At 39.7% G+C, this 72,089-nt stretch overlaps 1 protein-coding gene and 1 long non-coding RNA gene across 5 annotated transcripts; both read right to left on the bottom strand.

The window, feature by feature from the left end:
• Positions 1–13,101: 13,101 nt before the first annotated feature.
• Positions 13,102–19,021, bottom strand: LOC120883935 (uncharacterized). The gene is made up of 2 exons (XR_005726078.2): positions 18,920–19,021; positions 13,102–13,305 (listed from the first exon to the last, which is right to left on the bottom strand). It is a non-coding gene; the product is annotated as an uncharacterized LOC120883935 (long non-coding RNA).
• A 5,374-nt stretch (positions 19,022–24,395) lies between these two features.
• On the bottom strand, positions 24,396–67,351 carry Agtr1 (angiotensin II receptor type 1). Of its 4 annotated transcripts, none has more exons than XM_005325721.5 (3): positions 67,003–67,351; positions 57,757–57,841; positions 24,396–26,415 (listed from the first exon to the last, which is right to left on the bottom strand). In XM_005325721.5, the coding sequence occupies exon 3, from the start codon at positions 26,366–26,368 to the stop codon at positions 25,286–25,288; it is 1,083 nt and encodes a 360-aa protein (XP_005325778.1). In that variant the 5' UTR covers positions 26,369–26,415; positions 57,757–57,841; positions 67,003–67,351; the 3' UTR covers positions 24,396–25,285. The 4 variants fall into 4 exon arrangements, with proteins under 4 accessions (XP_005325778.1, XP_077899603.1, XP_077899604.1 ...); XM_078043477.1 differs by lacking the exon at positions 67,003–67,351 and adding an exon at positions 66,884–67,000; XM_078043478.1 differs by lacking the exon at positions 67,003–67,351 and adding an exon at positions 66,879–66,983.
• Between the last annotated feature and the right edge of the window lie 4,738 nt (positions 67,352–72,089).

The raw sequence follows: 72,089 nt of genomic DNA, 5'->3' as shown, positions 1-72,089 counted from the left end.
AAATTTCCTTAAATGCTTATATACATGCACATATACTAAATGCTACTTTAATACGATTATATTTCCTTGTTCCTTCCTTCCGGTCTCCTCTCCACCTCTTGCTTCTTTTCCCTTACCTTTCTCTCTTGTTAAGTTCAGTTTCTTGAGATATTAAGGTTATCAAGAATTGACCATAGGGTTGAGGGTATAGCTCCATGGTTGTGCTTACCCAGCCTGCAGGCATGCAGGAGGCCTGGCTTCCACCCAGCACTGACAAAAAAGAATTTGTCATTTATTTTGCTAAATCTTTCTTACACATCAGGAGTTATTTAGTTAATAAGGAAAGAAGCCATTCCAAGAACAACTCCCAGTTGAAAATAATTTCAAAACTGTGTTGTCTTAGAAAGGACGTTACCCTCTGGTCTGGAACTTGTGTGACAGATAAAAGAGGCTCTTTTGGGGAGGCAGGAAGAAGCAGTACCTACCCAGCCTTTCATACAGATATTGACTCTTGCCATTATTACATAACATGAGTTCAATCATATACAAAAAACATTTTCAGTTTTGCATTTTTCTGCCAAGAAACCACAAATGGAACTGACCTCCTGATGTCTTTTGAGTTTTCTAATGGAATGTTCTTCCTTCCTTTATATGATTCTTATTTATCTTTCTAAATTTAAATGTTCTGGTTCATCTGTCTTCTTATCATATGTTCCTCCAAATTCTTTTTATGAATAAACAAGCTTGCATAAATGCGAGTTGGCATAAATAGATCTCAAAGGCAGCTTCAAACAAGGAATATTCTACTATTTAATCATGGGAGAGTATACATAGCCAATAGATATTCAAAGTTCTCTCCTCTCCTCTTTCCTATTGAGGGTGATTTGTCCAGTTGTATCTTATGACTTGAATCTTAATGCGTACAAATTTGCCTTCCTCTGAGACTGTTGCACTCTAAGTTAGAAAACATCTAATTTAAGGTTTTGGCTTCTATAAGCATTTCACAAATTTCCAAATCTATGGGGGAATTTTTTTTTCTGAGGGAAGATTATATACTTTATAATAATGATAAATTTAATTTGATTAAGGAAAAACTATGTAATGTTTTGAACAATTAATAATAAAAATAAAAAATAAAAAAGTAAGACAAAAAAAGGAAAAATCATAGAAAAGATATAGTTTTTCAAGATACTTTTGTTCCATCTCAAAAACCCTTGTGCAAATTCCAGTTATGAAATAAAACATTAGAAGTCAAATTCTTTCTTTCTGGGTAAAACCAAGAAATTATATAATAGTGGAGAGAACAGTAGGCTGAGGCCCAAGGGAATAATTTGAGGTAACTGAAATACATATTGGGCAAATAATCTGAGGTATAATCCTTGGAAACTGGAGTTTTAAATCCTGAAGTGTCAGGTAACAGCTTCAGGTAATTATACAACTCTTGGTTTCAGCTTTCTTCTCTATGAGAAGGAGACACTGGTTTTTACTTGGCTGGTTTGTTCGAAGATGTCAAGTACCTAGTTTAGTGCCTGGTACCTGGTGGGCTTCCCACAAACAGCAGCTGTTAATAATACCCAATATCAACAATGCACAGGTTTAAGTTTTGCTCTTGCTGTTGTCTGATCTTGGGAAATCACTTTGCTTCTTGATGAAGTTCATGAAGAAAGCAGTGAGCTGAATTTGAGCATCATGGCCTTTTTCGGTGTGTCCAACTCACGTGGTGATTAGGAGCACCAGGGATAAATCTTACTGCCTGTATTTGAATCTGAACTTTGACATTCACTAGGCATTTGACCTTGGGCAAGTTGCCTGACTTCTCAGATCACAGTTTCCACATTTGTCTTATGAGGATGATAATAGCACTGATCTTATAGGGTTGTTATATAAGAATCATAAAATTTAACGTAGGAAAGTGGCTGGTATATCAGTAAATACCTAGTTCACATTCAGTACTAGTGATACTTGAGCCACTTTCAGGGAGATTATCAGTGCTTGTGTTAAAATTCAAGATAATGGGGTACAGAGGAGGAGATATGGATCTTGACTTAAGACAGAGTAAGTCTCAAATATTTGCTGTTTCCCAGTCTTTTGGGGCTCAATTTCCTGTGTATTAAATGGCGGTTCTATTATAATGTTACCTCTTATAGCGTTTGGTTGTGAAGGTTATGTGACTTCTTCTGGTCACAGTGGTGAGAAGCTTTGCAGGGGTAATTCTATTTTCTTGGTACTGGAAGAATAACAAGGAGAGAGTAAATTGGCTAGGAACTCACAGTCACTGTAACTGGAATATTTGTAATCTAAGATTCATATTTAAGATCTCTAAAACCACTCAGATGTGAATATTTTATTTCCTTACCCTCTACATTTGAGAAACCAGGAAGGGGCTCTCCTGCGTGAAACCTACAGTTATCATGAACAACACTAACATTTCCTAAGAGACTATATCAACCAAGCACTTTGCCAATACTTTGTGTCTCCCTATGTTTCCAATAATTCTGATGTTAAACAGTATCCTTAGTGATAGATAAGTAAACAGGGGTTTAGGGAGGAGAAGTGACTTGCTCAAGGTCACATGACTTATGGGTAATTGAACAAAGTCTTAAATGGCCCAATCCACTGCACCCCATGGGGCCTGTGCCCATCAGTTGAGATGTCAGAATACAAAAACAACACTTTGGCATTGACTTTATCTTGAAATAGACAAACTTGCCTTCTAATTTGGAATCAGAGTGGGCCGGGCTAAGCAGACCCTTTTTCAGGCAAGAGGACATTTAAATAAGATAGCAGATTTGCAGAGGCAGATCCCTGATCCCATAGCACTTTTTACCTGTATCTGCTTAATTCATTCCTCTGTGGCTCTGGAACAGACAGAGTCAATGGCAAAGGCACTCTCCAATGGAGCTGCGTGCTTCCAAAGAAACTAGTGGCAGTCCAGAGAGTGACTAGAGGACTTTCATTCCAGATTTACATAGTGTGATGCCTTGGGTTTGCCTTCAGGACACTTCTGCCTGATGCTATCACTATGCACTTTTGATAACTGTTTACAATTATACAAATTGCATTTTGTGCATGTGTATTGGGTAAATGAGTGCTTATTGGTTCAGTTTTCACGTCGGAGGCATACTGACATTTTTATGTATGTCAGCCATGACTATCATGTTCAATAAGATTGAGGCAATTTTAGATATGGTTTTATGATAATACCACAAACTCTTTTGTCTATGTGCAAAGTTTTGCAAATACTTAGCAGTGGAGGAAAAAAAAGTAATCTTTAATGGCTTATTATTGGTGGAGACATCTTTCATAGAAATACTAGAGTAGCATGATCGGTGATTCATTTTATGTTGCATGAGCTGTAGTATCTCAATTGCAGACTTGCGACTTTAGTTCTAAATGAGACTCTAGGTCTTCTCACATGTACCAAGACGGGTTTAATGAAGATTCCATTCAGTATACAGGTTCACCATGTGTCACATTGCTGTACCTTTTGAGGTATACTCTGCGTGTTTAAAAAATTATGTCATTTTTTTTTGTGAATAATAGAATCACTGCCTTTTTTGGTTCTTGTAAGAATTCACTTCCTGAATGAATGTACTGAATGACACTGAACTTTTACTTTTAAAGGGTTAACTTTAGGTTTTGTGAGTTTTGCCTCAAATTAAAAAAATCAATTGAGCAGAAAGAAGAAGGGGTGGTATCAAGGAATATTAGCAGGGGGAACATTTGAGGCCAGCAGCTACAGAAAGAGTGAGTGTGTGTATGAGGGTGGTGGCTAGCAGGGATGACGCTGGAGATGCTAAGGACACCAGCCCTGGTATCAAACTGCTAGATTTAAATCCCAGTCCTATCACTTCCTGTGGCCTTGGCAGGTCACCCAATACCTCCATACACCAGTCTTAGCCCCTGTAACCTGAGTTGTTAACTCCCATAAGGCATGTGGGGTAACATAGGTCATCACAAGCCTTCGATGATATTTCTTGTTATTTTTGTCATTTTGTTCTGGACCAAACCATTCCAGGTTGAGCTATGTCAATGTGCTTTGTAATTTTATATCAATCCTTATTCTGCCGTTAAATGCAATCCTTGAATTAATTATAAATAGCATCATCTTTTAAGTAAAGCTACCTCAGATTCCATAAGAACCCTGAATTCCCTGGAACATTTTCCTTTCCCATTTCACTAGTTTTCTAAGACTGCATGACAAAGTGCCACAAACTAGTTGACTTAGATCAAAATAAATTTATCCCCTGACAGTTCTGGAGGCCGGAAGTCTGAAATGAAGGTGTCAATGGGACTATGTTCCCTCCAGACCTCTAGTGTAAGATCTCTCCTTGCCTCTTCCAGTTTCTTGGAGACTCCAGTGTCTCCCAGTACCTGTCAGTCAAATTCTACTCTCTTGCTGTCACCTTCCTTCCATGCAGGTCAGCGTTTAAATTTCTCTCTTCTTGTAGGGGACATCATTATTGGATTAGGGGGCCCACCCTCCAGTATGACCTCATCTTACCTGATTTCATTTGTAGTGATCCTATTTTCAAGTAAAGTACTGAGATAGTGAAGATTAGACTTTAACATGTCTCTTGGGGCCACACAATTCAGCCCAGAACACCAACTAGTCCCTATTTCCTTCCTAATATATTCATAACCTCCACTGATACATTTCTGTGTTTTTTTTTTTTTTAATAGGCCAACTAGCTGCTGGAACAAGATTGAGGGAACAGAAAATATCCCTTCTGGAGACACAGCACAGTGTGATAAATGGTGCTCGGTACACATACTACCATGGTTTAGTTATATTTGGCTCCTCTGCAGATTGGGTAATCCCTACTGTTGCCTTCATTCAGCTGTTGAGCTTGTCACTGAGATGTTTCTTTTGATGATTGCATTTTTTTTTCAGTTCTAAACTCTCAACTCTGAACTTTGGTTTATCTTTATATCTTGTATTTCTTTGCTGAGAGACTTTCTATGTCTTTGCTGAAGCTATTTATTTATTTGTTCTTTTTAGTTATACATGACAGTAGAATGTATTTTAATATATCCTATATACACGGAATTTAACTTCCCATTCTTGTGGTTGTACAGGACAAGGCTTTTTATTTTGTACCTTAGATTATGAAACTCTGTATCTTATTTAAACCTTTTGTTTTATCTGGCTTTCCTCGACACTGCTACGCAGGGGAAAGAAGGGTGCTAGCTTAGTTTTTTTTCCAGGTAAAGTTGGACATCCAGCTTCTCCACTCTGTCTCTTTGTAATCCTAAGTGAGGAAGCTGTTTCTTGCTGTTGGGCAGGAGGGTTCTGGCTACCACGGAGTTTCCACTGACACCCCAGTGGTTCCTTTGGGCTACAGAAAAACTGTTGAATTTTTATTAGGAGAGATGCTCACTTCTGCTGGGGGTAGGGCATGTGGAATTCCCAGCTCCTGTGGTCTATATGGACACCATGGGGGACCTTATTCCTTGCTAGTGGGGATGACAGTCACAGGTCCTTACTTGACTCCTTCTGACTCCACCCCAGAAAGACTGTTGGGGGGCCTTATGATTGCCTCACAGGGTTGGGGGTGGTTGAAGTTTCTGCACTTGACTTTTGCAGGTGTGCATGAGGGAGAGGCCACAGGTCTGCCTGTCTTCTTCTTTTTCTTTTGTTTTTTCCTTCTTATTTTCTGTTGTATTTGGCTAGCAAAGAGCCTCCAAAGTGTTCTGTTTTTCAAGGTTTCCCCTTTTTGGTCCTTTGGCTAGATATTGCAAGTTTTTGATGGGCTTACTTTTGTCCACTGGTGTCTCCGGGTTGTTCTATTACTAAATTCCAAATCTGTTACACAAGAGGCAAAAAGAAAACCCAGGGACTTACCACAATGTCTTCCTAGGGTCCTGAGGTCCCTAGTTAGCTGGCTTGCTTTTCACCACCTTTCAGAGTCTTCTTGTTTTTATTTCCTATGTAATTTCCAGGATTTAAGTTGTGCTAAGTAAAAGGAATAGTAAAACATACCTTATTCCATCTTTCCAGAACAGAAATCAGCAAGACCTCTATTTTCATTATTGTTTTTGGTAACTTTGTGCCAAATGCATATGTGCAATGGCAAACATATAATAATTTTTAGGAAATAATATTTGATCTCTGTGATGCACTTATCAGTATTAACCAATTAATCCCTTCAAGATTAGGTGTAGAGGATACCACAATGGCTTCCTAGCTGATGTCTCTGTGTCTACCTAAAGTTTATTCTCCACATAGTAGCTAGAGTGAGACTTTTAAAAAATAAAGCAAATCATACCCCTAAAACACTAAAGAAACTCTTCTCTCTAACTTGATGCAGTGATTCTCCACCATAATTTAGAATAAACCTAGAGTATTTTCCATGAATAATTCAAGTAAGAAAAAATATCAGTGTGAGGAGCCAGTAGGAGACCAGGAATGAGACTCTAGAGCTCTGGATTCCAACCCTGGATCTGCTGCCAGGCTTCTAATCCCTCAGGGGCTCCCTTTCTCTGCCTGTAAAAACAAGAGACCTTGGGGAGCCATTTAAAATATATCACTGTCCCTAATATTCTGTGAAGGTAATAGACATGAAGACTTATATACCATATATATTGACTTATACTCTACTTACTTCACTTATCTATCCATTGTGTTATCTTTTTTTTCTCCTTCTAAAAATTAATTTCTATGATGGTAGAAGTTTTCTGTTTTAAATATTTTTTAAATGCCATACACTCAACAATTTTAACAGTGCCAGGTGCTCAAAAATAACTTGGAATGAATGGGTGAATTTATGTTGAATTCTGTTGTCAAACCTCACCTTCTCCTTGGCAATGCCAAAGACAAAACAAGGGGTGAAGGGCCCAGACCCCTCGCCAGCCTTCAACTTTATTTGCCTTCATCAGTGGCCTGACATGTTAAATCGGGTTTCTGAAGGTGCATTTTATTTGACTATAGTACTAAATTAACAGAAAGAACCGGGTTCCAGTAGCACTTGGGTCTCATGAGAATAGTATTTAGGAGAATAAAATTCCTAACACTATGTCTGTCTATGGAACCTACCAGGATTTTATATGTGGACATACAATCTCAGGCAAAATGAAAGCTCTCATTCACTCAGCATGAGAGTTGGTCTTCTGATCAACACTGGCTCCTTCATGTGGATATTTCAGCCTCCTGACTACTTTCCGTAGCTGTAGGTGTTTAGCCACTGGGGAGATGTGGAGTAGGCAGTGCAGAGAGCTCAGCATGGGCACACATGCATTTTCATGGACTCGTCCACCTTAGCTGCTGTCCCCTCTGCTCATAAGCATCGCCTTTGGGAACGAGTGGCTGATCCATGAGCCAAGAAGGACTCAAAGGGAGAGTGGAACTATTATAGTCTTGCTTTGAAGTGGCATTTGTCCCATTTTTAATAATACTAAAATGCCAAATGGAAAGGAGCATCATCTTTAAAAGAACAGATGACATAAATATTAAAGTTTTCAGTCTAGCAATGAATGTAGAATGTGGTGAACATGCAGCTTACGGATGTAAGAAAAAGGACTGCTTTGAAAGATCATAAATCTTGGTTTCTTTTATGCCAATTTTTCTGGTGTGCTCCACCTTCACAGCTGGCAGTGCCTACCCAATGCTAGGTCTTATGACGAGACATTTGTAGAAAAATAAAGAAACTGAGGCCTGGAGGAGAATCTTCAATTTGCTTGGTGCCCACACTTATGGCTTCCTACTCTATTACTCTTACTCAATATAGGCTTCTAGGAAGATTTTAGTAATGAGTGGGGCCTGACCTTTCCTCAGCCGATCCACGAGGTCGGTTTTCTTTCTTATGCAGCCTATTGGTCTAGTTCACCACATAGTAAACCCCTGAGCAGAGAGCAAGCTGCCCTGGACAGAGGCAGCTGCCCTGCTAATTTACGTTAGCACGTGAGTTGGGGTGGCAACATCTTCACTTTCTACAGGAACATAAACACCAAAAATCAAAAACCCCAAAGCCAAGAACTACCCCCACAAAAAGTCATCTTGCGCTTTCCCTCAGTCAGAAAGTAAAATTTTCTGCTTGGACTCGCCTCCTCTTGCAGGGCTTAGAAATTACCTTCTTTAATTCTATTGAGAACCAAAGCCTGTGGAAAATGCCATGCAAGAGGAGACAGGTTAGAAATGAAAGCCATCAGGCTCTGAAACATGAAATCCTGAGCCTGAAGCCTGGCTTAGAAATGTGTCCCCTTCAAGATAACCTGACTTGATAAAATCCCACCAGTGAGAATCTCATGTACGACAGGGTGCATTTATCACCTCTCAGGTCATTTTCTTTAGTTTCTTAAATGCATTTTTCAAACTGGTTTTAAGTTAGTCCAACTGTCTCTAGCAGAGGACATTGAAAATATAACTGCCCTAACTATGACAGATAGCTAGCAACAGCTGTTGAAAACCCAACCCAGCACTGACTGGAACTGTCTCAACAAGGAAGTTATCCTTGCAAAAGCCACACACTCTGAGATCGTTGTCTTTGTGATAAGATTTCAACTGAAGTCAGTCCTGATAGTAACGTTGAGAAGGCCCAGCTTGCCATCTCCAATTTTTGAGCTAGAAAGCTTTCTGAGAAGGGAGAGCAAACCAAGGACATCATATATGTTTATTGATTCAGTTTCAATATTTCGACATTGACTCCACAGATAATTTTAGTTTCCTACACCGTATGTCACAACATGACTCTTCGTTAGCCACTGATGACATATCCTGGGCTTCATTCATGACTTTTGTCCTGATGAACGTGTTATTTCTGTGTAGGTAGATGACCCGGCAATATATAATGATAAGTGGGTGTCTGGGAAGGAACAGACTTCATAACAATAATCTAATCCAGTGCAGTTATTTCGCAGCTTATCTCAGTGCTCTTTTAATCCAGGCTTTTTCTTAAATACTGTATTTGCAATTTAAGCAGTGCCACATGCTGCCACCGCCGTTACAAAGATACATTAGATTGATAGAACGATGCTACATTCTTTATGACTGGAGATAATAATGACTTCCTCTGTTCGCTCTAATCATGTTTTTATGGTTTGTTTTCCAAAATACTGCATACTTGACCTTAAAAGGGGAAAAAGACTGCACATTTTCATTTAGTGAGTAATAAAAAGTTGTTGCTCTCATTTTGCATTTAAACCTATGGGGAATGCATTTTACTATAAGATATTTTCATTACGATCCCCAGGTCTCAGGCGATTCTGGCTGACTCTGGCTGCTTGAGGACTGTATGTCTCTGTAATTGAAAATAGATGTAGTGCACTTTGACCCACTTCACTTTCCAAGTCTTCTAGCTGAAAACCGCTTTCCAGTCTTCCAGGAGTTAGAAAGCCACTGTTTCTAAATAGAAGGCAATGACAAGTTCCTGCTTCATTTTCCTCCTTCTTTACTAAGTTACCTTTAATAGTTCTCCCATTACAAATCCTAGAATAATGGGTGATAATGACACTGTCCAATGCGCCTTGTTTAAAAGGTAGAAGACTTCTAATGAGCTCCTCTCAGAAAAGTGCATTATTGGAACAGTTCGCTGCTTTCCAGTGTGTGTTAAGGAAACTTGTCCTCTCCACATCTTTGGATCTCTTACATTAGGCAATTTGTGAGTCCAACATTATTAATATAAATGGAAATAACCCAAGCAAAATGCCAAGGACTGTTAAAATAAAACTGTCTTCAAATGTTATAAAAAGCACAATTGCTCTCTGTTCCTTTGGAAATGAAATAACAGTGTAGATAAGGCACAAACATATTTTGGAACTTGCCCTGTAGTTAGTTAATAACTTGGAATCTCCTAATTTTGGCTACATAGACCTTATTCCTAAGTTATGAAGTTGAGGGATAGAATAAGTATTTTTTAAAGACAGATTTACAAAATTCCCCACCAGTCAAATGTTTGGGCTGGTGGCTTTTAATAAAGCACATTACATTTGCCTAATGTAGTGTCAAAAGCCCTTCGAAAGTAATGTTGGCTAACAGTGAACTGAAACCCTACAATTTAGAATTCCTACTTTTATAGTTTAAGATCATATAATATTCATCTTTAAGAAGTCTTACAGAATTTCGAGTAATATGCTTAAGAAAATATATTTCTGAGAATCTGAATTCTTGATGAACTTCAACTTGCTGAATCTCTTTGTTTCTTTCATGGGCTGTGTGTAGGAGGGCATTCAGAGGTCTGTTACCCTCAGTGTGCTTCTTTGATCTTCAGGGAAGAATTGAGTGCATGTTCTTTAGCTTCTTTGCAGAATAAATTAGTTTTAATAAAACATGAAATAATCCTGATCCACCAAATACATTTCAGTCAAGAATTTGAAGTTCACATTGCTTTCCAACACAGTGTAGAAAAACATGCTTCACTTCTCATTGGGAGTTCATTGGCAAGTGTCAACTTATTTTCAAAATAATGAAGTTGACCAACTTTAAAATGTAATTAGAAATAATTAGTGACTAAAGTGTTACTATAAATCTATACAGAATCAAGAAAATGTACTGCTATTTTTTTTCCAATACTAGGAATGGAACCCTGGGACACTTCAGCACTGAGCCACAGTTCCAGCCCTTTTAATATTTTATGTTAAGACAGGGTCTCACTAAGTTGCTTAGGGTCTTGCTAAATTGCTGAGGCTGGTTTTGTGATCCTTCTGCCTCAGCCTCCTGAGTTGCTGAGCTTACAGGTGTGTGCCATCATGCCTGGCTTGTCCTGCTATTTGCTAAGTTAGTGTTTCAGTTCTCATCATGGGCACTCAATCACAGCTCACTCTACGAGGGAGGGCGAAGAGGGAAACACAGGTGGAGGTTTGTGTGTAATGGAGGAATAAGAGTGAGAGGTGATTCTCTCCAGTGCCGTGTGCTGAGCACTGATCCCAGTAAGCACACAGGTCTCCTTTTGCAATGTGAAGTCACACGTTTGCTAGGTACACCACTCCTCGACCGTCTCGACTTATGGCTACCTCTACTGTCACAGCTCTGATGGCTGTCTCCCTAGTTGCTGCTTACCGTAGGTTGCCCAAGTAGGAAGCCATAGGGACTTTCTCATAGAGCAGTGGAAGGATTTACTTATAGCATCTTGGAGCAGCAAAGGATTTCAGAGCTCATCAGATCCAATCTCCTAATTTGATGAAAGAGGGAACTGAGACTCAGGAGGGTTAAGACACTTTCTCATGGACCCATTGCCACTAAAGGGCTCATCAGACTTTTGGACCCTTTCTAAGCATTCCAGGTGTTATTGGCATGGGTGTGTAGATTGTCTTTCCAGGGTCTGGGATCTTTGGATTAGGTGGATTTCCTTATCAGTTTTTATTGTTTTTAGGTATGCCCCCTTCTGCTTTCAGTACTTCTTGTTCCATTTCCTCTGGTGGGATCTGGATCTTTGCAAGACTCTTGCTGCAGCTCTGTTTGGGCTGGGGGGGGATGCTGAGAAATCAGACTAGAAGTTTGACATTCTGAGGCTCAAAAGAAAATAAATTAGAATTTATCGAAATGTACACCAGGAAGCTCAACCACAATACTGATGGAAGGACTAAGCCCGAGTCCAGAGCTCTTCCTGTGCTGTTCACAGGCCATTCTTTCATGCCTGCATTACCTATTAAATTTCAGAAGCATTTTTATTCAAGCCAGAACCAGAAGAATGAAAAGTTTATGAAAGGATCAAAGCATCTGCTTCTCAATTTTCTTGAGCTCTGGCATGAATCCCTTTACATTGGTGAATTTATTCATAGAAGTACATGTTCGTCAGAGAAAAAGAAATCTGCCAGTCTCCTTTCAGTGAAACACTTGTTTTTATCTGAGTTTGTGTGTGTGTGTGTGTGTGTATGTGTGTGCACACACGTGCACATGAGTGTATTAGGGTGTGATGATGAATGATACCTTTCAAAAATCTATATTTTATTTGGACTTGCTATGGCTTAACGCAGAACAAGACATCTTGAATTCAATATGAATATAACTTACCCTGGACACTTTAACAACATTTTGTAATTTTTACATCAATAACTATAGATATTGACAATATATTGAGACAGCTTCCAGTTGAACAATTGGTATTAAGTTACAGTTAGATGGGTACAAGGAGCTCTAGTGTGCTGTTGTATAGTAGAATGAATCTATGTAACAATAATAGACTATGCATTTAAAAAAAACTAGAAGAAAGGATTTTCGGAATCTTTTACCACAAATAATTGATAAAATGTTTGAAAGCATAAGTTTAACCTGATTTACACATTGCACAATGTATTGAAACATCATGTGGTATCTCATGAATACATGCAATTTTATGTACTTTCCTACAGATAAAAATAATTTGATTAGGAAAGAGACTGCCCCTTAAGATATTTGTTACAATGACTAAAAATAACCTTCTTGTCTTTTGACTTTCATCTTCATGAAGTTCACTTCTCTTGATGACAGCCGCAGGCACATTTGTGCCTTTTCTGGGTTTAAGTTTCTGTCATTATGTTACATAATAGGAGGGCTGCCCTCTGAAGCCTGTATGGGTACACTCAGTGCTGGTTTGGTTGACACAAATTAATTACAATTATAAATTATTACATAACTCTTCTATTCTTCATTGGGAGCTGTAGTTAAAGAGCTGGCACTGGCTAATTAACAGGCTTGATTCTGCCTTTTCTGTGAGGCTGGTCCATAAAGGATTGAATGCTTTCTTTCCTGAAACAAACACAAACAGCTTTGGAACTGTCAGAAATAACAGCAGCTCTTGAAGGCTAATCATTACCCGCTTTTGTCGTGTGGTTGTAATTGTTGCGTGAATTCCGCTTCAATCAGGGCAAAATATGCTTAAGTGCCAGTAAAAGTTTTTATGCTGCTATGAAATTTTGCAATTTATGGCTTTGTACAGATCAGCCTGTGTTACTAGGCAACACCCTATGTGTCGCTCACTCAAATTATTCCTTAATCCCTAGCATCGCTGTCAATTCCAGCTTAAAAGAATCCTAATGAACTATTAGAGGGTTAATTTCTGATGGAGAAAGTGAAACGGAAGTTGTGATGCTAAAAAAAGGAAGCAGTGTTTTTTAAAAAAATACACTTGATGGAAAACAATAAGAATATTTAGAGCTTAATTGTATTCACCTCAGGGGGAAAAAAAAAAGAGAGAGAGAGAAAGAGAAGAAGAGAGTGGTTCCAAATGGATTTAATGATCATGTAGTTCTCTGATTGGCCATTAAGCAGCCAGGTTTTGGGTACTTAAGCAATCATCTTGGCGATGCTGGTTTTAATTAAGGAGTACACTGCAGGATGTTCAATGACCAGGGAAGTGTGGTATCGCTGCTTGCTTGCTGTGCGTCCATATGCATTCGAGAGAAGATAAAACCCTGAAAAAGAGAGAACAGCCCTCTCCATCCATCTTTAAATGTAGTCTGCCAGAGATGGCTGTACCCACCGAATTTTAGAATCTACTCCAAGCCTCGGCAATCTCATTTAAACAGGCAAGAAATTGCGACTTGTGTCTCCAAGCAAATACCAAATTAAAAGGCAAGGGCAAGAACATGGACACGTCAGGGGTGTCTGCTGACTCTGAACCATCATAAAAACCCTAGAACCAGTGCTAGAATAGCGGTGGAAACCTTGGCTTGTGGCTTGGAAGTACTTTCTGGTTTGAATGCTTTTAGTGTTTTGAATTTCTGTTATTGCTCTCAAGCAGCTTAACTGATATTTTGAAAATAGCTACTAAGCCAAAAATAATACAAGTCATGTTTTGAGCGGAAGCTCCCCACATTTTATTTTAGTACAACTCTCCCATCTAGGAAATGCTTCCTAGGTGAGCGTGTAACAAGAGGGAGCTCTCCATCTGACCTGGCAGGAGGCGGGAGATGTGAGTTCCAACTCTGCCTTGAAGTCTGGCCTCAGGTACCAGATCTCATTACTCAAAGCGTGGACCAAGTAGCAGAGTTGAGAGGATCCCCTGGGGCTTGTGAGCCATACAGCCTCTAAAGCCCCACCCCAGATCCACAGGCTCTTACCCCCATCTATTCTCAGGTGAAGAGACCTAATGTTTTTGGACTTTGGGGAGCAGTGTCCTAGCAGCACAGTGCCAAAGAGGGGGTGACTTCCTCCTGCCACAGGCCCTTTGCATTATAGGCTCAGTGTCCCTCTGTCTGTGATCCCTGGGGCTATGGAAATTATCACTATGAAGAACTGAAAAGAACAAGCTGCTACTGAGCTGGGTTCAGCTTATCAGAGGAGCTCATACATGAAATCCCAGGCTCTCTCCTAATCACCTGCAAACCCACCTTCCCCTTTTCCCCTTGGCCATATCCCCGAGGGTCACTGTCATTTCTTCTGATTACCTTTGCTATTCTCAGGGCTGGAGTACAAGGTGAGTTTAAGAGCCCTAGAAATATCTTTGGCTCCAAATCTTTCTCCCTTGTCTTGATTTTTAGGAGTTGTGATTCGACCTCCAGTCTTTGCAGGGTGGGGTCCTGTGTTAAAACACAAAGACTCTGTCTTGGGCTTAATTCACCTTTCGGAGCTCCAGAATGGTGGGGCCAGCTACGGGAGTGTGGGGGTGGGGGGTGGTGAAGACCATGTCCTTTTCCTTTCCTAAAACTTATAATGTGTAAAACATTTTTTTTAGAGCCTTTCAGAAGAAAGCCTGATTTGATAAGGAATGAAGGGTGGAGACTTATGAAGGTAAATTATACCTTAAGTAAGAAGTAAGCCAAGTCCTGCCATTTTGGCTAGTGAAGAGGGTTGGGAATGTGGGGACAAAGGCTGCAGGAATGAAGCCAGGGATTGGATTGAGATCATTAGAATCCCCCTCCCCCTCTCCTTTCCTTCCCTCCTCCCCCTCCTCTTCCTCCTCCCTTTCCTCCTCCTCTTCTTCTTCCTTTTCTTCTCCTCCTCTTCCCCCTCCTCCTCCTCTTCCTCCTCCTTCTTTTGTTTCCTGAGTCTGTAGGAAACAGGAAAACCACTCCACCTCTTTTAGTTTCAACTGCTTTCTGTTGTACCCCGTGTCCTGTGTTTTCTCGTGGACAGCCTAGTTTTCAAGTTTCAGAGAAGAATCGAGCAAAAGCCCAAGTTAAGCTGCTTAAGAGGGGACCTGGGGCTTCTGTGGGCATCCAGGATGGAGGTGAGAGGTATGGAGGGTGAGGGGAAAATGATAAAGAGGACCTTGTGCTCCAAGAAGTTTCAGTCCTTTTGTCCTTCTCGAGCTGATTGGATGAAACAGAAAAAAAAAGTGCTTCTGAATGAATTTCTTACGAAGGTAAGCTTTGTTTTGCCAAGGTGGAATATAGCATGGATGCAGTTTATGGTTAAGGAGGAGCTCAGGAGGAACAGGGGGAATAGGAATGGGAAGAGAAGGAGGGAGGAAGGTGCCAAGCACTCCTTCCACCTGAGGAGGACACCAGGAAACTCTGCCCAGACCCTTACTTCAGGGCTGAGACCTAGTCCTCCAGGGCCTAGGATGCTTGGCTGTCAAAACCTCTCAGCTGAGTTTGTTTCTCTGGCCAGTGTTTCTTTGCTGCAGAGAGCCATCTAGGCCTTCCAGAGGACAGAGCACAACCAACAACTGGCCAGTGTGGGGCCTTAAAGGTCAGGTCCTTTGCCCCAGTTTGATGTAACTGTGCAAGGCTATTCGTTCGAGCTCCAGAATTCCCTGAGGGATTATCTGAGAGCTTCATTGAGACTGTATTTCTGCATCCCAACCTCCTCTTCTTCCCAGGCCTGCTGCTTTTCTTTCACATAATTCTGCAACTTGCTGTTTGGCTCCAGACAACATAAATGAGCTCCAAATGTATCTAGGTATTATATCCTACACTTATTCTGAATGTTCTGGTAGCGATATTCTGGAATCTTTAATAGACTCACCAGATTCCATAGTGCTGGGCTCAGAAAAATTGCAGATTTTACTTGAAGCAAGTTATATCTTACATAATAAGATAACATTTTTACCTTCTGGAAAAAGTATTCAGAGGATGGTTTCATTTGGTCCTGACTTAAAAAGTGGATTCTGAGCTCTTAGAATGGCAGAATGCAAATGATATCATAAAAACACCCTTTAGGAATGTTTCTGGTTTTACTCTCTCGTATTAATATACTTGAGTTAAAAAAACAGGGAAGGAGTTGCAACCTTGGCATAATTGTCCTTCCAAGGTCCAGATAAGGCCCTTAATAATCAGAAGAGTATGAAAGAACATAGAATTCAAGGGTGCAAAAAAATCAATCTCTAATTTCTGTAAAATTAGCCACCTGCTACCAATATTTTAAAGAGTATGAGGTTATATTAATAACACTGATAATTTCCATGCTTATGTGAAGGTCAATGGAGAAAATAGTTCATTAAAACGGGTACTTCTATGTATTAGCTACATAATGATTTGCATTTTGAAAAAAAGGCATTGTTTTAATATGTTTAAAAATTCTGCAAAAATGGTGGAACACGAGAACTTCATAAAAGGTAAGCCCAATGATGTGTTAAATGAATACAACAGGGAATAGGTGAGAAAGTGGCTGGACTTATGCATCTGCTGGATGGATCCCTGACTGTGCCTTCACAAGGGGCTGCCCACACAGCACAGACACTGCGACACAGGAAGAACTGGATGGTCCAGGGCAAGTGAGAACAGCGGAAACAACACATCAGACTAGCAGGAAAAGGAAAATCAGGAGCGCTCATGAAGCATGAATTTTGAAAAAATCAAATTATGAAGGTGCTCTCTACTCCATGGAGGAACTTCTGTGCTTCTCACCATTCTCACATTACTATTTGGTGAAGTGTTTTTTTTTTTTTTTTTTTTTGGTGGTGCTGGACATTGAACTCAGACCCTTGTGCATGCAAGGCAAGCACTCTACCAGCTGAGCTATATCCCCAGCCCATGGACATTACTATCTGGGAAGCATGACTTGTCAGTGATAGGGGAACAATTCTTTACCTTAGCAGTATGGAATTTCTCCTGAAGAATTTCTCTAAGGAAAAAGCCTGACAATCTGCTTGGGGGAGAAAATGGATCTCTGCATGGTTGACATTCAACAAGGGCCACTCCTGGGATGAAAGACTGGGATGCATTGTGTGAGAAACTGGATATAGGATTTGCTTCCCTAAGAGAAGTGGTGATTAAGGAAGAATGTGGGTAAAGAGGGTGATGTATGAGATGGGAGTGCAGTTTGGTACTTCCATGAGGTCTCCAGGAGAATTGTTCAGAAGGACACAGGACTTTTTGAATCAAGGGTGTCTCTTGACACAGCATGCCATGTGCTGTGTCTGCCTGTTTGTGTGTGTGTGTGCAGGTGTGTCCAACATAGAGGTGTCCCCTGTCTGTGTCACATAGAACAGGGGTGTCTTACAGCCTGTTTGGAAGGATGAGGTCATCTCTAAACTGAACAGAAGGCAGGTGGTTGAAACTAGGAGAGATCAAAGTAACATCAGCTCCTCAGGCTTCTGCAATGATTATCAGAGATCTTGGGCTTTCTCAGGGAATCTGAGCAGATCTCATCTAAGGTTACAGTGGACTCAGAGGTTCCCACTCACAAAATAATGACATCATTACCCCTGTGAAGTGCCTTGCTGGATGACTCATGCCATCGTACTGGATGTCCTTCCATCTTGGTGTCACGTTCTTGTCATTTACAGAAGAACATTGCAAAAGAACCACATCTGAATCTGGCCTAAATGAAAAATGATGCTTAAAATGATCCATTATGTGACTCTCTGTCTCCATCCTCAATACCATGTGGGAAAGTTCATAGGGAGTTCCGGGCTGAGCCCATGGCTGGGGGCCCTGGTCTGCTCTTGCTTTGATAAAAAGGGTCATGAATTTAGTGACACCATCTTTTCTTCCCAGCTACAAGAAGCCCAGAATCCAATGTTTTTCTCCATCATAGTAACTATTTCGCCCAAGCAGCCAGTGATTGTGCTTCTCCTTTCTGTGTGTGGTTCTTTGGTCAGATTTGTTTTGTATCTCCCTGCTTTAAGGGGCTCTTCACTGAAAGCCACTCCAATCACCTATGGAAGCATTGGGAGTAAAAATAAAACACACCTTTGATTTTGTTCAAGAAAAGTTTTCATTAGAATCATGTAGATGCTAAGATACTGCAAAGTGCCCGTTGGAGCTGGCAGTAGCACTACAGGCTCAAGTGTCCTTTCTGCACTTGGCATCTTGTCTTCTCTGAGGATTAGCTGCTCACTGGGAGCTGCACCTTCCCTTTTTTTTGACCCCCATGGGAGTGGGGATTTATCCATGGAGCTTTACGTCATGCTGCCAGCTGCCTTTCCCCTAATATTTGCAAGTGACTTTGTAATCTATCACTCTGCACAAGTTTAATAGATCTGCCTACTTAGCCCCAGAAATAACACTGTTTGTTTTTTCTGCCATTTTTCCCACAGAGTAGGCTATGTGGACAGGGTTTACATGCAATACAGTTTGAGAAGGTGAGAGAACAGAGACAGGTAAGAGAAGGAGGAGGTGCATTAGGGGTTACAAAAGTTGAGGGACCAACATTTCATTACTTGCCACAATACACTGCAGCTAATCCATGTAGCTTAAGTCTATCTTTCCTTCTTTTTCTGGCCTAGGGATTCTCAACCTTGCCATGATTGACATTTTGGACCAGATAGTCTTTTGTTGGGTGGGACTGTTCTGTGCATTGTGGGATATTTAGCAGCATCCCTTGGCCTGTACCCACGGCATGCCTGTATATCCTCCCCTAAACGGAGACAAGCAAATATGTTTAAACATTGCCAAATCCCCCTGGGAAGGCACAATTGCTTCCGGTTGAGAATCGCTGTTCCACCCATCTCCAAGTCACATCCCTGCTGGCAGATGCTTTGTGGCTGCTGAGCTTGAGTCATGTTGTGGTCCTTCCCTCAACCTGCGGCTGGATGGCCTTGCTTTAAATATTTTATGAGCAATGCTTTTTTCTGCATGTTTTACAACCAGGAAGAAAAAAAGCTAAACAGCATGTTCTGCCTGTTGCAACTTTTCTTACCTGTACTGTCTTGAACAGCATCCACTTTGAGGAGGTTCTCAATGATGCTGCTAGAACTATCCTCAGGCCTCAGCAGCTGATCTAACCACCTCCATCCTCCAGGCCTCTGCGTTGAAATAAATCTCACTTTCGTTTTCATTATTCCCCTTCTTCAGCTAAATCTACTGCCAAATCTGGACTGTGTCTCTTAAAAGGAAAGCTCAGAATATAATTTGTCTTTCTTCAATATAATTTTTCAAAAGAACATCATTTCACTGGGCTATAAGAAGGTAAAATTTTGACATGAAAATTAATTTAGGAATTTCCTTCCTGCTCTCATTTAGTAAATGCTATCCAAATTCTTGGCTGCAGAAAAGACCAGAGCATTTAACTAATCACTGCGACAGTGAACAGTTGTAGCCTGCTTATTTGCTAGACCCAATATGAACTCATCCAAAATCAAATTACAATAAATGTAAAATCCAGTACAATGGTGTTTAAGGTCAATTGGTGTTTTCCATTAGTGAGCTCTTTTCAAGGACAAAGACTATAGAAATCCTAGCTTGAAATCCAGTAAATGTGGCCTAAGACAAAAGTTAAATATTATATTGATTTCAGATAGATAGGTACAAACTATATTTTGGGGGGTACTGACATGATTCATAACTCATGATGCCACTTTGGGGGCAGGGAGGGTGTGGAATATGGCAGTATAATTTATCATGGAATTTGCAGGTAAATGGATGAAGCTGGAGAATACAATGCTAAGTGAAATTAGCCAATCCCCCCAAACCAAATGCCGAATGATTTCTCTGGATACTGATACATAATATACTGTGTGTGGTGGGGGGATGGGAGGATTGAAGGAACTCTAGATAGGGCAAAAAGGAAAAGGGGAGGGAGGGGAAGGGAGGGGGAATGGCGGTTGGAAAGATGGTGGAATTCGATGGTCATCATTACCCTAGGTACATGTAAGAACACACGAAGGCTGTGATTCTACTTTGTGTACTACCAGAGATATGAAAAATTGTGCTGTATTTGTGTAATATGAATTGTAATGCATTTTGTTATCATATATAATAAATCAAAATAAAAAAAATAGCAATTAAGAGCCCAAATTCTAGAGACACAGTCAAATTTCAACTCTTACATCTACCAGTCACGTTCTATTGAACAGATTATGCACGATTTCTAAGCTTCTTTTTGTCTCATTGAATAACAACTGAATGGACATGACGGGTTGTCGTGAGGACTGAATAATAGAATGCATTTAGGCAGAGACTTCTATGCCTGTCCTATGGTAGGAATTTGGTGAAGGATAGCTATCATAAATTCAAAGAAAATTGGGTTTGAGTGGGTAATTTTGATAGGAAACCCATGCTCAACTGCACTAAAAGTAAGCACCCATGTGGAAATATGGGGACATTTCTGAGAGAAGATGGAACAGGACTACTCAAGGAATGATGTCAGGTGATGTAAGGTGATGTCAGTGGAAATGTCTTTCCCCCTATTTTCCACTTACTATGTGAACAAAAAAGAATTGCAGTGGCATGGTAAGAGAATAGCCTGCATAGCCTCTGGCTAATGCACTCTGCTTCATGTTCATGGGTAGTGCTCAGAAACTTCTCTGCAGCAGCAGTGGCCATGGGTCAGAATGGGACCTCCACTGGGGGTCTTGTGTCATCCAGAGCTGGCTGACCCCCAGCTGGTCTGCTCAGTAGTCAGTGTGGGGGATGCTCTGCTCTGGTGACCTCTGGCACTGCTTCTCCCTGTTGCCTAACACCATCCTGCTTTCCATCTGCCATTTGGAGGATTGAACCTTATTTGTTTATTTCTGGAAAATTATCTTTTAGCAACAGTATGTGCCCATATGGCATAGCAGAGCTTTATCAGGCATGGCAAAGAAGTCCCAGGAGATATATCCCAATTCATTTGGAGGTTCAGCCCAAATCTCTATTTTTTCATCTTGTTTAGTTTTTCAAAATAAGCTCTATAGGACTTGGAAAGAATCAGGACCTAGGCCTCAGGGTACACATGTCTCATCATCATTTATATTCTTGAAGCAAAGTAATCACAATAGCAAACTAGCTTTTAATAGTTCGAAATTAACATCATTTATTCACCAAATTTATATCTCTTGTGTGTATAGATAAATATTTTTTTTATCACACTGCTTGGAGGGTAAATCTTAAGGTCTTTAAACTCTTAGAGGCATATTTACTCAATGCTTCCTTGTGTATGAATGATTTAAAATGAACTATTATTAGAACTAAATTGTCTCATTTTAAGCTACTGTCTTTTGGGAAAAAAAAGGTGGTAGGGAGCACTAACAGGATTTCTGTTTCTGAATCTTTTTGATTATGAAAATTGTTTTAACCTCAGTTGTATCATTTCCTAAGCAAGGGGGTTTGGCTTAATGAATGGATGGCTTTTTCCATTGAATTTGGCAAGGTAGAATGCTATGCTTGCTGGTTCTATGAGATCCAGAGAACTCCCAGAACCCTGACTAGTGAGGAAGGTCCAGGAACAAGGTGTGTGGTACTCATTTTCTCTATTTTATGACTTCATAGTCTAAATCATTTTTACTATAATATGCAGGCAACAAAATAGTATTTCACTAAGGGGGAGATAATAGTAGGTATTGTAGTAACTTCAGTCCCAGCTGGGTATGTGTCCTTCTACATCACCACACCCCTTCCCCTGTAACACACACACTATGAGATATCCTGGCTTTTACTCTTTTACAAGGAGACATACGAAAAAGGGGGTAGTCCACCTGATCCTTATTTGGGTAGAGATGGAGAAGTTTTGGGACTTAGACAATGTAACTCCTCCTGTATAGCCACTGAATGATGTGCTGCACACTAGAAAATGTGAATTCTTATAAATCATAAGCAGAAAGAAATGCCTGCAGATCATTAGCTGTGGATCCCTCAGTTAAAGATGTGGAGGTTGGGTCCAAAGTAGGGGGTAGCCAGAGATACAGAAGGGCATCAGTAAATCAAGCGTCACCAGGGCTCTTCTGCCTTTTCTGTTCACTTCCCTCTCAATGCAGATTGCTTCTTCCATGCATGGGAGACATGGCTGCTAATACAACCTCTGGTTGGTTTGGGTTCAGACCCAACATAGCCCCAGGGACCTGCAGCTCTCCCACGTGGTCTGAACCCTGGGAGACCTCCTGTCCACTCCTCAGTCTCTCTGTCTCACTTTCTCCTGATTTATCTTTTTTTTCTACCCTAGGGAATCTCATCTCCAAATATCTCAGGGTGGTTATTTTCTTTCATCTACCACTTTTATGACCTCCTTAAATTGTTTTTCTCTTCTCTGGATCTCCAGGTTGGCATGTATCAGCTGGAGAAAAACTACAGCAATATGCAGAGTAATGAAACTGAAAATCTGTGTTATCAAACTGTGCCAGTCTTTCCTTAGCTTGGCAATCAAGTACTTGTCACTTGGCTCTCTTTCATGTTGCCTGCTACAGCTGATTCAAAGGCCTTGCACACATTATATGCTATGTGTGACACAACTCTACTCCCCCAGCACAAAGTAGGAAACCATATAAAAGTGATTGAACTTATGAATGATTCTATTGACTGAAAAGATGGATTTGTTCATGAGGGAATAAGATTTAGGATATACTACTTGAATTCTGCTGGGCATCTATCTAGATCTTTATGGAACATAGTCTTTTCTGCATAAACTTCAAGAATATTCCACAAATAAGAACTGTACCTAAACTCTACACATGTTCATGAAGAATGAATCATGTCATCCTCCCCTGACAGTTTGGTAAGTGAATCTCAACTTCAATGTTAGGTGGTATTACTGAAAAAGCAAGAATAATCTTCAAGGTTATAAATATTTCACAAAAAGAGATGGGGGTAAAATGACAATATAATTTGATGAAATTAAAACAAAAATGAGATATGCAACGTGAAATTCATATCAGTTACTAAATACATGAGCTGGAGGATATCTGAATACAACTACCTTTCAGAAATTGCTTCAGCTATAACCTATCAAATGGTTCAGCAAGTTTAAAGTACTTGCACCCCCTTGGATTCAAATAATTATTGAAAAAAGGGTAAACTGTTAGGAAGCTGACCTGAAGGGATTTCAAATAGGACAAGCTTATAGTATAATTTGGGATGAGCTAAAATTTAATTTTGGGAGTTAATCTCTTTATGAAAATAAAGAAAACTTGGAATGAGTGGCAGGCATTATGTTAGTGAAATTAAAAAATAATAGGCCTCTCTGAATGACCTCTTCACCCTTGGCCTCCGCCAGCTGTTTTATGGTCACCTGAATCCTTTGGCTACAATTTATAGAATAGAATGAGAACACCAGCCTACCCCCGCCCCTGACCCCATGGGCCACACAGGAGCAGAGAGACAGGTGGAGAAGGCGGCAGCCACCCATGGCAACCTTATGTGACCAGGGCTTCTTCAGGCCCAGTTCCATCCCCGCCCTTGTGGCCCACACCTGGATCCTTCCAGTAAATTTCTTGTTTTTGCTTAAACTTAGCGAACACCCCTTGGTGCTGAGGCTGTGGTGAGATTCGTTCACACACAGTTGGTGGCATTATAAATTATTACAAGTTTCTGGGAAATACTTGGCAATGTGTATTAAGAATATGAAAATGTTCAGAGTGTCTACTCAGTTGGGCCACGTGGAGGAGGGTGAGGAATTATCAGATTCATCGCTCAAGGGCTCATCTCAGTGTGATTTATAACACTGAAAAATAGTCTGAAAAAAGTTAAATGTTCCAATTTGGTGACTAGCTAACTACATCAGGGTGTGTCTGTATTTTGTAACATTGTGAAAATACTAAAGTGTTTTAGCAAATATTTAATGGGTTAGAAAACTACCATGCTATCATGTTAATCTAAAAAAAAATTGTATACAAAATTCTGTATGCATTATGGCTCCAGTGTCATAATTTATATATGTATATGTGTATGAATACAAAAAAGTAGAAGCAAGTAGGCAAAAACATTAAAATGATCATTTTTGAGTTGGGAAACTAAAGATGACTTTTTTTATGCTTTTCTATGTCTTCTAAATTTCCCACAATGATCACATATGTAATTAGAAAAATCCCACTTAAAATTCATGAATAAAATTATGTATTATTATTATTATTTTGTGTGTTTAGGGCTGGGGATTGAACCCAGGGCCTTGTGCATGCAAGGCAGGCACTTTACCAATTGAGCTATATCCCCAGCCCCAAATAATGTATTATTTAAATTTTATAAGAAATAAGAATTATTTTTGCTATTGTATGGAAAACTAAATTTCAACACAATGTGTTTATTCCATGTTGTTCAGTAAGGGAACAATTTTCTTTGTCTTTTCAATGGTGGGATACAAAAATTGATACCTAGCGGAATTAAGCTATCAGTTGAGTGAAACTTTAAATGAAAATACAATCATTCTTATCCACATTTATCCTATTTTAAAAATAAATAAGCATCTCTATTAAGTAGTGAACACTAGATACATTACAATAAAATTATTTTATTTCAAGGTAAATATAACTTTTCCAGCTTTTAATCAAACAACAGCAGTTTAGAGATGTACATATATATGTAGAATATATACTTTTTAAAAAACAGTAAGGCATACTTTATGACATATAATCTTTTAACCATAAACTATACACATTTCTCAGATATGAAATGGAACTAACAGGACTAGGAAGACAGAGCCACCAGGGATCTGGATAACAGCTTTACAAATAGTTTTAACTTTTATGCAATGACTTAAGTGACAACATTGTACAACTAAGCCATCTGGCTGGCACAGTTTTGGTAGTGTGGATCTCTAAGACACTGACTGAATTTCACGAAAGGTTCTGAAACTTGATAACTACTGCTTAGCTAGTCCTTGTTCCAAATGCGTAGTAGCAGGAAGGAGTGACCACCGTTGCTAATGGCTAAACAGGCACCAAAGCTTCACTGCCCTGCGGAAAATGGGCAGAGCAACTTTGAACTCCCAGGGATCTTCTGTTGCTCTTCTGAAGGTTGAACATATTCTAAGTACCTTTATGTGGAAATTAAAAAAAAAAAATGACAGAACAAGAGGAGATGGGAGATTGCATTTCTGCCGGTAAAATTTTCCTAATTAACACATCCATCCAGTTTGTGATATTGTTCTGGGAGCAGCGGTGATCTGTTTAAGGCAAACCATGGGAAAGCGTGGCTTTGCTTCATTTTGTGGCAAAGGGAAAGAAAAGCTTTTGTTCAGAGCTTTAGAAAAGGAGCATCAGTGCACTTAATCAGCGATCTGCTTACATTCAGAAAAGAGGCGAGTGCTCATTCGGTAGTGAAGTGCTATAGAGGAATGTTTCCCTAGCTCTTCCTTTCACAGGACTGCTTCACAGACTTGTCACTCGATCTCAAAAGGCGGTGGCGCCGACTTCTTGGTGGAGGAGCTTAAATTATCGGAGTGGCGGTAGGAGAGCGTGCTCATTTTGGTTGATAGATTTGAGTGGGTCTTGGGCTTTGGGGGAATGTATTTCAGAAGCTGGAGAAAATATTTTTTAAATTTCTTCCCCAGAAAGCCATAGAAAAGAGGATTGAGGCAATTGTTAAAATAAGCAATGCATATGGTGATGGGCATGGCTGTGTCCACAATATCTGAGATTTTACAGTTGCGTATGACGCCCAGCTGAATCAGCACATCCAGGAAGGTGAAGATTTGGTGGGGAACCCAGGAGAAGAAAAAGAAAAGCACAATTGCCATGATGATCTTAAAGATATCATCATTTCTCGGCTTGTTCTTCTGGATGGCATAAGCCTTCTTGAGGGCCTTCCAAATCAGAGTGTAACTTGTCAGAATAATCAGAAAAGGAAAGATGAAACCCAGGACGTTTTTGGTCAGGCCCATCCCGACGGGGACAATTGAGTTGTTGGCCTCATAATGGAAAGCACAAACCGTGACATTGGTGTTCTCGATGAAAAAGACATTTCGGTGGATGACAGATGGCAAACTGGCCAAGCCGGCCAGCAGCCATATAATGATGCAGGTGACTTTGGCCACAAGCATTGTGCGTCGGAGGCGAGATTTCATGGGGTGGACGATGGCCAGGTAGCGGTCGATACTGAGACACGTGAGCAGAAACACACTGGCGTAGAGGTTGAAACTGACGCTGGCCGAAGCAATCTTACACAGGTAGTTGCCAAAGGGCCAGCGGTATTCCATAGCAGTGTAGACAGCCCACAGCGGCAATGTCAGCAAAAAGCAGAGGTCAGCCAACGCTAAATTCAAAAGGAAAACACTGGCCACGGTCTTCATTTTCATGTAAAAGTAAATGACGATCACCACCAAGCTGTTTCCAAATATTCCCACCACGAAGATGATGCTGTACAGAGTAGGAATCATGATAAATATGTAATTGTGCCTGCCAGCTTTGGGGCAGTCGTCTTGGATTCTTTTAATACCATCATCTATGGAAGAGTTGAGGTTCATTTTGATTTCTTGAGTTGAAACAGTGTCAGATGCTATATCAAATGCTCCTGGTAAAAAAAAAAAAACAGAAATAACAATGGAAAATATTTTAACTTCTCACTGTCAGCAGTTTTATTTTTCAATCATACTCAACCTGATTCTTATAATACATGTTAAATCACATTTTCCTGAAGAAAGACTGTGAACTGATAAAAGTCTAGGATTGCATCTTTAACTGTAGAATATTCTGCTTTTGCAGGAATTCATAAGCATCCTCCAGAGACATGGAAAAGAGAGTCCAATGTGACTAAAACTGCCTAAAGATTTTGCTTTTATATTTTTCTTACAAGTAAGTCCTAGCTTCTAAGTGAACTGAAAACAATCGAAATCTTAGAAAACACTGCTGAATTAATCTAGTTATTCAGAACAACTTGAAAGTTTCTCCTGAGGTAAGTAAGACTAATTAACTTATCTTTAACCCCAGAAGTATGGCACAGCTGTATCATATTCTTCAAACCATGTATTTCATCTCACAATATTTACTTAGGTATAAAAATTTCCCTTAAGTGGTCAGAATATCTGCTTTTAAGTTACTGAGAAACTGGTCATTGTGAGAATATATTTGAAGAGAGGTTGGAGGGAGGGCTCAGCTCTTGGGAAGAGCATTTTTCCCCCCCTGGTTTTACAAGCTGCTACTGGCTATAACTACTTATTCTGTAATTTCCAACTTAGAACTTCCAAAACATCCCAAATCTTCCCACATTCATTCCTGCTAGCTGTTTCTGGAGCTAGAGATGGCAGCAGTTCTGTAAGATCTTAGGAAGAGTCAGATTCTCGGGAAGAGCACCATGCTAACACTTTCTGTGTTAAACCACCAGAAAGTCCTGCCAAAGAGGCTGAAGGTAACCTCACAGGGTGTGCTACAGGTGAGCTCTGAGGGGAAGGGCAGCACTGGTCACAGGTAAGGACAAGCAGGCAGGCTGGTGGTGCTGGCACATAGATCCTATGTCTAAACCTGGAGCAGATCCCTAGATGTGAGTGGCTGTGCATCCCCCATAGCAACATGCCCTGGGGAAGAAGAGGAACAAGATCAAGACACTCATGGTCTGCCTAGCACGGCTGGGCTTGGCCTCCAGAAAAGCTGGACACACATTCTAAGGGGAGTGTTCATCCTGGTACAAAGGAGTGAGGCAAAGGATAAGACCCAGTTGTTGGCTTTTAAGGAATAATGCATGATTTGAAGCCTGAGAAGTATTATTATCTGGAACACTAACAGACACCCCTTTTTATTTTGTAATATGATACTTCAAAAAATCATTTTGTACCTCTGCCTTTCTTCAAGGTATACAGTGGATTCTCATGCAACACACCCATGTATTCTGCATTTGGGAAATGTTCAAGTTCCATGGGAAAAATAACAACAAGTAACAAAGGATATAATGCATGAGAAGCAGAGTTCCCAAGTAGCCTTTTACCTTCCCTCAGTAGGTGAAGTTCTCTCCAACTCTTTGGTTCTATGTCCTCAACATTTTTTTCTTTTGCACTTGGCTTTGTGCAACCTAAATCTTTCTTTTTGTCTCCTTTCACTCATTTAGCAGCCACACACTAGCACTATCAACCCCTCATCACATCACATGCAGCCTTCCCAACATTTCCAAGTTTCTTTGGAACTCTGGATACTGACATCTCTGTCTTCCCAGTGGCCGGTCAGCTGTGGGAGAGGGGCCTGCTGGAATCATCCTGTCTACTACTACAGGTTCTGGTATATTCCAGGAGTAGATGATAAAGGAACCATGGAAACGGAATGAGTGACTAGCTGAAACTTGATGCTGTGAGCTCAGAGTGAGGAGAACAGTTTCTACAGGGCTTCTGAAGCCAGTTTACATACTGCTCCTCATAGTATCGCAGAAAGCACCCGGTGTCAACCTGAGCCTCATGAGGGACAAGCAAACAAAAAACAAACTTTCAAAAGACCCCTGGCACCGTGTGGAGGAAACAGAAGATACAAAGAAGGAATAGTTTCATAGAGGCCAACCAGGCTTTTAGGAGGTATGACTAGTTCTTCCTTACTTGCTTTCTTTCCATTCCTTTCAATATAGTTATTGAATTCATGCCAATTTAGAAGTATAATTTCCTTGGATAATTATTCTTTATTAAGAGTTAATTACTTCACCAAAGTCTTATGGGCTAGTAGTCATTTATGCCTCAATAGAGATTAATTTAACCATCTGCTTTTCTCTTAACTTCTAGTTGTGACCAGCTGGGTTTTGCCTGGGGAGGGAGGATTAGAAATATCAAAGAATGTCAAAGGTTGAAAAGAGCCTGGTCGAACTGAAAATATGGTCAGAGGTCAAATATTTGGCTCAGCTTGGACTTAAAGGCACACATCTCCCCCCACACACAAATACAGAATACACGGGATGCGTTGCGTGAGAATCCACTGGGTACCTGAGTTGCTAGAGCAAGGAGGACATTCTCTCCTCTGTTTCCTCTCTTGACCCTACTTGGAGGGCCCATAAATCAGACTGCGTCCATTAATCCTATATTTGTAGGACATAAAATTTTATTGCCTAGCCTGAAACATATAATGGAATAGGGTAGGATCAAGTTTGCATATGAGAACCAATTTAAAAGCAGAGTTTTGGGATTCCAGCTTTTTCCCAAGCGGGGCTGAACCTCTTCCACAGTCCATGCTAATTCACACTCACCACTATGTCACGTGTTGGAGTCTACTCTGAAACTTCAGTGATGTATTTATCATTGTAATGAGCATATCACTCGAGGTACTCTGCCCAAAGAACTGAATATATTAATTAGAAGGACATTTTACATAATATTTTGTAGAATGACCAATATTCCCTAACTAATAAGGAAATACATTTCCTCCTATCTGAGAGTGCAGAAAAGGGAGAGAGGAATTTTAGGGGTTGTTACCAGAGCAAAACCAAGAAAGCACAAATGTAATTAGTGCATTCAGCAGGCACTGACCATTCATCATACAGTCACTGAACACCTGCTATGTGTGGGTGTCCAGGATGCAAAATGAATCAAGTCACAGTCCTTCTCCTCCTTGGCAGTGTTCAAGTCTGGCTGGGGGGACAGAAGCCTTAGAGACACTTCCTCTCTCCAGTGTTGAACGCTATACCATACCTGAGGGATGTGGGATGCTCTGACCAGCTTGGTGGGAAGGGGAAAAGAATCGAGAGAGCACTTTGACTCTTTGAGGTGAGGTGATGACTGAAAAGCACCCAGCCAGCTGTTCAGATGGAGTCGAGACTGTCACTCCTTGAACTTTCACCTCCACAGCAATGTCTGCTAGTCACCTAGGGAAACTGCTTTTGAAATGTACAAATCTCGCGTCACCCTCCTGGAACTGTTGGGTGTGAGCATGCCCTGGGCCTTTCTGGATGGAAAGGTGACATGGGCCAGTCTGCAGTGTGCACTGCTGCCACTGATGAGCTTCTCCAGAGGAACCAGTCCTCAGGAAAGTGGGAAAAGTAGAACTGCTGAGATTGGTAGCTGTCTGAGATCGGGGACAAGTGAGTGACAAGGCATGGGGTTCATTGCCACTTGAAGCTGAAAGGATGCTGTTTTGGTGAGAGCTGCAGAAGGGGAGATGTGGTCTGTTAGGAACACTGCAATTGTGAGTCCCAGAAAACAAAGACCCCCTGCTTCTCTTCCTAACAACAGGGCTGTGAACAGGCAGAACACTGATGAAAACACTGGAGTCAGTGGTACCAAGTTACAGTCAGGTAGGAGAGAGCAGTTCTGGGGTGCTGCTGCACGATGGGGTGATTAGATAATGATCACGTACATCTCAGAAAGCTAAAAGGATTCTGAATGTTTTTGTCAGAAAAAAAAAAGAAATCTTTGGGGAGATGGATATATTTAACCTGATCTCAGCATTACACCATAGAAACATATGCTGAAACATCACATGGTACCCCATGAATGTGTACGATTTTAATGTATCAGTTAAAAACTAAAATCTAACCATGATTTAAAAATCCACAAAGGAGTGACCTCTTCCTATTTGTCCTATTCCAGATCTTGCTATAGCTTTTATCCAGGCTCTGTGGGTGTACATGAATTCCATAGCAATCTTTTGCCCCTAGGGGGAAAATATGTATTTGGAGTTAAGAGATCCTAATGGAATCATCCTGTGCCACTTACAAACCCATGTAGCTCTGGGTAAGTCACTTCATTTCACTGTGAGCCTCAGATTCCTCATCTGTCAGATTAGAATGGTGATTCTTATTGCATATGATTATTGTGGGAATTAAATGAGATAATGTGAAAGTACTGGGGATATGTTTCAAATAGTGTTTAATACATGTTTTATTTGAATCTTTACTATTATTTTTGAAAGCAAGGCAAACACTGACTCAGAATAGCCAATGGTAGAGAAAGCATGAGAGAGTAAAAAAAGTTTATCACTGGTAAGTTCTTTATGTTAGCAATAAAAGGCTAAAAATTCCAGGCAGCTATTCTTCTGAAGGATGGGTAAAAATAATCTTAAGCAGCTGAGCAAATTTTCCAGGAGTCGGGTGGGAACCTTCAGCCTGCGGCAAACACAGAGGCTCATTCACTGTGCCCAAAGCACATCCATGCACTCATTGCTCGCTTTTGGAGGAGTTGTTTTATATTCCTTGACAGTTTCCTGGGTTCTCGAACACAAGCTTGAGAAAGAAGATTTTCTGTCTTTATTATTCTAATACTATTTCTCTAAGACTTTTGATTAGAATATTAATCCCTTCTTGTGCTTTTAGGCAAGCCAAAGCCAATCTAATTGAATTGTTCATTATAAGCATCTTTTCTAATGAGTTTGCAATCTAAAGGAAAAAAAAAACACTCCATGGGTTCTTATGATAATAAAGAGAGAATGGAAAGACCAACTAATTATATTTTCGAATCATCTTCTATCAAAGTCTCTCTCTCTCAAATATCAAAAAGTGCAGGCCAGTGTTCATAAGTCACTGGCTTGCAGGGTTGGACAGCTCAATAAACCATCCTGTTCAAAAACCATTCTCTTTATTGCACTTATTTTATAATTCAGATTTTAAAAAGCATCTGTTTCTCTTCCTATATCCCCCCTCAACCCTCAGAAATGCTGTTAGTAAGCCATCCATTTGCAAATTCATCAACTCATAGATATTGGCACTGAAATTTGTAAAGTTTCTACTTGTTTCTTTTAGAAATCTATTTGTCCTTATTTCTTAGCATTCTGTGTTTTATGGGCTGTATATTTTCCTTCATCTCCTCACATATTTGGAATTTCTGTTTGCTAAGAGCCCCTACCAAATTGCTCCATTACTTGCAGCTCCTCAGATATAAATTCTATATGTCACATCTTTGGATCTACTTTCTTGGAATTTGCCTTCTTCTAAGATTAGTAATCTTGGACTATGAATTCATCTTGGGAGCCTGTGAAATTTCTGCTTGGGTGCACAGGGTGTAGAAGTCAGGGACCCTAGACTCACATACTGAAAGCAATTGAAAGTGGGTTTTTGGGTAAAATCATTAGAACTTAATCTAGCTGTGTACGCTGTATTAGTCCTTCTCTGGTCCTGTGGTCTTAACTCAAACAAAGCCATGGTCCAATATTTTGTGTTTGGAACAGGAAGAAGCATTTCCATGCCTGTTGAGTCCATTACCTTCATCTGGACAGATGTTGCCCTAATATTCTTTGTACCTAACACTTAAGTTACTTGAACACCATAAGCTATGGATTACAAAGCTTATTAGTTTTGGGCTGCAGTTGCATCCATGTTGGTAATACTGGCTGTCATGGAGAGAGGAGCATGGCAGATCACCTGGCACCATGGGGACAGTGTCTAGAACTGATTCCATGTCAGATGCACAGGAGAATGCCACACAGTCCTTTTTTTTTTTTTTTTTTTTTTGGTACCAGGGATTGAACTCAGGGGCACTTGACCCTGAGCCACATCCCCAGCCCTATTTTATATTTTATTTAGAGACTGGATCTCACTGAGTTGCTTAGTACCTTGCAGTTGCTGAGGCTGGCTTTGAACTTGTGATCCTCCTGCCTCAGACTCCTGAGCTGCTAGGATTACAGGCATGTGCCACTGTGCCCAGCTAAATGTCACATTCTTGGCTGGCAATGACAGTCCAACTTCTCTCACTAAATGCTTTCCCTGTGGATGATTTTCTTTATCTTTGTTAATTCCTGAGTGACTATTTTCCTCCATCCAAAACATATTTTATTAAAATTATTAATAGCATACTAATTAAGTATTTAGGATCCAACCTCCTCAAACTTAATGAATGGCTCTGTGATATGTCTAAGTGGTAAGTAGTGGGTCCACTTCCATCAGCCACTGTGGTCTGACCTCACAGAAAACGCAAACAGGGCCCCAGCTTTCTGCATTTTGCAAGGATACGCCATCATGGTGATGGTGGTTAAATCTTCCATCATTCCCAATCATCCCTGTTAAAAGTAACCCACAAACCCAAAGATCCCAGCTTTATCAAGAAAAATCCAGAAGTTCCTTTCAACTTATAAAATGAATTTCAGTGAAAGCAATATGTTAATCCTATACTTTAGCTTCTCGGGAATTAATCAAGACAGGTATCTAATAATGGAACACCATGCTATAATAAAACTTCACTCTAGAAATCCCAACTGATTATAAATTACAGTCACAGCAACTCAGCCACAATGGATGTCTGGGAGACCCTTATGTCCCCCACTATTCCAAACTCCTGACTGCTGTCTCCCTCACCCCCAATGAAAAGAGAAACAAGTAGGAATGAAAGATATGTGATCAAGTCTAATTCATGTGCTTTAAAAATTCTCCTTGGATGTGCTGGTGTTAGTGAGAATTCTTCTTATGTTGAATAGGGTCGTGGAAGGCTGTCTGGGGAGCCTGGAGAGAGGAGGGATCCAGAGACTGATCAGGAGAAGAAGGATCCAAGAACTAGCTGGGAAGGAGGCGTGGACTTAAATGAACCCCTGTGCTCTTACACTCCCAAATTCTCTCAACTTAGAACTTAGGGAATTGCTCCACTGGACTCACTGATTTCAGCTGATCAGCTTCTTGGCTAACGGGGAGGAGACATCATCTTAGAAATGTGGCTCGTGGTGGAGACTCTCACAGCCTTCCTGTCTCCACCCATGTGGGATTCCGGTTAGTGGGACAGCTGCTTTCTCTAATTCTTGAACAAAGCCCCAACATTCTTATGTGGAACCACTCCATTTTTACTTTTTTGAAACTCTAGTTCAGCAAAAAGAAACTATTTCATTTCTAATTCCACTTTAAGGGGCATAAGGAAAGTGATTGGGTGGGAAAGGAAGTACTAATTTGAATTCCTAAGAAACTATGATAACATTTAGAATTTATATGTATTATGAGTTTTATACTAGAGCTTATTGCCTGCATGGCAATTCATTTCAGATGAAAGTTTTTAACATACAAACCACATCACTTAAATTTCAAATGAGGCTAGTGAGTATTCAATGTACTGTGCACGTTTCTCCAAATCGCTAAACGTTCTGATTGCACTAGGAATGTTTGAACGACAGCCTGTGAGTCAGCCCTGGATGATGTGGAAGGAGCCTGTGATTCTCATTTTGACTTCCTCGATCTGTAGCTGGGTGACTGTGAACCAGTCACTGGGCTTCCCCAGACTTCTGTATTCTACAGGGAGTTAGTTACACACACACACATACACACACACACACCTCAATGCCCTGCAACTTCCAGATCTTTCTTCTAAATGGGTGTGCCTCTTTTGAAGGCAAGGACAACTTGACAAACAGAAGTGACCTATCACATATCATTAAATAGTTATGTGTCTATATTAATCTGTATAGCAGACAGTTTTAGTTCCACACTCATTTAATTAGAGTCTATATTGAACACCAGAACTCTTTATATTAAAAGCAACAAAATGAAAAGAATTTTGCCTTTTGCTCAAGATGAATAAAAAACTCCATGTAAGATTATTATAGTCATGGGTCTTTTTCTTTCTTTCTAAAAGTTAACTAGCGCACAAAGAAACTCTTCCCATATAACCTGGCTGTGGCCCCAGGAAAATGAAGTCAAGGTCATGGGTCTGGGGCCTATCTGGACTAGCTTGCTCCATTCCATTTGTGGCCATGGGCTGAGACTCTCAGGCATCTCTGCTTTGCTCACTGTCCCTACAAGGTGGAAGGGTGCAGACAAATTGGTTCATGGTTGGAAAGCAAAATTAAAAGCATGCCCTGAAGTTAAGGAGTCAGGATGATACCATCCTCTCACATGCAATATTGTTAAAATAACTCATACAAAAGGAACCTAGCCTCTGATTCTTTGTGACAAAATACAACTTGTTAAAGTTTAGCAATTAGTTAATATGGTTCAGTTGCCCAGGTGAAAACACAGTGGCAGGGACATTATTAGAAAAGAAACCCGCAGCAATGTATCACGCAGTAGTTAGAATATGACAAAGTTAAGAGATTTCTGTCCTCTGAAAGCAAATGCTTTGAGGGTGATGCTTATTTGATGTTGTCATAGTTATATTTTTCAAACTGCAGTCTTGTGTGCGTTATTATTCATTTGTTGCCTTTTTAACCTTAAAATGCTGTTAAATCAGGGGACAGCAAACCATCTGGCAGAGGCACAAGACTGGACTCCTGGCACAGAGGCTGCCCTGTCACTCACTAGCCGGAAACTTAATCTCTTACCTTGATATTCCTTAAATATTACAAAATATTTGCAATGGGAATACCCACACCTGTTCTCAACTCTACTTTACAGGTCAATATAGGTAAAAAGCAAAGTCTTTGGAAGACATAAAAACACTTGGAAAATACTTTTTTATAACACAAGTGAAATGAATTTAGGTGAAAAAGCTCAGATCTTCAAAAAATATTATAGATATTAATAGTTCTATCAAGATTTTAATAATTCTATTAAGAATTTTTAATTCAGAAATTCAGAAGAAATAGTTACCATTATTATCATCCAAGCCTTGATTTTAAACACTATAACAAGGCACTTGTTTAATGCTGATGGAAAGGCAAAATTCTAGATACCGAATTGCTTCTACATTTAATATTTGTGACCGCAAGTGTTTGGCTACAAATTGAGGCCTTTAGGCCAAATCTGACCAACAGGCATATTTTCTTTGGGCCCCAAAGTGTTCAGAGCTTTTGGAATTTGAATCCTCTGTGGTTTACTAATCCTTACCACTCTCTATTTTCTGATTCTTTAGGTCAGTGTAGTCCAAAAGAGACACACATGTCATTAAATTTTTTCTAGTAGCCACATTTTAAAAGTAAACAAAACAGGTGAAATTAAGTTTGATAATATGTTTGATTTAACCCAATATACCCAAACTATTATTTCAACCTGTAATTGATATGAAAAACATTAAGATATTGTATTTTTTTGAGCCATTTCTCCAAAATCCAGAGTATAATTCATGCTCTCAGCACCTCCCGGTGGAGAGGGCTGCATCTCACGTGCTCCTGCCCACAGGGCTGGCTGCTGCTATTTGCTGTAGGTGCTTCCCTCACCCAAGTGCCCTCCCTGTCCCTCTGGCAATGGGTCTGAGTGCTGGTCCCTGAACAACAGCAGCGGTATCATTCAGGAACTTTTTAACTTTTGTTAAAAGTGCAAATCTTCGGCTCCACCTCAGACCTACTGAACCAGAAAGTCATGTGTAGGAAGACCTCCAGGAGATCAGGTACATGTTAATATTGGATCTGTGGGCCACTTAATCTGCAACTCTGGCTTAAATGATGATAATCATGATTAACAGGCAAGATCAAATCCAATGAACAACTCAATTGCCCTCAGCTAAAATGTGTTCAGTGGGTCTTTGTGAGGCTTCACTGATCAAGTAAAAGAGACTCCTAAGTATGGTTTAAGAATTGTGCATTTAACTGGGCGTGGGGGCACAGGCCTGTATTCTCAGTGGCTTGGAAGGCTGAGGCAGGAGGATTGCAAATTCAAAGCCAGACTCAGCAATTTAGTAAGGTTCGAAACAACTCAAGTGAGGCCCTGTCTCTAAATCAAATATAAAAAAAGGGCTGGGCAGGTGGCTCAGTGGTAGAGCACCCCTGCATTCATTCCCTGGTCAAAAAAAAAAAAAAATACTCATTAAACTCTGTTTCCTTTACATATTCCGGACTGGCTTAGGGTGTGCCCAGCATGACACTGTCTAGTTAAATGATCCTTGAGCTGTGGGTGGGGTAGAGCTCCACCTCCACATCATCATTAGAACAAAGATCTACCTGGGGAGGGAAAACCTGACTCAAGTTAGTGACAGAAAAGAGCAAAGGATCTGAATCCAGTACATGCTTTACTTCAGGGGTGCTGCAGAGTCTGGCTTTTCATATAACCTTTGTCTCCTTTTCTCTGTCTAGAAAATGATATCGTGATATTTGTGATGGATGATGAGGAATTAGTAATATCTGTTCAGTTGGCCTCACAGTACAATTGAGAAGATCAAATGAGATCACAGAAGTGGAGAGTCTAAGAGGTGCTAGACTGTAGGACTTTTGTTGGTGTTAAACTCACACTATCGTGTATATGGCTCATATTTACCCTGCAAGCAAATGTGGATAAAGAGAGATTGGGAAATTGCACGCAGTGTTGGAAGTGAAAGAAGCTAAGGTACAAGAAGCAAGGGACGGACTTGGGGGAGGTGCGCTGAGAGAGACTGCTAAGAATCTGCTTGGATTGGACAGTTTTGCCAGCTTTGAAAAGTCCTCTTTGAATTCTATATCATTTTAATACATAAATTACCATGTTACTACACTACTGACTGTCATTAAAAAAATCTAGAACGATCTATCTTCTATTATTTACTGCTCCACCCCTTCTCTGTGTTGGCTACTTGAGCTTCCTAACTGAACAGCCTGTGATCAGAGCCACAGAGGCTGGGCCAATGAAAGGTAAACAACACTTTGCCAACTGGAAAATAAGATGCCGGTGACTTCTGCTTCCTGTGAACACGTCATTAGCAATAAATGAGTCATCAGATGTCACACATCAGACTCAAAATTAAGATCTATTCCAAGTATTTGTGTGCAGTCTGAGTAGGAGTTGAAAAGGAACTCTTCCCAAGAGAGCAGCCTAAGATAACACGCCATTTTTGTCTTCTCATAGTTTGACCCTTTCTAAATGTAAAATGCAATGCATTCCTTGGTTTGCAAAATGAAAAAACAACAACAACAACAATGCATTTCTTTTTAGGGCTGAGGAGCAAGCAGCGTGTCATCCTGCAGGCCCAACTGCATAAGGCCAAGGAGGAGACTTTTGAACGTTCTGTGCCACACCAAGACCACCAGCCCCTCTGGTTTTTAACTCTGCTATAGCAATTTCATCTTTTCTCACCTTCACACCTTCATGTTCAGTAGGTGCTCTCTCCTTTTACCACCAGCAACAAAATTGTTCAAGTCAGCAACTGTCAGCGTCAACGCCACTCTTCCTGAACTCTGCCATGACAGCAACTTGGGAGTGCTCGCCTTTTCCCACCAGGTATGACAACTCTCCTCTCGTTCCTCCAGCTAGCTAAACCCAACACTGCTCTGTCCTTGCAGTTACCAGTCTCCAATCTGAAGGCAATTGTGGTCGGGGAGGGAAGCCCACAGTAGGAAACAGAAGAGCACAATTCCACTCGAGCCAGCAGAAATTTCAGATGATAAGCTGGAATGATGGAAATATCTAACACTCTCTAGTTTTTATAAACAAACATTTTTTTGGCTGAACTTCTCCGGCCTAGTTCCTCTGCAATTTCAAAATCTTTACAGTTGCTCAGTTCCAGCTGAGGATCGTGGCTGTTTGAAATCATTTATTTTTTTTTCTCCCCAATTAATTTTGGCTCTTATCTCCCCTAAGATAGGTGAAGCTTATAAAGCAAATTTAAAGAGTGAAAGTGTATTATCATTCTCAAGCCTCCTCTTAGAGAACTATTTACACAGAACTTCTCTACACATAGAAACCCTCCAAAGCACTTTAAAGTTTATTTCTGGATCATTAGCCACTCATCAGATGTTAGAGATGCAGGAGATACTGCCCTTTGACCTTCACATAAAGGAAGACAGAGCATCATTGATTAGTTATGTCAAGGAGGGAAAAATATCAATTTAATCCCTTCAGCTGCAAAACTTTAGCACAAAGTGATATATAAAGCTCCAGCTAAATTTATTTAATGTACAGCTATTTTATTCTCTATTTTTGTTGACAAATAATAGCTCAAGGTATATCATTTATGAGTAAGTGAATATTTGCTATGTGCCAAGTATGGTGTTGTTTCAGTCTTTAAAGAGCACTAGGAGGGAGTACATTATCATTCCTATTTTTTCGCTGAGGAAGCAGGCTCAGAGAACAGGTCCTTACATTTTTGATGTTCTAGGAGGGTATTGAGGCTCCATTATTTTGAATGATTGATAATGTTATCTGTCCTGTGCTTCTCCACCAGGGGATGTTTTGCTTTCTAGGGTCATCTGGCAGTGTCTACACACATTCTTCATTTGTACAGCTGGGGTAGGGGTAGGATGGGGGGGTATCAGTATGCTGACCATTTTACCAATCACGAGACAGTGAGACAGACCCCCCCCACCCCCAAAGAACCATCTGGTCTAAGATGTTAATAGTGTTGCTATAGGGAAACCCTCTTCCGGCCTTACATTTTTTTTTTTTTTAAACTTTGTTAATTTTTATCTCTTTTATGAAATGTTAACTATATGTTGCATTTTATAGGTGGCTTTGGTTTTCTGTATTTTATTTTCCCAGGAAAGCTATCGATTTCTCAAAAAGATAAAAACCCTCTCGGGTTATCCCTGAGCAGTCCTGGATGGTGGTGGGTGCTCAGCAGGAGCTCTGAGCCTGGAAACTGACTGAACACCTGCCGTGTGAGGTCATTTTAGAAATTACCCTCTCTAAGCATTTTATGGGAATACAGGATTCTGCGCAGATACACTAGAAGAGTGCATTCTTCACATGAGCTTCAAGAGTTGATGGCTGTTTTCTGGCCCCAGGTCCCCACTTCCAGGAGGAGGCCACCCAGTCGGAAAGTCAAACCCTGCCCTCTGGTGGCACTGCCATCATAGGCAAGGCAGGCATGACTGAGGGCCAGAGGGCATCCATTGCACCCTTAGGGTCTGAACTGATTCTGCAATATTTGAATATAAATACAGCTTTGCATTCACCTAGGCCTTTCTTCCATGAGGAACAGCACAGGAAATATTACATGTCACCAAAGCTCTCATTAGAATTAAGCCAAGGAAGGAAAGTGAGAGAGAAAGAAGATGAACATTTAGGAATAAAGGAGCCTTTCTGGAGATTTGGCATCTGAAGAGTTTAGTTCATTAGCCTCATTTTTCTGTTGCTTGCCTTCTTTACAAAACTGTTTATCTGCCCCATGAGGGCATAGGATATTTGTTTTTATAGCAGAGAAGAGCTTTATATAAAAACAATATGAAGAGACTTCTACGGCCAAAATTCTCTGGCCACATACTAATGGATACCAATTCCTGAGGCATTTTCCTATTAAATTTCTCATAGACTAGTTCAAGAAGAAAAGCACCATGAAGTTTGAAAGACCAGCTAAATCAGAGGGAATTATACTTCTCCCTATTTCCCATTAAGAAGTCTATTCTTTTGCTATGAAACCCCCACTGAACGTCTTATCAGAGAGAGCAGCCTTTTCTGTATACTGCTGCCAAATGGGTAACATTTTAGTGGGGCATTTGAAGTCATGATATACAACTCCCTGGGAGACAAATAAGGTCACTCCCAAGGTCTCTTCATTGAGAACATCAGAGCTTTCCAAAGATGTACACAGCCTTTCCTGGATAATCAGGGTAAAACAGAAATGAAGAAAAAGCCTATAAAGTCCAAAAATAAAGAAACAATCAGATGGAAACACTCAAAATTGGGAGTGAAAAGATATGGCGAATGCTGACGCTGAATCTTAATATATAAAACCAAAAGCACAGAGGAAAAAAGCAACGTAATCTAAGAAGTTGAGAGGGAATCAGTGGACTGTAGGATTAGCAGGGATAAAAAGACCTAGAACAAACACTGGCCTAGAATTAGGAGTGGGGGGTGGGTGGGTCTTGGGGCTTTTGCTTTTCCCCTCTAAAAACTGAGACCTCAGGCCAGTCATTAAACCACCCTTGAACTTTGACCATACAAGTAGGAATGGGACTGTGGATCCTCTACCCTGCCCTGGAAAGAATGTTATAAGACAGTGTATACTACACATTCCATATAGAGAGATTAGGTAACAATAAAAACCAGTTTAATAAACGGCTGGAGTGGAAAGCTAATTTCCATACCAAGAGCCATATATTCAGCCCTTCAAATCTTAAAGGGAACACACAATTTTGTTAGCAGAGAGTGTGTTGCTGGAAACAAACCAACCATAAACTGAGCAGTTAAAAAGTCAGGGTCAGGGTTCCTGGCTCTATTTCTGACTTATCACGCAATTAGCTCATCTCATTCTCTTTTGGTCTCAGTCTTTTTTCCATCTAAAATGGAAAAAAAAAAAAAACCCAAACCAAAACAAAAAACCTCAATGCTGTCAAGATAAGTTTAAATGAAGCAGGCGAAAATGATTATGATATATTACACGCTCAATAGATATTATCGATTATTACTATCATATATATTATCAATATAGCCTATATACTAAATTGCCCCATAAACTTTACCTTATATGTAAATTGGTCACATTATTACTTATGGACAAGAAATCAATTGGAATTGGGTGAGAAGCCCTTTTAATATAATAAGATGTGATGATATAATCTGTTAGTGATCCCATAAAGCAACTTAAAAGAATCAATTTTCAAATTGGAAGAAATGAATTTAAAGAATCAGTTGTCAAAAAAATGAACATATAAAGTATAGATGATTTTAAGATTATTTTAAGGTAGAGCATCAAAAAATACTATACCATAGACCTTTGCTTGGTGGACCATAATTCAACTAATTAAATGATAAAGATCTCCTTAAACATGTAGGATTAAGAGAAAAACAAATTTCTTTGCCTGCAGCTTCCCTTGTATTCATGTAGGACTCTTCCTTGAATTATCTTGACTTAACATGTGGTAGTTGTTGTTTCTTAATATGACTCCACGAGTTCACTTTCTAACAATTATACAACACTGTAATGTATTTGGTAATAACATTTTGGGTATTATTTTATTATTATGTAAAATAATGAAAACTATATTAGGCTAAATATTTTTTTTTACTCAGAATAGGGCAGGCATATTTGTACAGTTCATTAGATCTTTGTGAGAACAATGTAACATGCTAATAATTTTGGATATCTTCATGTGAAAAGATTCCAATTCAGAGAAAATATGTTCTAAAAATCAGTCAATTCCAATAGTCCCTCTTGGATACATATGTAATTCAGTGATCATCTTAAAGTTACCAACTAAATAAATTATATGATGTCTTTATGTTAAACCAAAAATGAAAGTGCTGTTTTTACATGAAAAGCCATTTTGCAACTTGGGGATTTTCAATTTAGGCTTAGAGAGTAGTTTTATGTGGATCAGGAAGTCGAAGAAATTTCTGTGATACAAGGAAATTCACGAATCAAATGTATTGTTCTTCTTCAAAGACATCCAAGAATAAATTTGCATGCCCTTTGTCCCTGGAAACATACACAATTTCTATTTTATCAGTGGTGTTAGTTATCAGGTTATACAAGTGAAGTCTTTTACTTCATAATGCAGTGCAACTATTATTCTTTAATCTTCTGTTACCCTTGAAATAACTTAAGACTGAGAACCACAGAATTTTATTGTTGGAATGGACACCAGAGATTATATGTGTCAGCATTCACATGCTCAAATACTTCAGAGACTGGGAGGAACAGAGATGAGGGAAGTGGCCTGGTGGTGAAGGGAGGGCCTCCCCTTTCTTCGAGAAAGTCGAGGAATATATTCCCTAGCTTTAGTCAATTGTGATCATGGTGATCAGAGTGGGATACAGCTGGTTTTTAAAGATAAGTTAGAAATCTAAAATCTTATGTGAAATAACTCATTCTGAGAAGTTTTCAATTAATGCAAATGAAAAATACAGCACCAGAGAACTGAACTGAACTCTTCTGCAGTTTACATTTGGTCTTAGTCCTGCCAATTTGCAACTTAGGATCCAAGCCAACCCCCTAATTTTTCAACTGAGAAAACAGACTCCTAGCCCTGCAGGATGCTGCAGACCACATTCCAATGTGTCTATGAGACACTAAAGACTTGTAGTATACCTCTGCTAGTCAGACATCTCCTCTCCCATTTCCACATGAAGCAGCAATTGTGGCCCAGGAGTTAGAGGCAGGGGAGACACAGATCCCGTGATGGCAGGAGGCATAGCTCCTGCCAGCAACTTATTTTTCCCTTTTTATTTTTCTGTATCATTAAGGATGCTATTATGTCTCTTAGAGCTACATTCCATTAACGTGAAGTCTCCACGTGGTTGTATACAGCATAGAACCTATGATATCTGGGTGTTCTTACATGGTTAACACTTATTCAACAAATATCACCCCATGCTAAAAAGATCCTGGGACTGAGATGGAGTGCTGCTATTTCACAGAGCCACGAGGATTTGTGGGGCCTGGTTACATAACTGATGAGAAGGTGAAATTTTAAAAATTTTAGATAAACACTAAAATATTTATTCTTGAATGTTTCACAACCAAGAAAAGTGTTTCTAAAGTGAATTTTGATGCTCCAAGCATGAAATTACCTACGCATTTATGTTACACCAGGTGTGTTATTCAGCTTTCCATTACTGGGACCAAGATACCTGACAAGAACCACTTAGAGGAGAGAAAATTTATTGTGGCTCACAGTTTAAGACATTTAGTCCCCGGTTGGTTGACTCCACTGCTCTGAACCCAGGTGAGGCAGCACATCATGGCGGAAGGGCATGGCAGAGAAAAAGCTTCTCAGCTCATGGCATCCAGGAAGCAGAACGAGGGAAATTTTCCTTAGGGAAAATGAACTTGCCAAGGGATTACCCTAGGGATACCCATCTCCTTCAACCAAGCCCTCCTGCTACAGTTACCACCCAGCACAGCAGTCCTTTCAAATTAGGATGACTGATTAGCTCACAGATGTCACAATTGACCTCTGAATACTGCTGCACTAACACAGGAGATTTTTGGGGACACCTAATATCTTAACCATAACAACTAGTCTATCTTTGTGCTTTTAATAGTAACATATTTTCTAGATTCATTCACTGCTGGCTCAAGAATACAAATCAAAAAAAGGTCAGAGAGAAGATACCTGCTATGGATGAGGCAGACACACTGAGGAATTATACAGAATTACTACTGGGTATATATGGAGTGCTTCTGACTATAGTGACACTTGACTAGAATATACATTGTTTAGGATTCTAGCCCTAATAAAACTTCCTAAACAGTAAAGTTGAGTTTTTCCCCTTTGTTAGAAAAAGAAAAAAAGAAAAAGAAAAAAAAGTGTATGTATTATTAGTATATTTTAAATTCCATAAAAAGAATACGGTGTTATTTAGTTCATAGCTTGATTTCATTCACAGTGCCTTGGATGACATGGCTGGGGGCTGCAGAGGTGCTCATGTCTACATTAATTGCATTTCATGTAAACACGACTTTGGATGCTTTTTAAAACTAGGGTTTCCAGTGTGAGACAGAAAACTCAGATGGAAAGTGGTGGCCTGATGATATGAACTTTCTTCTAACTGATTCAGACAGCACCATGTTGAGGGCTGTGAGTGCCTCTTTCCTGGGGAGTCTACTCTGGAGGTAAGGAGCACCAGTCTGTGGAAGGTGGCAGAACTGCTCCGTGAGCCTCAGACAGGCCAGGAGGGCCACACTTAGAAGGAAATATGGGCCTCCGTAGGGACTACACCCCTGTTGAAAAGGAAACTTTTACCTGAGAGTTTCAGTATTAAGCTAATATTATGTATTAGGCTGCTGGGGACAAACTTGGCATCTAACGAAGAATATTTGGGGAGGATTAGAACAAAAAGTTTGATCTTAGCATCTGAAGTCCCATTTGAGTGTTTATTTCAGACACTGTAGTTTTCACCTCTAGAAATTCAATTTCAATCCTTTTTATATCTTCCATGCCTCACTTAATATGTTCAAACTTTTGTCTAGTTCCTTAAACACATGAAATATAGTTACAATAACCAATAACTACTAAGCCTCATCCTCATAAGCCAATTTATGCCCTTGTATAAAAATCTCATTATCTGACATTATTAGGTCTGTTTCTATTGATTATTTTTCTTTTCATGGATTGGTAATTTCCTGCTTCTTTGCATGCCTGGTAGTTTTATCATAAATGTTCAACACTGTGAATTTTACTTTGTTGGACATTTGATGTTTTTTTTTAAATAAAAACTCTCCCTATTTGTCCTGGGGAACAGCTGAGTTACATGCAGAATTTCCCTCTTTGGGTTTTTTTGTTGTTTTTTTTTTTTTTTTTAGGTGGGATAAGAGCAGCATTTAATCTAGGAGTGACTTTTTTTTTCTATTCCTGAGGCAAACCCTTCTGAATATGCTACCAGATGCCCATGAAGTATGAGATTTTCTGCTTTGGCTGGTGTGAACAGGCTCTGTTTTCTGGTCTAGCTAATCTCTGGAGCTCATTCCTTCTAATCCTTTTGGGCAATTTCTCAACCAAGGGGACCCTTTGCAGCAGATACCCAGGACCTTTGATAGGGGCACTCTCTCCTCTTTGGTAGTCTGTGAACTCTAGCCTCCTTGGACTCTACTGACTCCCAGTTCCTTCTCCTTAAATCAGGAGGCTGTTGGGCTTCACCAGCATCTACCTGCCCTGGACTGCTGCTGGAGGTTTCTTCCAGACAGTAAACTGGGGTGATTCTGAGGTTCCCCTCACTAGTTTCCTATCCTTTGGAGATCACTGCCCTTTGTTATCTGCTGTCCATTGTCTTGAAAAACCTTCGTTTCATCCATATGTCCAGTCTTTAGTCATTTTGGGTGGGCAGGGAGCTCCAGTTCTTGGTGTTCCACTTTGGCTGGAAGCAGAAGTCCTGGAATTTGAGATTTGATCTTATCTGCGATTTGATTTTGGAAGCACTACTAAACCTCATCCTCATAAGCCAATTTATGAAGTGGGGAATAATTAGTCAGTGGAATTCTGCATGGGAAAACATGCTAGAATCTATAAGAACACCCAAATTCAAAAATGGGCTTTGAAGAATAAGACTGAGCTTAATGAACTCTTCTTTCCTTGATGGGAATCACCCAAGTCCTTTTCTCTTACCCAAACAGAGGTGCTTTCCATATTTATTGCCCTCTTGCCAACTGACAACCTTGCCCTTGGCCTTTGAATCTGCTGGTAAAGGGCCTCTAAGCCAAAGAGAAAATTTGTCTCTGTCCAGAACCCATAAGGCAAAAAACAAGAAATATTTTTGAATATTTTGCCAAAGCTACACCAACACAGCATTGTGGACCCCATCAACAGGGCCTCGGGTGATTTTATAGCAATAAAAATCCCATTTTTCTTATTTACACCTTAATTTAAAATAATCATTTTCTCTAAACCATGAAGTAGAAAGGATGCATAAAACTATTAATGGGGAACATCTGCCCACTATCGTAAATCCATGGAACTCACTCAGTTTCTAAGCAGTACATTAACATTTGAAAAGAAAATGAATTTTTTTTATCAAAGGAAAGATATCTTCTTTCTGATGTATAAAAATTCCAACTTACTAATGTAGAAACGTGAGTGAAAAAATAATAAAATCCTATAGCTTTTTTTATTGCGTGTTTATTTAGGCCAAACCAGTATGAGGCGGCTAGATTAATTACTTTTATACTGTTAAGTACTGTACATAGTTAATTATTTCATCTAAGTCGTGTCTGAGCCAAACCTGTGAATTGCTATTCACGCAGGGCAACCACGATAATTTATGTACTCCCTCCATGCTACAGCCTGTTAATATATTATTTTTGATTCAAAACTAGATGTTAAAAGTTTGCAAGAGGCTTTTAAGGACTACCCCATGACATAAGTTCTGAAATTATGGATTTTGAAATTAAGGTTGACAACATGCTATGATAGCAAGTTATTTCAACGATGGAATTATAATAGATATGATCTGAAATACATATTCTCCTATGGTGTATTCTGGTCTATTGACTTTTAAGGTTTCAGCTTATGCTTTTTAAATTCTGCTTGATTTTTTTGATATATATATCCTTTGGGTCCTCAGTAATATTTCTATACACTTATGACTTGTACAAAATCTGATCTTACTTATTTTTCCCAACTAGCTAATCAGATTCTTAATTGTGGCTACAAGTGCCCAGTAACTTCGAGCACTTACAGAGGCGCTATAATGCTGCTCCCAAGGTGGCCCTGCATGACCAGCCTTAGAATCATCTGGGACTTTACTAGCAAAGTACTCTCAGACCCCATGTCATACCTACTGAATCTGAATCTGCATTTTAGTAAGATTCCCCAGGCGATCTGGATGTCCCTTAAAATTTGAGAAGCACTGTCTAGAGGTTGTCACTTACACTCACTTACACTTACTTGGACCAAATAGTTTTCCCTTCAGTAGCTGAAGAGCCCACAGCCCCACGCCACCAGAGAGTAGTTGCCAGGCAAGAGAACTGAGGTTGGGGCAGGCAAAGTAGAGCTGCTGGAGATATCGCTTTCAGGAGGAGCTTGTGGAATAGTGAGAAAAAAAGGCTCCAAATAAGGCAAAGGGGAAAAAAAAATGTATGTCACATAAAGCCGCCATTTGTCAACTCTATTCATATAATTTTCAGGGGAAAAATAATACAGGCCCAGACTTCTTTGCTGGGTGTTAGGTCAGAGGGTCTTTGATTGTTTTAGAGGAAAGAGCATCTAAAAGGGTGGTCACACCTGTCCTTAAAGCACTTTTTTTTTTTCATTTTTACTTTTTCTCTCTAGGAACCATGTGAATTTTTCCACGTAAATAATTCTAACCAACAGATGTTCCACTTACAATGCAGCCACCTTCTACATTATTGCCTTTTCTTACAGGGACTTTCAAACTGTTCGACCACTAGAGGTCTGTATTACCTATTTTTAAAAATTATAACTCACTGGCTAAGACTTTCGCCTCTCCATTTAAATACCTATTTCTATGTTTTCAGACTTAAAAATCTGTTCATGACCTAACACCAGAAGATAAAAATCATGACACTTTAAGAAAGGAAGAAAACATAATACACAGCCTTCCATTTGGAAAGAAACCAAGTCTCCCCTGCTATTTCTGGTGGACAGAGAGCTCACCTTCAAACATATCAGTGGCCAGTTGCAAATCAGGGGAACATTTATTTTCTGCAAAATGCCTATGCCAAAATAGTCCTGTGGATACATAAGATCTGTTTTAATTTTAAAATTTAAAAAGCATTTATTTTTCTATTGCAATGAAAGAAAATTAAGTAATCAAATTCTCACTTAGATCCATTAAGACACCAACTTGACAAATTTTATGGGAGTTTTTAAATATATACTTTGTTTTATTTTTCATACGATATCAGTTTAAAAATTAATGTCCTTTCAGGCTTGTTTTATAAGGCTTTGCTACAGTTTTGTAAACCAATGTATGAGCCTGAGTTTTCCTGGTTCAAGTTATTTTAGAGGCATTGCTTGCAGGTCTACCTACTGCAAAGAGGCCCCCCGCAAGTTTTCACTGTGCTCCCTGACCATGTGGACATTTCAATAGAGTAGCCCATTTGGGTCTCTTCTCTGCCAGCATCAGCACAGGGTCTGAGCCTTCCAGAAGACTGAAAAAGAAGTTTCCTATTTACAGGACTATCCTGAATAGAAATGATGATTTTTTTCCCCCCATAGCATATGGAGCAGGCCTCCTAAAGCCTCACACACTCATATATTCACATATTTAAACGAAATGGTTGAAAATATCACAGACCATAAAAGCTACAATTTACTGAGCACTGCACCAGGGGTTTGGATTCTGATGCTAGATTTTCACAGATTCTAATTTTGCCTGCTTTGGGGATAAGTGGCTACATTTGTTGCCAGGCACAAGGCTAAGAGGTTCCCCTCTCTTCCAGGCATTATTGCATAATGTTCCTGGTCCACGATGCCTCCAGAAGCATACACAGGTCTAGTGTGGCTTCCTTCTCACTCTGTCACTCGATTAAAACACAATAATTTGCAAGTGTTATTTGGTAGATCAGCCAAGTTCCTTTCAAAGGCTAATATTTAACAGAGGGAGAAAACCACCAATCCCAACCCGTTTAAAAAGTGTTTTCTATGTATTTGCAGGCAAATTGCCTCGTGTTTTTAGATAGACCTCAAAGCTACATTCAAGAATAATTTTAGTAAGGTCTTGCACCACTCATCTATGTAACCCAGATGATCCGTTCGACAGCAGAAGGGAACTAATTCATAGTGCCATAATTTGTACTACAGACCACATCATTTAAAGTAGTTAAGTTTTTTCTTCATTTCCTGTTGCATTTCTGCCTACGGCTGGTGGCATATGAATTAGCAATTTTCCTCACTGAAATGTGACAGAAAAAATATCTGCTTTACTCTATTCTGAAGATCTCTTTCAAAGCTCATGACTCTTCTATTATTCAAATGATGCTCGCTTATACTCGTACCCAATATCAGTATAAACCTGTAATTAAATACTAGGCACAGTGTTCACTTGCATTAAAAAAAAACACAAAATGCTGCTATTGTAGCAGTTAAACAACAACAGCAGGATCTCAGGCATTGACAAACTTGGTGGGTTATTTCTGGGAGAGCAATGGTTAGAAGCAGAGCACTGGAGTCTCAAATATGGGACCTGATGCTGACACTGGTTAGCAATGAGGCTAATTTCCACTTGGTTTCTTTGGGGTCCAAGTAGAGCCAATAAGAGAACTTAGTCTAGATGTTTAATTTTTGTTGTTGGACTTAAAAAAAAGGAGGGGGGGTGTTGAGTTAGAGTAAAGGACACAGTGCCCAATACCAGGAAATATCCAGGTAGCATTTACTACTGCTTTCTCTATCCTTCCTGTCTTCATTTATAAGCAGCAATACACTGGGATGGTCCCAGTCATGTGACCTCCTGGCACTGGTATGAGAAACATAAGACAATCTGAAACACTGCCTGGCCCCAGCTGCTCCCCCAACTCTTCTCTAAAAGTTTGCACCCTTAAAACTAGATCACCCGTTGGGAGAGTTTCAAAGATGATTCATTCCTGGACTGGAGATTTTTCTTCTTCTTCTTCTTCTTTTTTTTTTTTAATACGGTGACCTTTAGATTACTTTATGTCTCACTTATCGTTTTCTGATCTGGATGATGATTTACATTAGTGCCTCTGTGCCGACAAAACCTTGCATCGATAAAGAGCTAACTAGAGACAGGAACCATTTTCCAAGACTCAAGAATCTGTTCAAATTCAGGAAATGGAAAGAAAAAAAAAAAGAGTCTGCTTAGAAAGCTGGTTTCAGCCCTTCCTTATTCTATCTCTGGTCATTTAGAGAAGTTTGTTTTCTCTAGAAGGCTTTATACCATCTTCTTTTTCAGAAGAGAAATCTGTGGGAGAGGCAATTGGAGGAAGTTGGGACTCACTGGCCTTTTCCTGCGGCCGGAATCCTGCCTGAGGGTTAGGCATTCTTTTAACTCACCTGGTCTTCCCAGTGCTGCTGGCATTTCAAGTTAGAATTGCCTTATTTTGCAATGAGCACTGAAGAGAACAGGTCCTGACGTACAACTAAAAGGGTTTTTATTCAGAGGAAAAGGACTAGACTTTGGCAGTTTGGCCTTTGAGTACCAATTTCCAAGGACACACAGGAGTTACAAAAGAGGCACATGGCCCCTGAAATCAGAAGCGCTCACTCTCCCGCGTAGAAGTTCAGGTCCATTTGAACCAGTTGTCATGCCTTTGTGCAAGGAGAGGGAAACTCCTGGTTTGAGGTGATGTATTGTATGTTCTCTTAACGTCCCAGCGCTCGCTCGCGGCTGCTTTCAAGGCATGTCAGTCACACTGGCAGGGCTGGGAAACAAATTCCTGAATACTTATAAATAAATAACCACTTTGTACTATTAACTGGCCAGAGGACCTGGAAAAATACCAGGAAGGTTCTTTTTGGATTATATTCCAGCGTAAAGAGCCAGCCACTCTCCAGCTGTTTAGAACTGAACCCCACATTGTCCTGTTAACTCAGCACCATTTCTGTAGCTTCCTTTTTAATTCTCTGAGACCAGTGAGTAGGATTCCACTGTGGCCACAGGGAGGAGACCAAAGAGGGCACCATTGCGTGACTCTAGAGAAGTGAACTAGGGCCAGGACGGAGCTCCTCCAGGGATGTGACCCTGCTGGATTCTGCCTCTCCAGCTTTGCTTAGCCCAGAGGGCTCTCGGACCACATCTCGGTTGATTTCCTGGAAGAGCATTTGACAGTGCAGTAGAGGTTAAGAGCCATCACTGCACAGAGATACAGCGTGGACTTGATCCAGGCTTTAAAAGTTCTGAATTCAAATTAGCATAATAGTCCTGTGAACTCTTTCCATGTCATCACAGACATTCTAAGGCTCAGAGATGTGTGCACACTCAATTAAATAAGCCATCAGACATAAAAAGAGCGGGGAAAAAGCACAGCTTTTCATTTAGCAACTATTTTAGTGGGAAGGACACGTACATATGGCAAATTCAAGGGTCAACTAGAAAACATCTATGGCTTAATTTTTCTGACATTAAAATACTTCCTAATAATAGTATTTAGTTATTGATTTATCCAAGTTTAGAACAATTTGAAATATACCTTTCTGATTAAAATAGTGACCATTTCTTAAAATAAGTAAGAATAATGGCACTTGTTGGATCAGAAATCACATTATTTTCAAAACCTTTGGGGTCCCAGCACTTCTCAGCCATTGAGCCGCTGCTTTCCTCTGGGGTATGAGGTTATACTTCTCTTTTCTTCCTCTTGGGGAAGCCCTAGTGAGGTCCTGCAATGGTGAGACCACGGCAGGCAGGAAACCACAGATGTGTGCCTTTTCCTTGGCCCCATCTGCTGGAAAGAGTAAAAAAGTGTGCCCAAGCTGGTAGGAGAGGAGCCATAGAGAATCAAATTAGCAGAAGAGAAGTGATTCGTCTTCATTTTCTTGTTTCCAACCTGCAAACACAGATTGTTAAATACCCTTGTTCCCTAATCCTCATTAGGAAATCTTGAAGAATAGCAGGACAGGAAAAAGACACAAGGATCTGAAAAAAGACAATGCCAATAAAATAGGGACTAAGTCGAACCTTTTCTTCTTGCTCAGAGACTCTATAATTTTTTTGTTAGCAGATTTGAAATTCTCCACTACATAATTTTATTTCTACTTATGTGGATGGGTTGGTGTACCCCCAATCCCAAATGTATCAGTCTATGAATAGGAATAGGCAGGCATTTTGCTGCCTCCTTGGAGGGACCCAGAGGCAGCAAAATGCCTGCCTATTCCATGTACAGTGGTATCCCTTTACTGAGCTCATTGCTGTTTGTGTCTAAAAAGGCAAAGTCTTCATTAAAAGTAATCTAGTGGCAACAGCATGCAGCTCTAACTCCATCACTTAAGAGATACAGGAACACAGAGCAGGATCGCCAGTAAATTGCCAAGCAAGAGACATAAGTGTGCGGGAGGACAAGTTTGCTGCCACAAACTTAGTCGAGTTGTAGACCTCACCTCTCTTAAATTTTTATCCAGTTTGGGGAAGATCTCATCATCTTTCAAAGCATTTTAAGTTTTAAAACCACCTGGGTATTTAAATTCCATCCATTTCCTTTTTTGTGTCTATTCTAAATATGCTTCTAGTTTGTCAGTTCATATCCTTCAATATATTGTCACTTGTTACTTGCTCTTCCCTTGAGGTTCCTAAGTATACTGGCCTACTTGATGAGCCTTGGATATGTCCATAATTTCATGCCTTAGGGCCTTTGCATCTGCTCCTCTGCCTAGAGCAATCTTCTCCTGGAAGTCCACAAAGTTTTTTTTTTTTTTCTTACTAAGGAGACTTTCTCTAAACTCCCTTTTAAAATGGGAGCATGCCCTCCTACTGTTTCTACACAGTAGTCCCACTCCTTATGTCATTCAACATATTAAACATTTTACTTGCTTTTTTTTTTTCTCTCTCTTCATGTACCAGACTGTAAATTCTATGAGGACAGCGATACTTGCTTTATTGACAACTTTGTGCTCAGAGCTGACAACAGTAACTGGCAAGCCAAGGTCCAAAAGTACTGACTGACTGACTGTCGGATCTATTTCAGGATGCAGTCCTATCAAGGAAAATATTGTGTTTAACAACACCTTCATTCAGAAGGAGTCTTACTGTCATGCCATTTCCTGGATAACTCCTACTTTGAAAGGAAACTTTAGGGCTGCTTCACATCTATTCAGTAGCTAATGACTGGGTCATAAGAGTGGAAAACTGAAATGCCACTTGGAGTTGAGCAGCTAAATAATGTGTGAAACGTTGGGCATGAGGCGTTAGGGAGTGGAGGAGTCTGTGGCAAGCAGAGAGTCCACATCCTGCCCTGCTTAAAGGCATTTGGATTTGACAAAGCAACTTAAAACAGCTTCAAAGGCCCTCTATATAGTGGCCAGCTATGGCTAACAGGACCAAGAAGACATTTTCTAAGTCACAGTGTTTTTTTCTGACTTCTTTTCCAACTGTATGCTCAGGCTTGGGTATGTGCCTAACGCCACATCAGGACAGGAATACTCAACTGATCAAATCTAATTACATTTGCTTCCCGACTAAATTGTATATCACCTTCCCCTCTTGTGAGAGAAATGGCCCCTCTTGGGTCCTCAGCATCTGATTATTGCAAACCTAATTGATTTGCTACATTTCATTAATAAAGTTAACTAAAACTAATTATACATATTGAATAAAAGTTTCCTCTGAAATGAATTTTTCTATTTAGCTTAAGGGTTCTTAATTGTTAGAATGAATTGCTCAGAAAGATCACAGAATTACTTTCTCTTGGGAAATAGAGATATACATTTTTTCCCCCAACTAATTTGGATTGATGGACAGTGATATCACAAAAACTTGAAAAAAAAATTGATTAAATGTGAAAGTTGAAGGAATATGAAGCATCTTTCTCCGAAGACAAAATAGATCACGTGGATCTCTTTATGGATCTTCTTCACGTTAAATTGGGTCTATTAAATTGGTCACATTACCTGAAGGAACCTAAATTAAAAATTTATTTTCATTCATTGTTTTATTCATAGTGCAGATTTCCTTTCATTTCACTGGTACATTTGTGTTGTATTTTTCACTCTTTAATTCAGATGGTTTGTTTTGTCTGATTCATCCATCTAATTAAATCTCAGTTTTGGCGGAAATCCAGGGGGAGTCTCCTACGCCTTCAATAGCGGTAACTGCAGGCCAATTTCCAAAGGATGCTTTGCAATGTTCTTTGTGTGTTCGGCTGTGTATAAACACACTCTATGCAAAACAAAGACTGGTATTCCTTACTGGCAAGCGTTAAGTAGGACGTGGCTGGCCCTCTGATGGTGTACAAAGATGCTGTCCATCACACGAGCCTTTGTGGCCATCTATCATGAATGACCGACATGGGCCCTGTTTTCACTTTGCCCAAGCAGAGTCCTTGCTTGCATTGTTAAGGAAGACATCCCCCTTTCACCTGTTCTGCATGCTAACCCCCCTTGGAGGGACCCGGAGGCAGCAAAATGCCTGTCTATTCCTCTTTGACCTGGGAGCATCACTGAGTAGCAAACTACAGACTCTAGATCAAAAGACAGCTCTTACACTCTGGTGCATTTTATCTACCATGGCCCCACTGTGCCTGGAGCCCATGCTGTGTGCAGAAGCATCCTGCCTTGCCTGAACTTGAGGAGGAAGAACCCTGCTTCTGGTTGGATTTGGGGCTTGCACATCACATTGTTCCAGGTGACCCAGGGCTCCCTGGGTGAGTCTAGCACATATTTACATTCAGGAAAGACATCAAAGGACTACTTCCAGATAACTGGTTTCCTCCCACCAGGTTTTAATTGTACAATTACATTTGTAAGATATTTTAGACTTTTCTAGAATTTAAAGAAAATGACTCCTGTAAATCTTCTAAACTTTAAGTCTTCAAGGGAAGGCCTAAGAAGTAGGAGGGAGAGGATGACCTCACTGCTGGTACCAGCTAACTGTCCTTCCTGCCAGCAAATCACAGCCTCTACACTCAGAGGCTCATTGCTCTGAGTCTACTAATTGTTAAAAAGTAGTAATAGCAATCTGTCTGGAAGTGGTATCTCCTAGCCACATTATTTAAGCAAAAGAACAATTTTACCATAGATAAACTGTGTGGAATAGTTTATTTAGAGTAAGCTTGTTTATCCTTAAAACAAATTATATTTTTGTTTATTAAACACAAATGGCTAACCTTTACCTTGCTTCCCCTGCCCTCCCCCACCATTGGTAAGATTCTGGTACTCATATTTTAAAACCCTAAGCTGTGCCCAAACTTCTACCATGTATGTTTGCATTGAAAAGGAAATAAAAGGAAATGGATACAGGGAATACTGGCTGGGTATTTATATTCCTTTCTCACAGCTAGCTCTATAGTTATTTCAAACCCTCTTATGCATCAAAAACTCAAAGACAAATATGTTTCTAATTCTTTTGCCTTGTGTAACCATTAGTCTAGGAAACAAACTTAACTGGTTTGCTGGGTCTAAGTGACTGGAAAGAGTCTGACATTGCTGTTTCACGAATGGGATCACGTTAGTGGGAAGACGATGACTATGAACTTCAAGATAGACCATAATAGAAGGTGATTATAGTAATTAGAATTTGTAACACTACTGTTGGATCTATCATCCATCCATCCATCCCATTCGCCTATCTATCCATCTCTCTCTATTCCACATAAAAACAGACTTCTAATCTCATGTACATGTCCATCAAAAAAAAGAAGTGTTATGTACTTATTTTGTTTGGCTTTCCAAATTGTTTAAAAAACATACTTTATTTAGGTTGATACAATTGAGACCCATCTGTCATTGTAGGAAAACCAATTTTCTGGAAGCTTTGCTTACTTGGAGGTGATAGGGACGTAGATAAACAAGGTAACTGCCATGTACCCCACTCCTCAGCTCCCTGTAACTGTAGGTGCCTCTTTTCAAATATTGAAGAAATGGAGAACTTTAGAAGAGTGCATAAAATACTAACTCCTTTATATTTAAATATGAATACAGATAAGAAAAGGTAAAAGGCCTGGGAGAATTATGTCCTAGGTAATAAATACAACACCTAGGAAATCAGAATTTCAGAACTATTTTAAAATTTTCAAGTAAGTTAATACGAGTATGCAACTTTCCCACCAAGTGGCAGCGAAAGTCTACCATGTTATTAAATCTGCTTAGAGCAGTCCTTGCAACAGAGCTTTCTAGGAGGATAGAAAAAGTTCTACCTCTCCACTGTCCACTAGCTCCCTGTGTCTACTGGGCATTTGAGATGTGGTTGGTGCAACTGAAGAACTGAATTTCTAACTTTATTTAATTGTAACTAATTGATATTTACACTTAAATAACCACCTATGGCTAAATGGCTCCCATATCAGAAGGTGCAAATGCATAGATGTTAAGCCATCAAGTATGGTTCTTATTCTTTTAAATGTAGTAGTCAGGTTTTCTCCATTTACTGTAACTAGATTTCAACATAAATTCTTTGGACCTATAAAACAAGGTCTGAAATGCTGTTTGCACATCCTGGCTTAAATCAATGAGAGATCAGAGTTCGGTACTCATAAACTGGTGAAAGTTTTAAAGGGATGTCACAGAGCTCAGCACAGCTTTCCACTAACACTGTTTCAGTACAGGGGATGGGGCCTTGGAGAGTACGTCACAGGAAGTGGAGGACACAGTTGCTAGTTAGTGGTAGGATTGGTATAACAACGGTTTTTAAACAAACAAAAATCCAGCTTTTTAGAATGAAGTATGTTTTGCTTACTCATCTGAAACTCAAAGGTTTGAAGAAGTTAAAAAATTTGTTTTCTTCAGTGTTTTGTTTTTCTTAAGCAAAACATCATGATATTTTTTGGAGGTTTTGCCACAAATGTGTGACTTGGAAACAGAAGACTTTGGAAATATAGGAGAAGGGAGGTAGGACCTAGAATCACTCCCTGGATTAACCCTCTGGCTTCTATGACAATAGGGCTGATCAGGTATCTTGTAGAAAAAGCTGCTTCTGTCAGTACTGTTGAGAACAGGTTGTCTTACAATTTCCCCAATAATGTAGTTTTACTGAGCTGTTTCTAGAACTGAATTTTGTCTGAAAAAAGGCAGCCCAAACCTCGAGCTTATTAAAAAAAAAAAAAAAAAAGCACACACCTGCACACAAACACACCACAAAAACCTAAAGATACCCAGTGATGGAACTGTGTAGAATGTGACTATTTTTATCTCCAAGATTAAAGCAGTCCTAAATAGTTTCCTAACACTACTACCATGGAGTGCCTTCCAAAAAGTGTTTCCTACATGCCAACCTGGCAAAGAATACAGCCACTTCTAATATTTATCTACCCAACTTCTATTTTGATGAAACAGAATCACAGCATATTCAGAATGGTACAAGCTACTTTTTCAATTTCCCTATAGACGGGGGTGGGGAAGCTGGGGGTGGGGAAGCTGGGGGTGGGGAAGCTGAAAGCTTGCTCTTTGAGTTGAGGGTTTTGGGCTCCCCCACCCCATGACTTGGATAAATTAAGGATTCCTTTTGGGAAAAACACCAGACAGGTCCATGAGACAGGAGTTGGGCAGAAAAGGGCAGACCTAGCCAACTGAGCTAATAGTCTCTGTGCAAGTTCTGAGAAATCTGCCTTCTGCTATGGGACCCCATGTTATCCCTGCCTGTCGCAGAGTGGGGCTCAATAGCAGGGGACTTAAGGAGGGCCCTCCAACTCCAATATCATATCCTCCCCCTGCCCGGCCCCACACCCTCTCATTGGAGTAAGAGAGAAGTTTGTAAGAATGAGACTTTGAGACATGAGGTTTTGCTGAAGGTGAACAGGCTTAAGCAGGTCACATCTTTAGACTTCTGGACGTGAGGACTGGTGCATTCCAGCACAGATACTCCACTAGGCAGCTGATAAGAGAGCACAATCATTTTCCTGCTGGCCCTTGGAGTTCTAACCAGCAAGGACACTACTGATCCAAACAATTACCTGTGGCCATAAAGTGTCTTTGCCAAGGAGTTGCAAATCTCTCACATGATTTATCAGCACATGTGGAAATACCTTGGTAATCCAGACTGTTTACATTTAAAGTCATATAAATACATATAATCTTAATCTGTATGTTGGAAGGGATGCAAGAAGACTTTATCTATTTCTTTCACAGAACCATGGTGTGTGGATCCTTGTTAATTTCTTAAGAAACCTATTGATGATACAAGCTGTAGATGCCGGATGCTTACCTGATGGCCTCTTTCTTGGGATGGTTTCAGTGACTTATTCAGATAAAATCCCATTCATTTGGGACCAATCTGTCTTGTATTAAATCTGGAAAGAAAAGAAAAAGATTAAAGTGATTTATGAATGTGGTCAGGTTTTTATTTTTTAATTTACAAAGTAAGTATTAAACACTGCATATTAAGAATGTTTTGGAAGGGAATGAAATCATCTGTTCCACCTCAAGAACATTTTTTTCTTTATTTAGAGTTAGGTGGTACCAGGCAGCTATCAGGGGATCCCATTTTTCTGTCTGCTCATGGTCAACAGCAGCTTTCTCAATTTCTCGTGGACACACACCAGAGAAAGAAAAACAGAATACTTTCTGGTGAAATAATGTAATCTTATTCTAAGATGGTTCTATAGACATGACTACTAAATAAAAACTCTATAATGGTTTTGATTTTTGCTTATGAATCTAGAGTTAAGCTTACCTATGTGATTTTTCTAGTACAAAGTTTATACAAGTATTATTTCACCATAATTTAAAAAATACCATTGTAAAAGATCTTTTGTTCTGTTTTTCTTTTTCACAGATATAATACTCGTCTGTAGTTTAAATGTTGAGTTTTAGAAGAATATAAAATAAAAGTAATCATCTATCTCCTTATCCTCTCTAATTTTGTCTCTGGAATCACTTCCTAGAGATAAGGACAACTAGGAAATTGTGTATCCTTTAGGACTATAAAAATGAATGTGTACACATGTAAATGGGTATATTTATGTTGTTTCTTTTTATGCATTTTACTCTGCTTTTTGCTGTCTTCATTTGTTAATTTGGCTTAATACTATGGCTAACAGAACTTCCTATATTAGCATTTATAAATCTACCTCATTCATTTGATGACTATAGTATTTCATTTGTTGCAGCGCTACATGATACTTTATTTAGCTATTCTGTTATTAATGAGCCTTAAAGGCTTTTTTCCCCCTCAATTTTCCTTTTGGCTGCTAAAAAATATTTTTTTTTATGTTTTGAGCAACTATGTATTCAAACTTTACTGTAGTATGGTAAGATTGATGAATTTTGGCTTTAGAAGGACCTACTAGCAAAAGGCATTGTCTGTAAGGTGGCTTCTTCCATAAAATACTAAGATGTTATAAAAACTATAGGCTGTTCTGTGGAACCAAGAAAAAATAATGCTAAGTGAAGTTAGCCATTCCCCAAAAAAACAAATGGCGAATGTTTTCTTTGATATAAGAAGGCTGATTCCTAGTGGGATAGGGAGGGGGAGCATGGGAGAAATAGATGAACTCTAGATAGGGCAGAGGAGTTAGAGAGGAAGGGAGGAGGCATGGGGTTATTAATGATGGTAGAATGTGATGATCATTATTATCCAAAGTACAGTTATGAAGACATGAATTGGTCCCTGAATATACTGTGTACACAATCAGAGATACGTAAAATTGTGCTCTATATATTAAATAAGAATTGTAATGCATTTTGCTGTCATATATTAAAAAAATAAAAAAGAATATAAAAGAAGTAAAAACAACTATGGGCTGTTTGGTAAGACTATAATATACCTTATGAAAAAAAATTACAGAAAGGGTCAGATTTACAGTACCATTTTCCAGAGAATTAATGGTGAAATCCAGAATGAGTTATAAGGAAAGTAACAGAAATTATAAGACACATAGTGAGAAGTATGAAGTAAAAGGGATTCATTATAGAAAATTCAGAAGTCATGTGGAAAAAAAGGAAGAAAGAAGGAAATTGAACCTAAAATTAATAACTCTCAACCATACTTAAGATTTACTGTATATTTTCCTAATCTTTCTTTTCTGCTCCACAAATATGCAGGCATTTAAATATATATATATATATATATATATATATATATATATATATATATATATATATATATATACATTTGTTGTTGTTGTTATATATATAACAAAATTACTTTCATTATGACACTGAGAACCCATATATTAGACTTTTTTTTTTTTTTTGTGGGTGGGCCTGTACTGGGGATTGAACACTCAGGAACACTCAGCTATTGAACCACAACCCAGCCATATGTTTTATTTTATTTAGAGACAGGGTCTCACTGAGTTGCTTAACACCTCACTTTAGCTGAGGCTGCCTTTGAATTCCTGATCCTCCTGCCTTAGCCTCTGGAGCTGCTGAGATTAGAGGTGTGTGCCATCACACCTGTCTCCATGTCAGGCTTTAAAGACAACTTGACAAGAACCTACACACACACACACACACACACACACACACACACACACACACATAGTAATACTTATGATTTATGTTCTGTACATTGCTTTGTTTACTTATATTTAACCTTGCCACTAAATATTATTAAATTCATAAAATATTACATACTTATGCAGAATGTACTTATATAAAATATAGGCTGACTGTATAATTTTCTACCATGTGGCTCAAAAACGTGGCTGCTTAGTCCTGTTGGTGTACTTTTTCTGCCAGCACATCAAAGGGCCAAAGAATCATCACAGATTCTCCCCATCCTGATAAAACGGCAGTGACAAGACATGTGAAGGTTACGGGCTGGGAGACATCACTGTGCAATGTGTTTTACGTGAAGTGACATCATTCGAATGGAAAGAGTTTATTACATTTGGGCTAATGGAGCATTCTTGTTCTAGAGGCTACTGTGCAGATTTAGAAGCATATCAAAATGCATGGGAATCAGAAAAAAAGAAGAATTTGGGTCAAAATGTAGGGAAAATGATTAGTGATAAGATTGCAAATGTATGAAATTTACTAGAAGAAATTCTATGAGATTTTTCAGTCCGTTTAGGAAAAAAACACTGGTGCAGATTATATGAAGCCACAACCCCAAATGTTTGGGCTTGGTGAAAACAGTGGGATTCTAAATGGCCACTGAGAATGACCATTTGTACTTTTCCTTTGTCAGCACTATGAAACTCTGTAAGATATCTCCTGGGAACCATTTCCCCTCTGCAGCCCTGACCATAGGGCATGAGAGCAGCCCTGGGTTGATTTTGCCCTAACCTGTAACTTCAAATTTAGACATTACCTTTAATGTCATTCAAATGTCTAGGGTTCTAGATCCAAGCAGCTGGTGAGATTCTGTCTCCCAGAGATGTGCCTTCATCATTGAGAAAGCCATAGCTCCTATTGGCACCCCTCTAAACTCAAACTCAATCTTAGGGAACCCCAGACTTAGTTTAGTCTTCTGACAAACAGCAATGAGCCCCTGTCAAAACAAGAGACATTTGGTGGGACCTATCTGACAACTGTCAATCTGCATACACTGGGATCTATAGTTTAGGGACTGACTAAATTATGTGGAGAGTCACTGGTTTCAAATAAGTCCCCACTTGCCTGGGGATAGTTTGCTTCAAAGCTATAGTCAACTCTGGTTTTATAAACCATGCTTGTGGTAAATAAGCATTTATATCAAAGACTGAAAAAGTGATACATATTTGAGTTGGAATCCTGAACAGTGTATCTAACTGGTTCAAAAGATAACATTTGTTTTTTCTAACATCAAAACACCAAAAGTTCAAAAGTGAATTATGGGAAAATAGAAATATATCAAGAGTTAATTTTTGACATTATGTTATCTACTCCCTCCTTTCCCTCCTCCTCCCTCCTTCCGCCTCTTTCTTCCTTAAGCCATCAGGGTCTTGCTAGGCTACTCAGGCTGGCCCTATACTCCTTGGCTCAAAGGATCTCCTCCCTTACCCTCCCAAATTGATGGGACAACAGGTACAGCACCAAGCACAGCTGTCATTCTTTTTTAAAAAGCTTGATTGAAGTAAATGATATATAACCCCCTCTCCGCTCACACACCACATTAAGTGCATATATTTTGACAACCTTGGGTGGGCTCTCATAGTTTTAGTATTTTTTTTTTGGCCACCTAAAACAGGAGTTTCTAGAATTCTTCATTATCACACTTAAATACAACTAATCTTAGTTTTCAGATAAAGAAAATGGGACTGGATTTCAAATTATAACTTTGAACATAACTTTGAATAAAATTTCAAATAATTCAAAAGTAGGCAGCATAGTGTTGAGCAGCAGCGTGGGAAGCAGCAAGGTTAAGGGCTTTGGGATCACAATGCCTGTGTTTGAATCTCAGTTCTCTCGGTTACCACATCTGCATGAGCTAGTTTCCCCAGCATTACTCAGTACCACGACCTATAAAATGGGGATACAGTAGTGATTCTCTCATAGGATTCTTATGAAGATTAAGTCAAAGACCACATTCTAAAACTGGACACTGCATTTGATACACGATATGAGCTCAAGAAATGTTAGCTTTATTAACATGTGGGTTGATGACAAGGCCAAGGAAATTACTTGTAGGTAATCATTTTAAACAAGCCTGTGCATGGGGCTTCTCTAACTTTCATGTGTTTTTGAATCTCTTGGGGCTCTTGAAAAATTGCAGATTCTTTTTCAGGGGGTCTGGGTGACATCTGAGAGTCAGCATTTCTAACAAGCTCTCAGGTGATTCTGAGGATGCCACTCTGTGGACTGCAATACATGAGATCACTGTGGTTGGTTGCTCCTCATTTGCCATCATGGGACTCCACAAGGAGAAAGGAGGAGGGGTAAGAAGGAAGGTGTGGAAGGGGTACATAGCTTTAATATGCTTCCTAGGTGTGTCTGGTAGTCTTTCTTTACTAAAAGCCTCCCCACAACTATAGAACCACTGGTTTGGCATTTCAATCTTTTATTCTTTTTTAATGTTTCCTTTTCTTAGTCTTTACTTTCTTCTTGACACTGCTGCTTTAGATTGAAAAAATGGTATTAGCACCCGGTTCCCCAGTTAGTAAGTCTGAAGCATAGACTTTAATTTTATTGTAAGTAAGAGGACAATACACCTAGACGAGATTAGACAATAGCCTCTGACATTTCTCTTCTAAAATGTAGGGATCTGAAAATACCTTTAACATTTTCTTTAGTATTAACTGAAAACATCAACCAACCAGCAAGGAAGCAACTTGTGAAGTGTTAACTAACAAAACTTAAGAACACACTGGATGTGCTCTGAGCTGTTAAAGAGCCAATAGTTACACTACAGGAATGACTGGAACCCAATGAAGCAACCATAGTAGCCATTCCTCCTGGTTTGGGAGGCAGGACAGAAGGAGGGGCCATTTTTAAATGTCTGGCCTTTCTAAATACCTGCTCAGCTTCACCAACACTTCTCTCTCTGGCAAAGACCATTTTGATACTTTATGTGTCCTTAGGGCCTAGTAGTTCAGGTTGGTAGTATTCCCTCTGCAAGAAGCTGCTACTGTTGTTGATACATTTCACAGACATAAATTTTCACTTTCCAAAGCAGATAAGAAGAGCTTTGATTAATATAAGATGAGAAAATATCGCAAGAAACGGAGGGAGTGAATTAAGCCATCAGAAATTCTCTTTAAGAGCACACAGCCATAGATGCATTTTCCAATATTCTTCCTCTGCATTTAACCAGAGGACTTAGATCTATTGATCTAAATAAGATTTTATACCATTTGGCAAAGATCAAGGCATTTTATATGCATATAAAATTAATAAGAAACCACTTAGAAGTTGATCCAAATCAAAGGGTTATTAATTTCATGATTTTAAATTTTAAGCACATCTAGAGCTCGAACTTGAAATAGGAAAGAAGCTCGTGATCATGAAAAACAAAGCGAACTCATTGCTGACCCATTTTCTAAACTTTTATATGTCAGAAAAGTAATCAATTGTGAGAATAGCAACACAATAGAAAAATATCGGGTATGAGAAGGACACTCTGACAATCACTAACAGATTCTAGACATTAATTTCTACTAAAGATGTTCAGATGATACACCTATTGAGGAACCAAACAAATCAAACAAAACCAAAAGCAAACCCTTCCCAATTGATCTGGAAGAATAATGTCAAACGAAGCAATCATGCAGCATTTGCTCTATATAATCAATTCTCTGTTAGCAAAATATTTTGAAAGACAGTTTTAGTTTTCATATGCAAGGAAGTTTTCTCCCTCACGAACATCTGCTATGAAAAGAAATTAAACTTGGATAGCAAATCTTTAATGTTAAAGGTAGCAGTTACATTCACTTATCATTTCCATGACCAATCTAAACAGATACTTAGTTTTCCATTGCCATTAGACTTAGAACTAGCTAATAAAATGTGGAAAATGTATAGCTCTTTAGAATATATATAGGCTGTGATTGAAACACTGTGTTTTAGAACTCTACTAGGATAATGATAGTTACTTGCCAAATCAGTTAAATGTTACTTCAAATCTCTATAGGTACTTCCTGATTTAAGATGATTTTACATGTTAAGTGATTGTTTTTTGGAAGCTAAAAATCATTATCACGAATAAGATAAAAAGTGATGGCTAAACTTAGGATATAAATTAAACATAATTTATCAGAGATAGAGCTTATTACTTGAATAAGCACCTACATGAAATGAAATGCAAGTCATGTTAATCCAATTACTTGGGGTAATTTGGAAAGAAAACTCTTAGAAATTTTTGAAGGAAAATCGTATCACTTTTCTGTGGTGATGCATTGAAACAAATCAAACTTCTCCAGTTTGATAAACAACATAAGAAAAAAGTGTTCCTAATCTGGGCTTGGATACTTCTTCACATCTGCTGCTCCAGGCCCACATTTGACTATTGCCATAGGGTACCCTTGAAGTAGCTGCTTAATCTTTACATTGGGTATACATTTCTAAGCAAAATTCTTAATTTACTAGCCTGCTTGGAAGCATCTTTGGAGTTCCCCATTTATGACTGGGTAGGAAAAGGAGTAGATAAACCCCAAAGGTGAAGCATAGGCAGCTGATACATGTAGATGTAATGGGACTCTATTCCTGGAACAGATTTGATAGCAAAATACAACTCTCAGTTATCTGCTTGAATCGGGCACTCTGACAGCAAAGAAGAGCTATGTATCATGTATCACGCATTTAAACTGTGAGTTTCAAATTCCTCCTCAATTAGGTATTTTACCTGGGCTTCAGTTAAGGAGCAGATTATACTTTCCTCATTTCCCTTCTAGAATAGGGCAGGATATTCATTGATATTAATTAGCCATAGTGACAACAGTAATAAGTTGCAAAAACAGCAAAACAAACTAAAACAAAATTTTAAATGCATACTCACACAATTCCATTCTAAACCAGGAAGAGGCAAAGAAAATTGAGAAACCTGAACAGTCCACAATTGGTACTTTTTTGAACATGACCCAGGGGAATAGAGAGAGAGGAAAGATTTAAGCTCAAGCTATGGGAAGGGGAGCTATTCCAGAGCGACAGTGACCAAGAGAAAATCTGTTATCTGTTTTCTTCCAAGTAGGATGATGGGCAGTTGATTCTGTTTATGGTCAAAGAAGAGCAAAACAGAATTTAAGGCCTCAAGGATGAGAACAGAGAATAATGAAGTCAAGGGCAGGGGGAAGGAATAAAAGGACCCAGAATAGTAACAGTTTCCAAACTATTACAAAATTTTAGCAAGTGGGGCTCCTCCCTGAACCCTAAGCTATGTTATAGGAACTGCCAACCATAATTTAGGAAATGGACACTTGGACCCATCACCGGACACTTAATGTTTGTCCAGATCAGAAAATTTAGCAGAGTAGTTTTTTCAGACTTTTATTTTTTAAGCAACAACCAAGAAATGAAAAGACTCAAGAACTTTTATCACTGGAGGGGAACTTATGGGCAGAGACCTAATGATCACACTTGTTAAATGGCACTTAGCTAGTAGAACAGTGAGTGAACAGCTAGTTCCTAGTTCCTTCTCCCTGTGCTTCTCTGTCCTGCACTGCTGCCAGGAAGAGTGGTGGAGAGAAAGAGGGTCCCAGGCCAATATCAAGAGGCATCCATCACAGCCCAAGGGGGGATTATCTACATGGGGATTTTAGCTAGGGAAACACTACAGAAGATAAGATATATATATATATATATATTTTTATTTTATTTTATTTTATTTTATTTTTTTTTGTTGTTGTTATTTGTTTTTTTAATGCAGGGTACATACTAGGCAAGCAGTCTACCACTGAGCTATACTCCCAGATCCTGAGGTTTCAGTTTTAGAGAAGATCATAAAAGGGTTAAAGCTTGTGCTAAAATAAACACCTGGGGCCATAGACCCCCTCTGGTGGTAATTGCCAAGAGAATCTTGTTAAGGGGAGGAAGCACCTTCAAGAAGACACAAGTTGCTCAACATTTATAAACAAGAACCCTAGGGTGTGGGGCTTCTCGCCTCCCTCCCTGTTACTCTCTCTTCCCAGAATGACACAGGAAATAAATGTAGCCAAGTTCCAAAAGTGACCCCAAGGGAAAGCAAGCACCCAAACTTACACTGAGAAGCAAGTAGAGTTTTGATACTTAATGAGGTCATTAGCGAACAAATATTAGGTAAAGAGATGGCCCCCAGGGAAGAGTCAATGGCCAGGTCTCTCTAAAGGCTGCCCAAAGAAAATGCAAGAGAGACACTCTGGGTTAGATTTGTTGAGCTCCTTGAAGACCACAGCAGGCTGACCACAGAAGGCTGCAGAAGTGGACATTGGGATTGGAAAACGGGGTGTTAGATAAGTGGAGCAGAGGACCGCGCAATAGGCCCTGTTCGGTCCTAGACACAGAAATCCGTCTTTCACTAAAATCCAGCCTTAGTTACAAAAGCGCACAGGTCAGGGTTCTGGGGGGTTGAGGAGCCCTGCTCCCTTGCTCCCTATTTGATGACGACTCTCCTGAGAGCACCAGCGGGTTGGCACCGGTGGGGACTGTGTCCGAGGACACTTACCCATGGTAGGGATTGCAGGGACAGGGGGAAGGCCAGATGAGCGGTGCGGGGACACTGCCTGGGAAGAAGAGGGTTAGGTAGAGAACACTTAACTTTACCTTAACAGCGCACAACTTTCAAAAGGATCGCCCGCGGGGTCACGCAGGCCTGCCACTCAGCTCTCAGTTAAAGACTAATCTAAACGCCTCCAAGAAAGTTGACTCCGTTGCTTCCCGTTTCTGCTGAATTCTAGCCTGTACTCGCCAAAGCTAGGTCAAAACCAAATGAAATTCTTTATGAAAGCGCGAGGCAAATGAGCCCGTGCTGTGACCTTGTCAGAAGCCCCTCACCTGACCTGGGGACCCGCAGCTGGCGCCGGGGTGCGCGCGGAAGGGAAGTGTGGTGGCTCTCCTGGGTCTCTGGGAGCCTCCCAGCACGGCATCCGGAATTAACCCAGGGTGACATGAAACTTACCACTCCCGCCCCTGCAGTCCCCAAGCAGGCCAGGAGGTCAGGGGCACTCGCAGTCCGGGGCGCTGCGCCAAGTCCCACGCGAGCTGGCTGCGAAGGTGCGGGGCTCCCACCGCCTCTGCGTCCGGGCTGTGCGCCTTCACTCGCTGCGACAGCCGATGGCCATTGATCGATCGTCACCACTGCCGGGCAGAGCTGCCAGCTATGTACCCGTCCAGGCGTCTTGTCACTGACTACTGCCTGGGGTCCAGCTGTTAGGCTCTCTAATCAGCTGCGAAGAGTCCGCTCCAAATTTATAGCAAGGGGTGTTGTTGCTCTGTGGGTTCCAGAGACCAGACTGTTTTGCCTTCCCTCCTCCGCCCCGCCCCAGGAGACCCTCCCGGGCCAACCCCGCCCTCTCCAGATTCTGACGGCATCGGGGATGATGCCACAGGCGTCCCCTGTCATCTACCGCGATCACGATCCCCCATCTGCTGGCGCACCTGCCCTGGAATCCAGGGTTTCAGGGTGAGGGGTCTCCAAGGGCTGGGGGTAAACTCGGTTTCCACGGAGATAAATATTCATTCTCCCTCTCTCTCTCTCTCATTTTGGAAAATTGTTAAGGAAGAATTAGGGAACTTCCTTGTCTTTCCTGTGAGTAACTCAAAATTTGACAATACTGGTGTGGATCATGGATCACAGAGATTTATTTCAGAGTTATAAAATGAAACGGTGGATTTTCATTTCCTCATTGGACACACTCCCTGAGTAGCATGTTTTAATATAAAAATAGACAAAGTTATTAAATGAAATATCACCGAATATTTGCCAACAAGTTAATATCAAGTCTTCACAAAGTCTTACAAAAAAATAAATTAAAAAGAAGAGTAAGGAATATATCCTATTGTATGTCATGAGGGCAGTATTACTCTTGGACCCAAACCAGATAAAGACATCACAACAAATAAACAAAATGCTATCTTTTATGGATACAAACTTAAAAATCCTCTATGAAATACTGAGAATTAGAATTCAGTAATATTACACCAAGTGAGATTTATTCCAGGAAAGAAAGATTAGTTTACCAAAAATGAATTAGTATGATAAACCATATCAATCAATAAAGGACAAAACCTGTATCATCATATCAATAAGATAAAATAAGAAAGCACTTTTGCTTAGTGCCTTGCTGCGGCTGAGGCTGACTTTGAACTCAATCCTCCTGCCTCAGCCTCCCGCAGCATTGCTGGGATTACAGGCATGTGCTACGATAAGCAGAGTGGTTAGGCAAAAAAAAAAAAAAAAAAAAAAAAAAAAAAAAAGACATGAAAGGCACTCAGATAAGAAAGAAAGCAAAATTATTTGTGTTTGTACATGACATGATGTTGCAATTAGAAAACTCTAAGCAACCAAGAAAACAAAACAAAACAGAAAAATAGCCATGACTTTAGAACTAATAAATAAGCAAGGTTTCAGAATATAAGATCAATACAGAAAAATCAGTGGTATTTCTATACACTAGCAATGAACAATCAAAATTGTTGAAATGGATAATATTAGATCTAAATAAATGGAAATGACATTCCATTTTCACATATTGGAAGATTTAATATATTAAAAGGGTGGTTACCCCAAATGATCTACACAATCCAAAACAAAATTTTTAGTTTTTCATTTTTTAATTTTTTTTTTTTACAGAAATTAGCAAGGTTGTCCTAAAATTCATGGGATAGTGCAAGCCACACAGAAAAGTGAAAATAATTCTGAATAAAGAGCAAATTTAGAGGACTCACACTTCCCAGCTTCAGAGTTCACTACAAAGCTACAATAACCAACCAGTGTTGGTACTGACATTGGGATCTAGACATTAAAAAAAAAAAGAATATAGAGTTGAGCACATAAACTAACATTAAATAGTAGAATTAAAAAAAATAGTGGTATCAGAACAACTGAAAGAATGAAATTCTTTGAAAGAATGAAGTTAGATCTCTTGCAACATACACAAAAATGAATTCAAAGTGGATCATAGACCTAAATGTAAGAACTAAAATTATAAACTCCTAATAGAAAGCATAGGAATAAATCTTTGTGACCTTGGATTATGCTAGTCTTTTCAGATATACAGCAAAAACTATATCTTGATTTAATGATGGTTGAGAAGTAAGTGTAAGAAACAGAAGGAAAATAGGCGCTGGGTTTCATCAATACTAAAAGCTTCTGTACTTCAATAGGTAATAACAAAGTTCAAAGGAAAAACCCACAGAATATAAGAAGATATTTGCAAATAATACATCTGATAAGAACTTGCATTCAGAACATACAAAAATTTTTTCAACTCAATAGTAGCAACAACATAAATAATCAGTAGAAAGATGTGTAAAAATCTGATTAGACATTTCTCCAAAGAAGATCGATAAAAGGACAACAATCACATGAAAAGACTCAATATCATTAGCCATCAGAACAATGAGATCAAAACTACAATGAGATACCACTTCCTGCCAACTGGGATGGCTAAAGATAATAATGAGTACTTGGCAGGATGTGGAGAAATTGGAGCTCACATATACTGTTGGTGGGAATCAAAAATGGTGTAGCCACTTTGGAAAACACTTTGACAATCTCTCAAAGTTTAAGCACAGAGTTGCCGTATTGCTCAGCAATTCCATTCCAACAGAAATACCCATGAGAAATGAAATTGTAAGCCTTCACAAAAACATACATATGAAAATTCATAGCACCATTCTTCATAATAGCCCCAAGGCAGAAACTAATCAGAGTAGACAAAATGTGAAATGTCCATACAACAGAATTGTACTTGGCGATAAAAGATGTAAGTACTTGTTAGGACCTGGATGAACCTTGAAAACATCGCCTTAAATCAAAGAAACCGGTCACAAAAGACTACCGTGTGAATGATTCCATGTAGGTGAAATGTCCAGGAAAGGCATTTTGTAGAATGGAGATTATTTTAATGCATGTGTAGATTAGAATTTTGTTTGCCTAGGACTGAGGATGAGAGGGTAGGAGGGAATGGTGATGACTGCTAGTGAGTTCAGGGTTTCTTCTTGAGGTGATGAAAATATGTTAGGTTTTGTGGTGGATGCACAATTTAACAAATAGACTAAAACCCTTTGAACTGTACACTTTGAATGGCTGGATTGTATGTGGGCTACACATGAACAAAAATTTTTACAAATGTAAACTATGAAATCTGTGTAGAGAAGTCAAGGCATGGATTTCTGACTTTGGTACCTTGCTTCCAAGTTTCTGCAGACAGCAGGGGAGCTTAGTCCCAGCCACCACTCCTTCTCTGCAATGGCAGACCACTCTAATGATGGAGCATATAATGAACACAGATTTCTGCAGTAAGACTGGGTCATAATGCAAAGCTGAGGAAGTCATAATCCCTGGGCCCTAGCGGTGCTGAACCAGGAAGGGACAGCATTATCTTCTCCACTAGACTGAGCCTCTGGGACAGGGCTGGGCTTGAACAGTTTATTCCTTTGGCATCTTACCCCAGGGCATGCTAAGGCAAGGGACTTTCAGAGAAAGCAGTTTGAAGATAAAAGAGAAAGGGTAAGGTACAGTGAGATTCTAGAACTTTTTGTAGGATTCTGGCTACTTTTCTTCTTCTTCTTTCCTTCAGCCCTGATTCCCAAGCTTGAGCAGCTCCTGTTTTAAATCGACAACACTGCCTTGGAGGTGACACCCCGTGCCTATCAGCAGTCAAAAATGTGTATGGCTGATAATACTTTTTTATGTTATTTAACACCTTCCTGTTACTAACAGCTTTCTCTTGCCTCTCCTGACATATTTATTTAGCAAATGTTTATTGAACTTCTTTGTATTTGCTGCTCTGCTAAGTGATGGGGAAACAGATAAAAACTTTGGTTTTATCTTCCCCTTGCAGGAGGAGTGGGCTGGAGGAGGAAGCCTGGGAACTCCTGGTTGGGTGGTCCATGTACCAGACTGTGGGTGGAGAGAAGAGACCCTGAATATCTACCTCTTCTGTTTGGTGTCAAGCTTCTCCTAAGTATGCATTTATTGTTCTGCTCAAGGCTCACAGACCCTCTTGGAGACTTACCTCAGAGCATCAGAGATGTTTGGGATGGTTTACCAATACGGCTTTTGTAGAAAAGCCAGAAGTGGATGACAAGCAGCATTCAGTGTCTGAGGATGTGAGTAGGAAATGTCTCTGTGGTCATGGTCTAAGTTCCAGGAGTGGTTGTATTTTTGAATCTATTTAATTCTGTGAATCATTAACCATAGTCACTCCTGCACTAAATTCCAACTTAGTTTGAGAACTGCTTATAGTTTTGAGAGCTGGAGATTTCTTAGAGAGTTAGTGCTGCATTGGAGGAATCTTCCAAAAGGGTGGGGTTTGTTCCCAGGGATATTATGGCAACAAAAGGAAACAGATGAGAAAGAAAAGCTTCCAAGAAATCAGTAGAGTAGCATCATCATTACTGTGATGAATTGGCCCAACAAAGCTGTAGCTAAAACTCTGGGTTTTTCTATGATAAGTCAAGCATATCTAATCTGAAAATCCAGAATCTGAAATGCTCCAAAATCTGATACTTTTTGATGTGATAATACATGGAATTTCCTCAACATGAAACTTTCACGTGCAAAAGGTATTAAAAATCTTGTCTAGAATTATGTTCTGGGTAGGTGAGGTGCATATGAGATATAAATGAATTTCCTGTTCAGATTTGAGTCTCATCCCCAAGATACTTCATTATGAATATAAAATATTCCAAAATTCAAACATTGGAAACACTTCTGGTCCAAACATTTCAGATAAGGGACACTCAAGCTATATAATTATAGATCAATTCTTTGGTAAAAAGATACTTAGAGTTGTGACCAGAGGCAGAGGTTTGAACCCCAATTCTGCTACTTATTAGTCTTGGATACTTGATATTGATTTTTAACACTTAGAGTGATAATATTCCTTAAATTTTGCCAGTGTTAAGAAAATGAGTATAAGCAAAAGTTCCAGATACTGTGCTTTGTACACAGTAAGTGCTTAATGGATCACAGCTCTTTTTAGTGAGAAGCATGCAGTTTTTCATGCTGTTCAGGGACATACTGGCTTGTTGTTTTAG

The sequence above is a fragment of the Ictidomys tridecemlineatus genome, chromosome 3, assembly GCF_052094955.1.
Source record: "Ictidomys tridecemlineatus isolate mIctTri1 chromosome 3, mIctTri1.hap1, whole genome shotgun sequence".
In the NCBI taxonomy this organism is placed as follows: domain Eukaryota; kingdom Metazoa; phylum Chordata; class Mammalia; order Rodentia; family Sciuridae; genus Ictidomys; species Ictidomys tridecemlineatus.
The sequence above is the reverse complement of the archived record's forward strand: the minus strand, read 5'-3'. Positions and strand labels throughout refer to the sequence as shown.

Coding starts and splice junctions, on each gene's coding strand:
- Agtr1 (XM_005325721.5), bottom strand. CDS start 26,368: ATGAACCTCAACTCTTCCATAGATGATGGTATTAAAAGAATCCAAGAC.